Below are 72,089 nucleotides of genomic sequence, written 5' to 3' on the forward strand. Positions count from 1 at the left end.
GTTTGGAGTATCTTTAGTATTACCTATTTAATCGCACAGGTTGTGGAAAAAATATTTTTGGTGCTTTCGCTGTTAGATAAATTCTTGTTTGAACCTTTGTTAAGTTTTTTCAACAAAGTGGTATCTAGAGCCTTGGTTGTTTATCTCTATACTGATTAAATAGAGGAAAATATTCATGGGCCAAATATGATCAAATTGAATTCCTAAAATTACTCCATTTGGAAGACGCTCATGGAAGATATGTTGTATTGCAAGGACTTGTATGATTCTGTGGAGGGGGATAAATCTAAAGGTATCAAATTTTATGCTGAATGGAAGAAGCTGAATCGGAAGGCAGTTACTTTGATTAGGCAATGGCTTGATGTTAACGTGTATCCATATGTTGACACCGAAATGAATTCCAAGAAGATGTGGAAGAAATTAAAGGAGTTGTATGAGAGGAAGAATGTGCAAAACAAAGCATTCTTGATTAGGAAGCTTGTCAATGTGGAGTATAGTGAAGGTAAATCAATGCCAGAGCACTTGAGCATTTTTTAGGAGACAATGAACCAACTGACAAATAATGAAATCACTTTGAATGATGAGTTGCAAGCCTTGTTGTTGTTGATCTCTTTGCCTGATAGTTGGAAAGTTCTAGTTTTGACACTGACTAATTCAGCTCCAAATGGGAAGTTGACATTAGCAATGGTTAAAGAGAGCATATTGAATAAAGAAGTCAGAAGAAGAGAGTGAGGTTTGATTAAACATCCTCTCAGTCAGAAGCACTTGTTTCAGAGTTATGGGGGAGAAGTCAAAGTAGAAAACCTCACAGTTCTAATAAGTTAGAGAGTCGAAGCAAGTCAAGAGAAAAGTACAAGCCAAGAAAAGAGTTCATTTGTCACCATTGTGGCAAGCCAAGGCATATCAAGAGGTATTGTAGATTCTTGAAAAGAGAACAATCAAGGAGAAGAAACAAAGACAAAGATAACGATAGTGATAAAGAAACCGTTGTTATTGTTTATGAAGATGTTCTTATCACATATGATAAAAATTATGTGAATCTTGTCTGTGATGATTTCGCTTGGATTATGGACTCTGGTGCCTCATGGCATGTCACTCCAAGGCGTGAATTTTTCACTTCCTATACTACTGAAAATTTTGACAAGATCAAATTGGGAGATAAAGAAGTGTGTAATATCATTGTTATGGGTGATATGTGGCTTGAAACCAACATGGGATGTAAGTTGCAGTTGAAGAATGTTAGGCATGCACCAGATATGTAGTTCAATCTTATTTCAGTGTAGGCATTTGATCAAGAAGGGTATTACACTTCCTTTGGTAGTGGAAAATACAAGATTACTAAAGGGGCTCTCATTGTTACTAAAGAAGACAATAGTCTCACTACTCTCTACCTATTGCAAACAAAGTTGTGCAAAGAAGAGGTGAATGTAGCTAATGATTTCTCTTTTGATTTGTGGCATATACGTCTTGGTCACTTGAGCGAGAAAGGACTAAACGTCTTAGCTAAGAAGAATTCACTTCTAGTGAAAGGTACAACTTTAAATACTTGTACTCATTGTTTTGTTGGAAATCATGATAGAGTATCATTTCACAATTCTGGACCTCAGAGGAGATCACATGTTCTAGATTTAGTTCACACTGATGTTTGCACTATGAATGCTAAGACACTAGGTGGTGCATCCTAATTTATTACTTTTATTGATGATTATTCTCGAAAGTGTGGGCTTTTGTTTTGAAATCTAAAGGCCATATACTCAATATCTTCAAACACTTTCATGCAAGTGTTGAAAGAGAAACAGGAAGAAAATTGAAATATATTCGAACAGATAATGGTGGTAAATACAGGGTCCGTTTGAAGAGTATTGTAAAGGACATGAGATCAAGCTTGAGAAGACGGTTCCTAAGACTCCTCAACATAATGGAGTTGCAGAGAAAACGAGTCGCACTATCAATGATAGAGTCAGGTGTATACTCTCTTATGAAAATTTGCTTAAATTCTTTTAGTATTAAATAGTATAAGAGTCGTCGTAATGTCCGATCTATCAGAGTCACGCAGTCATAAGCGTGTAATTTGATAGTTAGGGTGTTACATATCCTCCTCCCTTTGCATCCCATATTCCCAGCACACCACTAACCGATGCTATTATGGGAAAACTCAAGTCTCCCGTAGACAAAAGTGCTAAAACAATAGTCAAGAAGACTAATACTAATGCTGGGCGTAAAAAAGAATTACCACGCAAAGGTTCGGTTTTAGTTGGGAAAAAACTCTATTTTCCAAAGTTGTCACCAACTGAAATTCCAAAGTCTGTTGGGTAAGGGTTCTCCAACTGGATATTCCATCAACCACAACACTTTGCCCAACTTAAATTTGCGTCGGAACGATTTTGGAATTGAAGCACCATTTGTAAGTTACAATTTTTTTTTCTTTTTTTTAAGTGAATCTTTTGAATATTTTAAATTTGTGTGCATTCTAAAATTTTAATGATATAAGAATTTCCTAATTTATTTTTATGTATTGGTTCAATTACAGTGGCTTCCGATTGTATTTAGACCACCTACTGGAATGAAATTAGATGAAACGGATATACAAGTGGCCACATATATATTTGGATCTGACAAAGAAGATGAAATTAATAGGTAGATATGATACCAACCATACATATAATTTACATATTTTTATTGCAAAAAAAATCATGACAGACATGAAATTTTAGCAAGAGGTTTCAGGTTTGATGCAAATAGGGACAGTTTTTTCAACTTAATTCCCAAGGGATGGATTGATGAAGATGTAAGTTTTTTTAATTATCACTTTTTTAAAAAAATAAATATAATTATATTAATTTCATGTTTTATTGTCTAAAAAAAATGAGTCAATTGAATCTGATCTTTTTCTATTTAGATACTATGTGTGTATGCTCATATGCTAACTAATGAGGAAAGGTCAGATTTAGGGTGTCTAAGACATTAGTATATGCCTAATGTATTTTCTATAAGTAATTAATTATTAATTACATATAATTAACTTTTTTATTCTTATATATTATGTTACATATCGTTAATGTATATTTTTATTATTGTTTAGAAACTTGCACTCATGGAAAAATTTTTTCCTTCCAAAATGATAGTACAGTATCAAAAATCTTTTATGAGAAAGGTAGAAACTCTTCATAAGGTAAAAATACTTTAACTTGAACTAAATATAACCTCAATATTTAATACTTACTTTTATTAAAATTTATTTAATTTGATTTTAAACTTAGATATTTGTACCTATCAATGAAGACAACATCCATTGGTATCTTGTTGTGTTTGATATGCACGAACATCATATAATTTGGTTGGACTCTAAACCAAACTATGAAAAATGGAGAGAAAGGATTTTAATGTTAAGAAACTGGTAATTATTTAAATTTATAATGTTAACATCTATGATTTATATGTAAGCTTTTGTATAGGAGTAGTATTTAACTAATTTAACTTAACCAATTAACAGGCTATGTACATTGAAGAGATGCTTTAAGATGACTCATTTTATGATCTTGAAATCACTGTTACGCCTAAAGTTTCTCGTTTCGCTGATCCAAAGCATATAGAAACAAGTGAACAAAAAATTGGCTCGTAATGATCTAATCTTATCTCTATTTTATTTCTCTTAATATTATGTCGTATACTTTCTTATATGTGATTTTTTTCTATACTATTAAAATAGTAATGATTGTGAAATTTGGGTAGCAACTTGGATGAAAGATTGTGCTAAAAATGACAATTATTCCATCAAGGTATGCACACTTTAATATTATTAAATAATTATTAATTAGTTTTAAATTCATGACTTGTTACTTATTATTTTATATTTCAATTTTAGATTCACGACACAACAAGAATGCATTGCTCTTGATTTGGTTATCAAATCATACAATACAAAATAAGGAATTATTTTAAAAGCTGTAGAAAAGAACTACCAAGAAGATTGAAGAGAAAAATAAGAATTTAGTTAAAAAATAATTTTATTTGAATTCAAATTTTTTTGGAACAATGTGGTAGAATTGTTGAGATCGTTATGTGTAGTTTTTAATATTTGTTTTTGGAGTTTGAAATACAAGTTTCTTTACTTTTATAATTTTGCAAGTTTTTAATAAATATTTTTTTAGAAATTAAATGCTTAATTTGAGTATTACTTTTCATGAGTCATGACTTGTTAATACATGTATGATTTTAATTTCATAATGACTCATACATGTGAATGAATTCAATTCAGTTAATGGCTCAAAATCATAATGGATTCATGCGTTAATGCATTCAATTGAATTAATGACTTATTATTATGTGTATAAATTCAATTTCATAATGAGTTAGATAAGCATGCAAATATTAAAACTTTTTAAATCTACCCACACCTTTCTCAAATTATGATCCATGCATATTTAGTGGCATAATAAAATTAAAGCCATTGTTTTTATGCCCCAAATTAATGTCTTTATAATTTTATTTTATTTTGAAGAACAACTATTTGGGTATTTCCATTTAAAGATACATTAATTTAATTTATTGTCTTTAAACATACCTTATTAAATTATTAATACGTTACTACTTTATACTTGAATGGTGAGAATAAATATTAAATAATGATTATTTATTTGTATGATTATTAATACGTTACTACATTAATTTAATTTATTGTCTTTATATTTGAATGATGATAATCAGTAATTAATCTGATACTAATCAAGTTCAATTCAACTTTTAAAACATAAATGATTTATTTGTTTTTTGAATTTTTTTTCAAAAGAATGATTTCAAAAAAGTAATACTGATGAGATTATGTGATAATTTCTTTTGTTAAATATAAAAAATAATATAAATAGAGAAAAAATATTTGTTAGAAATTACACGTATATTAAAAATAATTGTTGACCATTAGTATTATTATTCAAGTAAATAATATACAATTTAACTTTCCAACCTTACTTGAAAAAACTCTTAAATGAGATAATACTTTGTGTTTATCATTGTGCTTAATAATAATGATGACAATAAATAAATATTATGTTAGTAATCAGTTTTAAAGGTGAATAACTTCAAATACTTGCTCATTTAAATACGTTACCAAAAAAAAAAAAAAATTGATCCCCAACTTCTTCTCTTTCTCCAAATCTAAGTTGTAGTCCACAATGCTCCTTCTGTCTTACATACAGGCTAATTCACAAAAATTAGGCAATTTTGTCCGACTGAAAGTGAAACCAGCTAACTTTTTCTCCTTTTTATTTGGGTGTGGTTTGTAGATTGACAAAGGAGATGTGATGGATTGAAACCAATAACATTTCTGCACAACTCATGATAATCAGAGAAGAGATACCACTTAAACTGAACATGAAACTTTTTAAATGCCTATAGACATGAGAGATGGAAGACAAACACAACCAAATTAAATTAGATAAAAAAAATTAAGAATGGAAATGATGAAGCTGTCTTCAAACACAAAAAAAATTCAATTAAATTAGACCGCCATGATTTGTCAAGTTCCGAAACTCCAAAAAAAAATGAAAAAAAGCTTAACCGAGTTTCATGATAGGTCAAATTCCGAAACATTAAACATAACTCAGCTACATTCAAGAGAAAATTAAATATTAAATTTGCTCTTTAAGCTTTTCTTCTCTTCCTTTTCTTCATTCTTTTCTTCCTAAAACTTTAATCTGCTAAATTGACAATAATCTATTGTGAATAATGTTTTAATTTCTCATTGTTAAACAGAATCTTAAAATGTGAATGGATGAAAAATATGAAGACTACTTCAAGGAACGAAAAGTAATCAGCAACCTGTTGGACTAATGCAAATGCTTTTCATGGAATTGGTATACACACAACCAAACATTTATTGTTTCTTCTGTAATTTGGAGTGATAATTAAAGAAGAATCTAAATAGCAATTTTAGGATTAAATAGTGAATTTGTACTGGCTCAACAACTGAAAAGATATTTTAATTAGGCGAGTGATTACTTCAGATTCCAGAATCAATCATAACATATAGTGCAATTAATCTAATTGATAAATCTATATAGTAGATATACAGCTTAAAAAATTGTATCCATGGCAGCAAATTTGATCCATAAAGAAATCAACAAAATGAAACTCACGGTTTGAACATGCAAGCATCGAAATAAGCCCAGAGAACCAAAAAAAATGAAATTCATTGTTTGAATAGAGGATGAACACCTAACCTAATGTCAGGGGTGTGGACGTCAGAGACGGTGATGGAGAACGCTGCTACGCTGGTGGATCGGAGGCGGAAAACACTGGGGTCACGGAGGCTCAGGATGTGAGAGACGGCAGCGACACTGCTGTTGGAAGCAGAAATAGGAGGCGCTGTAATCGTGGTCACGGAGGCTAACGACGGGTGATGGAGATGGAGATAGACGAAGGCGCGAGAGATAGAAGGGATCTGGCGGTGTCGATAAACGACGACGGTGAACGACGACGGTGAACGGCAATGGTGGGAAAGGTTCATATCTGAAGGGTTGGGTGTTTAGGAGTATGACTTAGAAAAAAAACAATAACTGGTGGGTGTTTTGGGAAGATAACTCTGATAGGAAAGGGAAGAGGTTTGTCATTTTAATTTTGTATTAATTTTAATAAACAAAAATACTTAACCATAGTTAATCATATACGATTAAAGTATATACGTATTCATATTTGTATACAAATAATATTTAATATACTTTTAAAATTCATTAAATTTTAAGTTTCTAAAATTATTTAATTGTTAATTGATTGGGATTAATGAAGCCACATGTCTATATTGTATTAGTCCACATATTACAAGTTGAGATATGATTTTTCTCGAAGACCAAACTATTGAAGACCTTGAGAAGACAGACAAACTAACAATAACTGTTAGACGTTCTGCTGATGATGAACCTAGTCCTTCCACTAGACTTCCTGTTGATGGGGGAGATGTACAAGTTGATAATGATGGTGATAATTTGCATGATGAACTTACACCTCAACCTAAGGTGCTAGATGCAGAAGTACCACCAAATGTTGAAGTCCCACTTGAACGACCAGTTGAGCCTGAATTGAGAAGATCTATTAGAGAGCGTCATCTTTCTCAGAAATACTCTCTGTAACACCCTAATATTCAAATCCTTATGCTCGAGTCATAAGTCAATGATATTACGGTGGTACGACTCTCAGGTGGATTTTTAATATATAAGTATAGGTAATTTCGAAAGGAATATTAATCGAGAAGCCTGAAAGGAGTAGAAATAAAATCGCGAAGACGCTTCACTCACGTTTCGACAACGAAAAGTTAAACTGTGAATCCGAAAGCGATATACGGACAAGGCATAAAGGAGATTAAGAGATAGATAACGGATAGATATATATATATATAACATAAGTAAATAGCCACTAGTCGCGACCCGCGAAGTTTAGGCCGGCTAGGGTACAGTATGAAAGTAGTTGACAACAATATATCCTAATCTCTCCCAAAGAAAACATGAGAGCCTCTATAGGCAAGTTCCAAAAGAGTTCAATACATAATATAATCTTTTCAAAACAAAGATGGAGAGATTCTAATCAAAACACAAGGTAGAGGAAATAAATATCTTCGCCGTCTCTCAGACGAACCGCAGCTCACTTCTGAGCACCTGAACCTGTATCTGAAAAACAAGAGATATATACGGAATGAGAACCCCGGGCCCATGGGTTCCCAGTACGGTAAAAGTGCCAAATAAAACCAATGCACTGCAATAAAAACTCACTAAGCATCCTAAACTCCTTTTCACCAAATATCCAGCCTAGATTCTCACTAATCTATAAATAGGCATCTGACGTAAGGGGATGCTAAATCTAGTTCATATTACACATGTTTTCCCAATCCACTGATTCTTTCACGAATCGGACTCAGAACCATAAGCAAAGCCATTACCAGTTGCTCTGCCTCAGCAGCTCTATATCAATACATCATACCCTCGCCTGGAGCCAGTGAAATCACATCACTACGTCCACCCAGGGGACTCAAATAGTCTTATTCAAAAATCATCATCATTATGCAATCGCATTATCAATTCATCTCATCAAGAACAGCCCCCAACATCCACCAACACCATCATGAGGGATCTCTTAGTTGTACAAACACAAGCAATACAGTCAAGTAATACACAAATAAGGTACAAGTAGAACAAGTAGCATGTAATCAGGTAACATAGCATATATGATATAGAAATCCAAAACAAATAGGCAAACCCAAACAATTCAAACATATGCAAATGATGTATGCCTGCCCTATGGCTGATGATATCATCTGTCGGTTATCAAGCCAACCCACGTGTCCGGTAGCTAACCCGGGCACAGTCTCTCTGTTGCGTATTAATATCATTAGAGGGAATATGTGCCCTGTCACCATTAGAGGGTATCTGCGCCCTGTCGCCATTAGAGGGTATCTGCGCCCTGTCGCCATTAGAGGGTATCGGTGCCCTGTCACCCTTACAACCAGAGAGAAAACACAAGCATTGACCCGGAGCAAGCGGGACGAACCACAACCCTTGCTACTACCCAGGTAAACTCGTATCTCAGATAGTGGAAGTGCAATTCACAATTATCAATAATTCAGCATAAACATGCATGAATTCTCATCCATGGATCAACATCCATATCAGCCATCCGGCTCACGGTTAAATCCATAACCAGCCAATATTCATAGCATACACAGCTATTCCGGCTCACGGTTCAATCCAGAACCAGCCAATATTCATAGCATACACAGCTATTCCGGCTCACGGTTAAATCCATAACCAGCCATTTCATTAACAATCATAGCCTTTCGGCCCATGGCATCACAAGCACTTCCACCACCATCCTCCGCATCTCACATAATCATTTTGATCCTCATTGATCATTCATATTCCCCTTGCTTCACTCGCAAGTTACCTCATTCACTAGCCCCTTTTTAATAGCTAGACATGCCATAATGATTTAAGACATAAATGGTGAGATCGGAGGCTTAGAAGTATGAGATTTGGCTTTTAAAACTCAAAAATCAACTTTGGCATGAAAACAATGCCACGCGTACGCGTATTCCACGCGCACGCGTGGATGTTCTTAAAAACTCATCGACGCGCAAGCGTCGTGCACGCTAACGCGTGGATTAAAAATTTGCCAAATCGACGCGCACGCGTCAACCACGCGTACGCGTGGATACTCTCGTGCCCCAGGCACAAAGCTGGCACAGTTCTGGCACAACTCTCTGGAAAATGGCTGGGCATTGGGTGCAGCACTATCGGCGCGCCCGCGCACATCACGCGCACGCGTGGATGGCGTTTTCTGGAAGATCGGCGCGTACGCGCCAAGTGCGCCCACGCGCAAGGGGTTATTCTGCTAAAAATTTTCTAAGTTAAAAACTGCAGATTTCACAGCTTCAACCCCCAATCTTCCGACGGGCATAACTTCCTCATTTTAAATCGTTCTTCACCCGTTCTTCAAACGGCATGGACATCCCGGATCCAATTTCATTTCTAAACAGATTTGGCACAAAACAAAGATCCGTAGTCCAAGTTATGTCCCGTCAAAGTATGCCCAAAAACCATGTTTTCATATAAAACCACAAAGTGCCATTTTCAAAACAAGCCATTTTCAACTCTTTTCAAAATCAATCAAAACATGCCATTTTCATCCCTTTTCTTTGAAATCAATCAAAATACATCAATTTCAACATCAAGCCTCCTCAACTCACACATTGACACTTTACCACAATATACAAAATCACTATCCCATCATTTTAACCCACTTCACCCAAGTGGCTCAAACTCAAACATATTGACATATCATATACTCTTCCTCATGCCAATTCTCAACAATACTATATCCAATCAACCATCATTATACATAACCAATATCATACTCACTATCACGTGGTTTCACCCCCAAATCAACCTTAATCATTTCTCAAGCATATATCACAACATACATATCTCTCACGCATTATCATACCATCAAGGCATCAATAATCATACTCACATATATGACCACATAATATATCTCAACCAAAATCAAACATACCTCATCTATACTATTTCACCCAAAATTTACCAATTTCCACACTTCAACTCCTCAAACCTCATTATTCAATAACCAACCCAATCATTCATATATTCATTATATGAAATTCATCCAATCACTTGTGTCATCATACAATGCACACACCAACTTACCTTTCTTACCTCTTTCCGGCCTCCGGCCCAAAATATACGGCCTCCGGCCCAATTTCACAATTTAAATGCATAAATCACAATTCAATACTCATTACTCAAAACATCAATTTTTAATACACCAAGCATACAAGGCCACACAATTCTCAACCCAATCATTAATCCACATTACATACCAACTATGCATATTAGCATCAACCATTTACACAATCCAAACTTAATCCTAGGGGCATCTAGCCTAGGAATTCTCATCACACCACACGGTACTTAAATGAAACTTAAACCGTACCTCTTGTAGCCAAATCAATTGAGCCTCTTCTTTGGAAGTCTCCACCAACCTTAGCCCTAAGCCTCACCAAAGCTCCTCAAGCAACACCAATCTCCCAATTGTGCACCAAGATCATCAAATACACTAACATAACCAATATCACATACATACATCAACCTAGGGCTCATAAAATGACAAATCACAAGGGTTTGAGCACTTCTTACCTCAGCCCATATGAAGTAGGGATAGAACTCACTTAGAATCCATGTTGGAGTATCCCTAAACACCCAAAATCACAAGATTTCAACACTAACTTCCCAAAAACGTGTAACAGTGGGGAATTTCGAAAACTGGGCAGAGATGAATGGAATACTCACCACAAAACTTAGATAGAATTGTAGATGATGAGAAGAGCGACGCGTGGCCACAAACGGCTCGTCAATCGGAGCTCCGTAGCTCAAGTTATGGTGGTTTGAAGATCAAAGAGAGTTAGGTTTTCTCTCTTCTCTTCTCTCTTCTCAATTCAGCGCCCCACACTCCTCTTTTAGGGTAAAAATGAGCTGAAATGCTCATAACTAATGTATATATATGTTGGGTCTTGGGCCCACTTAGGCCCAGTTCACTTATTGTTGTCCGTTGGCCCAATTTTGGACCAAAACCTTTAAGATTAGCGCTTTAAATCGCACTTCAAATATTTCTACCTCCCCTAATCATAATTCCTCATTTCTTAATATTATTTACTCATAATCAATTTTCTCAGCTGCAGTACCTGACAGGTCTCAGCCGGTACTGCCGGTCAAAATTTCACTGCGCGCTTTTACGCAGAAAACTATGTCTTCCGACTCGGAAAAATTCACTGAATCCAAATATCATATTTAAATCATCAAATTCTAATTGCCAAATCTTCTAACCATATTCGCTCCTCCTTAACTTATTATTTAACTAATTTCGGTTAGACCGGGTATTACATTCTACCCCCCTAACAGAAATTTTCGCCCGCGAAAATTCCATCAATCACTACGAGTACGTGCACGTAGTGTGCCTTTATATCCAACGCATAACAGTTCCAAGGTCCTTTTACTCTGCGCGCTTCCGTTGCCGCGCTCTGATTTCTCTATCTCTGAGGATCTCGTTTATTCGTTCCTTACTTTTATCGTCTCATCAACTCACACCTTATTAAATCTCAAATCATGTCATCAATAATATTGTCATCATCGTTAATCATAGCCGTCATCCCACATCACTATAATCAATCAAAGCTTCCTTCGTTTTCAGAATCCAATGAGTTTGTACTAACAAGCTGACAAACTCTTATGAATCCGCTTTGCTCTACTAATCTATAAAAGCTTTTGAGACACATCTCTTTTGTTGAAGTTACTCAGATCAAAAATCATTTTCAAAAATATAACCAACACCCCTTCAAATTCCTGGGAGAATTTTCAACAGCACCTCCCTAAAAACTGGAATTTACCACCCGTCACGGGTTCCCTCAAACCAATCTCAGTACCGCATCAACATTTCAATTTAATGGTTTTCACATTCTTCTTTCAAAACCGATCATTATAAACCTCAATCTAAATCCAAGGTCACCATGACCAAACATCATAGCACTCATCTCTCGAACACAACAACTGGCACTCAATCATCACCTAAATCTAATTGTGCATTAATGAAATTTTCCTCATCCGCTTTAGAACCATCAAAGCTCGCAGCTGCAATCATTCCCAACTATTTGGGGATCATTACTTGCAGTAACCCTCTTAACCCTTCTAGTATTCAAACATAAGATACTATATTAAACTTTTACAACTCTTATTCGTAGCTATCCTGTGTTACTGCTTCCACAAGTTTCCGTTGCTTTATTCTGACCTCTCGTCTAGTACGAGCTTTATCACTTACTTCCTCAAGTACTCAACCACAACTTAGCATGACTGGCATTCATTAGAGTTCTATCTATGATAGCCAAAACCACATACCAACTTAATCGTGCCTTTAGCACGTTGTTACCAATTCCCAAACTGTCGGATCTAACGGTATCCCCCGTTGTTGTAGTGAACACACGACCTTGTTGTTGGCTCTTGGTAGTATTCCGGTTGACCTCCTTAGGACATTTCTAGGACACATGTCCAACTCCTCTACAACCATGGCAAAGTCCCAATCTACCTCGACACGGAGTTCCCGAATGATGGCTTTGACATCACCCACCAGTCATTCCATTCTGAGGTTGCTTTCCGTTAAAGGCCTACCTAATCATTTATGCTCACCAAACCTTTTATTGAGATAACTTAGGGTTATCTAGAACAGATCATAATTTTTCATTCGACCATGTATTACGAGTGAATACCAGCCTTCAGCATTATGTAAAGTGGTAAAGAATTAAGTTATCAGTTTTCTTATTACCTTAGGTACGAAAATCGGACCTGGCAGTCTCCCGATCCTTCCGGTGTGGGCAATCTCTGACCAAATGTCCTAGCTTTCCGCAATTGTAACACAACCCCGAACCATAACGACACGGTCTATTTGGGTGATGACCTCCACATCTCTGACAGCTCAAAACATCCGAAGCAGCCACTATTTGTTTTTCCCTACCCTTTCCTTGGGAATTCTTATTCGTCGCAAGGTCATTTCGCCTTTGGGGAAAACGTTGTGGGTATCCTCTTCTCTTAAACTCTTGGCCCCTTGTTGGGTACTCTTGATTGTGCTCCTTGTGGTGGAACTCCCGATGGTCATTCTTCGCCTCAACAGCCTTCCTCACACATTCTTCAGCAATACGGCTCTTGTTCACAAGTTCGGAGAAGACCCTAATCTCCATCGGTCCAACGGAGCTCAGGATTTCACTTCGAAGTCCTCCCTCATACTTAATACACTTCCATTCCTCGAAGTCTCCCGGGGTTCCTTGACACATACGAGAATACCTGAATAACTCCTCAAATTTATCCGTATACTCAGATACGGACATTGTACCCTGCTTCAGTCGCAGTAATTCAAGTTCCTTGACCGTTCTAGCAGAATTCGGGAACTACTTCTTATAAAATTCCACTTGGAAGGCACCCCAGGTGATAGGATCATTCCCCTGCTGCAGGAGACGTCGAGCCCCTTGCCACCAATGCGATGCTTCTCCCGTGAGCAGATAGGTAGCAAATTCAACACACTGCTCTTCAGGCACCAACTGCGCTTGCAGTGCTCGCTCTATGGCCTGAAACCAAGTGTCAGCTTCAGTCGGATTAGTGGTTCCCTTGAACTTAGGTGGATTAACCTTTAAGAAGGTTGCCAGTGTCATCGGGCCTTGAGCTCCTCTTCCACCATTGCCATTATTGTTTATCTGTTGCCCAAGAGCCTCTGCGGTGGTCTGCATAGCAGCAGCCATATTCTCCAAAGCCGCCATAAGGCTTACCGGGTTATTCGGGTTGATTTTTGGTTCCTGAGTACTAGTACGATCTCTCTCACGTCCCCTACTGGGTCCACGGGGTGCCATCTGGTTCCTATACACACCAAACAATCGATATCAAGTTGATCAGTCTCAATATCGGAAGTATAGTGCTTCAAAGTACCAAAGGTACACTCATGGACTTCATGCTAGATGTATCAGTTAGATACCCTAACTAGCACAGGCACAGACTCAGAGTATGCATTGAAGCATAAGCAGTTCCATCCCTCAGGCTCACGAGGACGAACTGCTCTGATACCATAATGTAACACCCTAATATTCAAATCCTTATGCTCGAGTCATAAGTCAATGATATTACGGTGGTACGACTCTCAGGTGGATTTTTAATATATAAGTATAGGTAATTTCGAAAGGAATATTAATCGAGAAGCCTGAAAGGAGTAGAAATAAAATCGCGAAGACGCTTCACTCACGTTTCGACAACGAAAAGTTAAACTGTGAATCCGAAAGCGATATACGGACAAGGCATAAAGGAGATTAAGAGATAGATAACGGATAGATATATATATATAACATAAGTAAATAGCCACTAGTCGCGACCCGCGAAGTTTAGGCCGGCTAGGGTACAGTATGAAAGTAGTTGACAACAATATATCCTAATCTCTCCCAAAGAAAACATGAGAGCCTCTATAGGCAAGTTCCAAAAGAGTTCAATACATAATATAATCTTTTCAAAACAAAGATGGAGAGATTCTAATCAAAACACAAGGTAGAGGAAATAAATATCTTCGCCGTCTCTCAGACGAACCGCAGCTCACTTCTGAGCACCTGAACCTGTATCTGAAAAACAAGAGATATATACGGAATGAGAACCCCGGGCCCATGGGTTCCCAGTACGGTAAAAGTGCCAAATAAAACCAATGCACTGCAATAAAAACTCACTAAGCATCCTAAACTCCTTTTCACCAAATATCCAGCCTAGATTCTCACTAATCCATAAATAGGCATCTGACGTAAGGGGATGCTAAATCTAGTTCATATTACACATGTTTTCCCAATCCACTGATTCTTTCACGAATCGGACTCAGAACCATAAGCAAAGCCATTACCAGTTGCTCTGCCTCAGCAGCTCTATATCAATACATCATACCCTCGCCTGGAGCCAGTGAAATCACATCACTACGTCCACCCAGGGGGCTCAAATAGTCTTATTCAAAAATCATCATCATTATGCAATCGCATTATCAATTCATCTCATCAAGAACAGCCCCCAACATCCACCAACACCATCATGAGGGATCTCTCAGTTGTACAAACACAAGCAATACAGTCAAGTAATACACAAATAAGGTACAAGTAGAACAAGTAGCATGTAATCAGGTAACATAGCATATATGATATAGAAATCCAAAACAAATAGGCAAACCCAAACAATTCAAACATATGCAAATGATGTATGCCTGCCCTATGGCTGATGATATCATCTGTCGGTTATCAAGCCAACCCGACGTGTCCGGTAGCTAACCCGGGCACAGTCTCTCTGTTGCGTATTAATATCATTAGAGGGAATATGTGCCCTGTCACCATTAGAGGGTATCTGCGCCCTGTCGCCATTAGAGGGTATCTGCGCCCTGTCGCCATTAGAGGGTATCGGTGCCCTGTCACCCTTACAACCAGAGAGAAAATACAAGCATTGACCCGGAGCAAGCGGGACGAACCACAACCCTTGCTACTACCCAGGTAAACTCGTATCTCAGATAGTGGAAGTGCAATTCACAATTATCAATAATTCAGCATAAACATGCATGAATTCTCATCCATGGATCAACATCCATATCAGCCATCCGGCTCACGGTTAAATCCATAACCAGCCAATATTCATAGCATACACAGCTATTCCGGCTCACGGTTCAATCCAGAACCAGCCAATATTCATAGCATACACAGCTATTCCGGCTCACGGTTAAATCCATAACCAGCCATTTCATTAACAATCATAGCCTTTCGGCCCATGGCATCACAAGCACTTCCACCACCATCCTCCGCATCTCACATAATCATCTTGATCCTCATTGATCATTCATATTCCCCTTGCTTCACTCGCAAGTTATCTCATTCACTAGCCCCTTTTTAATAGCTAGACATGCCATAATGATTTAAGACATAAATGGTGAGATCGGAGGCTTAGAAGTATGAGATTTGGCTTTTAAAACTCAAAAATCAACTTTGGCATGAAAACAATGCCACGCGTACGCGTATTCCACGCGCACGCGTGGATGTTCTTAAAAACTCATCGACGCGCAAGCGTCGTGCACGCTAACGCGTGGATTAAAAATTTGCCAAATCGACGCGCACGCGTCAACCACGCGTACGCGTGGATACTCTCGTGCCCCAGGCACAAAGCTGGCACAGTTCTGGCACAACTCTCTGGAAAATGGCTGGGCATTGGGTGCAGCACTATCGGCGCGCCCGCGCACATCACGCGCACGCGTGGATGGCGTTTTCTGGAAGATCGGCGCGTACGCGCCAAGTGCGCCCACGCGCAAGGGGTTATTCTGCTAAAAATTTTCTAAGTTAAAAACTGCAGATTTCACAACTTCAACCCCCAATCTTCCGACGGGCATAACTTCCTCATTTTAAATCGTTCTTCACCCGTTCTTCGAACGGCATGGACATCCCGGATCCAATTTCATTTCTAAACAGATTTGGCACAAAACAAAGATCCGTAGTCCAAGTTATGTCCCGTCAAAGTATGCCCAAAAACCATGTTTTCATATAAAACCACAAAGTGCCATTTTCAAAACAAGCCATTTTCAACTCTTTTCAAAATCAATCAAAACATGCCATTTTCATCCCTTTTCTTTGAAATCAATCAAAATACATCAATTTCAACATCAAGCCTCCTCAACTCACACATTGACACTTTACCACAATATACAAAATCACTATCCCATCATTTTAACCCACTTCACCCAAGTGGCTCAAACTCAAACATATTGACATATCATATACTCTTCCTCATGCCAATTCTCAACAATACTATATCCAATCAACCATCATTATACATAACCAATATCATACTCACTATCACGTGGTTTCACCCCCAAATCAACCTTAATCATTTCTCAAGCATATATCACAACATACATATCTCTCACGCATTATCATACCATCAAGGCATCAATAATCATACTCACATATATGACCACATAATATATCTCAACCAAAATCAAACATACCTCATCTATACTATTTCACCCAAAATTTACCAATTTCCACACTTCAACTCCTCAAACCTCATTATTCAATAACCAACCCAATCATTCATATATTCATTATATGAAATTCATCCAATCACTTGTGTCATCATACAATGCACACACCAACTTACCTTTCTTACCTCTTTCCGGCCTCCGGCCCAAAATATACGGCCTCCGGCCCAATTTCACAATTTAAATGCATAAATCACAATTCAATACTCATTACTCAAAACATCAATTTTTAATACACCAAGCATACAAGGCCACACAATTCTCAACCCAATCATTAATCCACATTACATACCAACTATGCATATTAGCATCAACCATTTACACAATCCAAACTTAATCCTAGGGGCATCTAGCCTAGGAATTCTCATCACACCACACGGTACTTAAATGAAACTTAAACCGTACCTCTTGTAGCCAAATTAATTGAGCCTCTTCTTTGGAAGTCTCCACCAACCTTAGCCCTAAGCCTCACCAAAGCTCCTCAAGCAACACCAATCTCCCAATTGTGCACCAAGATCATCAAATACACTAACATAACCAATATCACATACATACATCAACCTAGGGCTCATAAAATGACAAATCACAAGGGTTTGAGCACTTCTTACCTCAGCCCATATGAAGTAGGGATAGAACTCACTTAGAATCCATGTTGGAGTATCCCTAAACACCCAAAATCACAAGATTTCAACACTAACTTCCCAAAAACGTGTAACAGTGGGGAATTTCGAAAACTGGGCAGAGATGAATGGAATACTCACCACAAAACTTAGATAGAATTGTAGATGATGAGAAGAGCGACGCGTGGCCACAAACGGCTCGTCAATCGGAGCTCCGTAGCTCAAGTTATGGTGGTTTGAAGATCAAAGAGAGTTAGGTTTTCTCTCTTCTCTTCTCTCTTCTCAATTCAGCGCCCCACACTCCTCTTTTAGGGTAAAAATGAGCTGAAATGCTCATAACTAATGTATATATGTTGGGTCTTGGGCCCACTTAGGCCCAGTTCACTTATTGTTGTCCGTTGGCCCAATTTTGGACCAAAACCTTTAAGATTAGCGCTTTAAATCGCACTTCAAATATTTCTACCTCCCCTAATCATAATTCCTCATTTCTTAATATTATTTACTCATAATCAATTTTCTCAGCTGCAGTACCTGACAGGTCTCAGCCGGTACTGCCGGTCAAAATTTCACTGCGCGCTTTTACGCAGAAAACTATGTCTTCCGACTCGGAAAAATTCACTGAATCCAAATATCATATTTAAATCATCAAATTCTAATTGCCAAATCTTCCAACCATATTCGCTCCTCCTTAACTTATTATTTAACTAATTTCGGTTAGACCGGGTATTACACTCTCCTCATGAGTATGTGATGAACACTAAGATTAGGGAGTCAGAGAGATACCAGGAAGCTATGTCTGATGAGCATAAGGAAGATTGGTTGAAGGCCGTGCGAGAAGAAATGAAATCCTTGCATGAGAATCATACATTTGAATTGGTGATGCTACCGAAAAGTAAGAGAGCATTCAAGAACAAATGGGTGTTTAAATTGAAAGCAGATGAAAATATCTCACGGCTAAGGTACAAAGCTCGATTGGTTGTGAAAGATTTTGAGCAAACGAAAGGTATTGGTTTTAAGGAGATTTTTTTCCAGTTGTGAAGATGTCCTCTATTCGAGTTGTACTTAGATTGGTGGCTAGCTTGAATTTAGAGGTTAAGCAGCTTGATGTGAGGACTGCATTCCTTCACGTTGACATAGATAAAGAAATTTACATGGAACAACCAGAGGATTTCTAGGATAAAGGAAAGGAGCACGTTGTATGCAAGTTGAAGAAGAGCTTATATGGGCTGAAGCAAGTGCCAAGGCAGTGATACACGAAGTTTGATTCCTTCATGGAAGGTCATAGGTATAGTAAGACTTCTTCTTATCATTGTGTGTATGTTAAGAAATTCTCTAATGGCGATTTTATAATTCTCTTGCTTTATATTGATAACATGTTGATTGTTGGTCATGACACTAAAAAGATTGAAAGTCTTAAGAAAGACTTGAACAGATCCTTTGCTATGAAGGATTTGGGTCCTGCAAAGAAAATTCTTGGCATGAGTATCACTCATGATAGGAAGAATGAAAAACTGTGGTTGTCGTAGCAGAAGTACATTGAGAAGGTTTTAGAGAGGTTTAGCATAAGTAATTCCAAACCTGTTAGTACTCCACTTGCTAGTCATTTCAAGCTGACTTCACGGCAATGTCCTAAAAGTGAGAAAGAAAAAGCAGAAATGAAGAAGATTCCATATGCATCTGTAGTTGGCAGTTTGATGTATGCTATAGTTTGTACTAGGTCAGATATTGCTCATGCCATTGGAATTATTAGTCGGTTTCTCTCTAATCCTGGCAAGGAACACTAGCAAGCAGTGAAATGGATTCTCAGATTCCTTAATGGTACTTCGAGAGTTTGTTTATTCTTTGGGAGTGGCCAACTTGTGTTGGATGGTTACACAGATGCGAATATGGCTGGAGATCTTGATTCAATAAAGTTTACTTCTAGTTATATGATAAATTTTGCAGGGGTAGCTGTGTCCTGGCAATCTCGACTTCAGAAACGTGTTGCTTTGTCTACTACAGAGGCAAAATACATTACTATTGTTGAAGCTTCTAAGGAGCTCTTGTAGATGAAAAGATTTCTACAAGAGTTAGGCAATAATCAAGAGAAGTTTGTGTTATTTTGTGACAGTCAGAGTGCTATTCATCTCAGCAAGAATCTAACATTTCATTCTATATCGAAGCACATAGAGGTGAGGCATCATTAGATACGTCAAGTGCATGAGATGAAGTCATATGTACTTGAGAAGATCCATACTGATGATAATGATTCAAATATAATGACTAAGAGTTTACGTGCAGTGAAGTTTGATTCCTGCAAAGAGAATGTGGGTTTGGTAGAGCAGCCTATCCACACTTGAGTTGGTAAGAGGAAGATTTATTAGTGGGGCCCACAAGTTAAAAACAAATTAAAAAAAAGAAAAGAAAGAAGTGGCTAAAAGCCACGAGAGGGAAAGAGAGTTTTAAGACTCAATTTGAAAAAGAAAGAAAGAAACGAAGCATGGGTTTCGACGGAGAGAAGAAGAAAATTGGGGGGAAAAGGGCATGCCATTTTTCCGATTAAACCGGTAAATGACGATCAGATTTCTATCGGTAAAGAAATTCACAAATAAGTTCGCGTTGTAAGTATAGTTTCTAAACCAACAGAAAATTCTTTCGTACAAAAGTTTTGTTTGTCACTTAAGCAAACCCAATAAAAATAAATAACCGAAGTATTCAAACCTCGGGTCGTCTTCTCAAGGAATTGCAGGGAGGTGTGTTTTATTATTGGTTACGGAAAAAGGTATATTTTGGATTTTTGAAATAGAGAACAAGTAATTTAAATGGCAGGGAAATAAATTAATAATTAGAAAATCTCTTGGTAAGGTATGAGAATTAGAAGTCATATCCTAGTTATCCTTATCAGGTGTGATGAGAATTGGCTTTTAATCCCACATAGTTAACCTTTACTAAACAAAGGAAGGTCAAGTGGACTAATTGATTTGATCCCTTAAGTCTTAATCAATTCCTAAGAAAAGACTAGAGTTATTGGAATTCAAATCAATTAGCAAAAATAACAATTATCTATCACGATGAGTTTGATAACTCAAGAGTCTCCAATTAATCAATTAAAGCCAAGAATATAAAAAGCTAAATAAAAATTATAGATTTGAAATACCTCAAATTGCATTAATAAAAAAAAATCAATCCAAACATAAATAGTTCATAAACCAAATTGAGAAAATAAGTAAAAGGAACATTGAACCTGAAAATTGAGAAGAAGAAATCCTAATTCCTTTAAGAGGAATCCTAATCCTAAATCCAAAGAGATAGGAGAGAACCTCTCTCTCTAAAAACTACATCTAAACCTAAAAATTATGTAAATGAGAAGTTGTATGAATTGTTAAGTATGAATGGATGTATTTTCCCACTATATAGCCTCTAATCTGTGTTTTCTGGGTCTGAAATTGGGTCGAAAATTGCCCAGAAATTGCTGGAAACGAATTCTGCCACGCTGATTTTCTGCAAAACGACGCGTCCGCGTGATTCATGCATGTGCGTCGTTTTGCTGTATGCCCACTATAGCAAATTATATATCAAATCGAAGCCCCCGGATGTTAGCTTTCCAACGCAATTGGAACCGTATCATTTGGACCTCTGTAGCTCAAGTTATGACCGTTTGAGTGCGAAGAGGTCAGACTGAGAGCTTAGCAATTTCTTCAAGTTCTTGTATTCTTTCCACTTTTGCATGCTTCCTTTCCATCCTCTGAGCCATTCCTGCCCTATAAACTCTGAAATCACTTAACACACATATCAAGGTATCAAATGGTAATAAGATATGATTAAGATACACAAATTAAAGACTCTAGGAAGCAAGTTTTCAATCATTGAACAAATTCTGGGAAGGAATTGTAAAACCATGCAAATAGTATGAATAAGTGTGCAAAGACTTGATAAAAACTACTCAATTAAGCACAAGATAGACCATAAAATAGTGGTTTATCAACCTCCCCACACTTAAACATTAGCATGTCCTCATGCTAAGCTCAAGAGAAGCTATAAAGGAGTGAAGAGGAATGGTTAAACTTATGAAATGCAACCTATCTATATGCATGCAACTACATGCAAAATGCTTTTATCTACTCAGTTAAAGGTAAACAAATCTTTTAAGAAAAAATATAAACTGGATTTCACTAATTCAAATCACAAAATAAAGTACAAGTAAACTTGCAAAAGAAAATAGCTCATGAAAGTAGGGAACAAGGAGTCGAGCATCGAACCCTCACTGGAAGTGTATACACTCTAATCACTCAAGTGTTTAAGGTTCAATCTCTCAATTCTCTACTAATCTTGCTTTCTAAGGCTTGCTCTTCATCTAACAATCAACAAAAATTTAATGCACAGATACACATATCAAGAGGTCTTTTAAGGGTTGTAATGGGGTTAGGGTCAAGGTAGGATTGTATTTGGTCAAGTGGACTAAAATTTGAATCCTTAATTAACCTAAACTTTTCCCACCTAACTTAAGGCAATCCATGTAATTAAAATGTAACATCTAACTTCTCATTAACTATGTTTTGCACATATTCATGCATCCTAAATTTAAGTACAACTCATATGCATTGATATTATTACTTAACTTGGGGGCATTTTGTCCCCTTTTTATTATTTGCTTCTTTTTTTTATTTCTCTTTTTCTTTTCTTAATCTATTTTTTTTCCAATGCATATGATTAAGGTATTGAATGCATAAACATGTTCTTAACATTTTTCACATTTTCATACCAAGTCTAACATACTCAATTCCCAAACCAAACGTTTCCAACCCCAATTTTTCCACACTTAAATTATAAGCACTTTTACTAGTCTAAGCTAACCAAGGGTTCAAATTAAGGATATTATTGTTTTTCGCTTAGAGTTAGTGATGAGCTAAAGTAAAGAACAAAGGCGTATAATAGGCTCAACATTGGTTTGCAAAGGATAATGAAAGGGTAAGGCCATATGGGTATGTAAGCTCAGTGAAATAAGGCCTCAATCATATAAGTATATGCATACATTAAACAATAGAAATATAGAATCAAGCAAGACAAATATCACAATTTTAGAGAGAATAACACACACCAAAAATAAAATATTGGTTGATAAAATGCAACCAATCAAGTAGGCTTAAAATCTCATTAGTTTTGTGTGTTCGACCTCTAAAATCATGTTCCAAAATAATATTTCTTCAAACAAGTTCCTCAAAAATTTTAAATCAAATTAGAGAAATATTATAAAAAGTTTCTTAAAAAAGAAAATATTACTTTGACCAAGTGGTAAAATATGCACAAAATCAAACAAACATGCAAATACAACAACTAATTTAACAAAGAGAATTTAAAATTGGTGTTAAAATATGAAGTAACTAACCCATGGAAGTCGGTATCGACCTCCCCACACTTAAAGATTGCACCGTCCTCGGTGCATGCTGAGATGTGCAAGTGGACGGGCTGCTACAACTGATGCTTTTCTCCAAAAATTGTGCAGATAGACTTGTTTGTTACCCCATATAGAAGCTTCTCCTTTCCCTTCCTCGGTGGCCATCCTAAAAGAAGAGGAAAAGAAAAAAAGTAACCCAAAAACAAAGATAGAAAACAAATAAAATATGGGTGTTAATGCCAAATAATAAGGGTCTCAATTACATGGTAGCTACAACATGCAAGTGAAAAAACAGTAGAAGCACATGGCAAATCAAGAGTGCAAAAATTTGCAACAAAGGGGAGGAGTATGGGTAATGAAAGACAATATAACTTCATGTCAATGCAAAATTAATACAAGTATCATAAAAGATTAGCATTGACTTAAATAATATTACCCAACAGTGTAAAACAAGTCACTGAGCACCAAAATAATAGCAGAAAAGATGCAACAGTTGAATATGAGCAAGTAACACCAATAGAAAAATAATAATTTTAGAAAAGAAAAGAAAAATATTTTCAAAATTAAAATACAATGAATGAAATATGTAAATAAATTAAGTAAAATAGAATTGAAGTAAAAAGGGATTAGAAGTTAAAGAGATAAAGTAAGAAAGAAAGAAGAAAGAAGAAAAGATAGAAGAAATTAGGATTAGAAAAGAAAAGATAAGATAATTGGTGCTGATCTGGATAAGTTGTGCGACGCAGGAGACGCGGACGCGTGAGGGACGCGGTCGCGTGGTGTGTGATAAGGTCAGGTGACGCGGACGCGTGGGTCACGCGATCACGCGACCTGATTTGTGCGATTGGCGCGAGTGCAGCCTCACGTTCGCGCAACTCTCTGTTTCAAACTCATTTTGCCAAAAAAACGGGTGACGCGTTCGCGTGGTTGTCGCGATCGCGTGAATGACCATATTTTGAAAACGACATGAACGTGTGGTACACGCGTTCGCGTGGTAGGGCTTGTGCTTCTAGCACGAGTCCAGCCCTACTCCATCATAACTCTCTGCCATGCACCCATTTACGTTGATTTTACAGGACCACGCATTCGCGTGGGTGACGCGGATGCGTGGGGAGGCTATTTCACAAACGACGCGAACGCGTCAGCAATACGGTCGCGTGGGCATATTTGTGCCTGAGGCACGCCTCCAGCCACACTTTCGCGTGACTTTCTGTTCACTTTCCTTTTCTTTCTAATGCACTTGTGACGCGGACGCTTACGCGTCGCGTGCATTTTTTTTATGCAATATGCAAAATGAAATGCTAATGCGAATGTTATGAATAATTCCAGGTTCAATAAAAAAAATAAAACTCAAAAACAAACAAAACTAAATAAAAATTGAAATTGAAAAAGGAATGATCATACCATGGTGGGTTGTCTCCCACCTAGCACTTTTAGTTAAAGTCCTTAAGTTGGACATTTGGTGAGCTTCCTGTTATGGTGGCTTGTGCTTAAATTCATCCAAAAATCTCCACCAATGTTTTGAATTCCAGTAGCCTCCGGGATCCCAAACTTTGCTTTTGCACCCGTCTTCTTGTTGATCATCATGATTCCATCCGAGTAGCAAGCAGTCTGAATTCTCACTGAAGCGGCCAAACAACATCTTAGACCCATTCAATTGAGTTTTACACCAACCCTTGCATTTCAACTTGGATCATACAACCCTGTTGAACCTTGCTTGACAACTCCAACCACTAACCATTTTTCTCTTGCTCTTAATGCCACAAAGAGCTCTAAGTTGACCATCCGTCTCTAGAAGTCCATATTCAAGTGGGAAAGTAAAGGTTAAGGATAAGAATTTCACCCACTTGAATGTTGTATTGGACGGTAATGGCCTTGGGAGAGGTATTTCTAATGAATTTGCAAGCTCCACTCCCTTGTGCTCTTCTTTGACAATTTCCACCTCCTTGTAAGCTTCTTCAATTTCAACCTCTTCCTCTTGGTAGCTTTCTTCCGATTCGATCTCTTCTTCATTGTTCACCAAGGGCATGAGAGGTTGTCCTTCTTCTTCTTTAATCTCCATGTCTAGTCCAACGGGAGAGGATTCAAATGTAGATAAGAATTCATCAATGATTGAATCCATCTCTTGATCATCTCCTTCAAAGTCTTCAACCATGATATGCCTTGGAGGTTGTACACCCTCCTCAACATCAATTTCAAACGTCTTTGAAGGAGGCTCTATAACTTGAGTTTCCCATGGAGGTTCCGCATCTCCTAAGTCTTCGACCACTTCTTCCTCTTCAATGGCAGGCGTAGCTTCTTCCAATTGTTTCAATACAAAATCGTGCTGCTCACTGTCCACCAGAGTTTCTAACTTCTCCTTCATGCCACGTTCTTCAGTAGATTCTCCACATGAAGCCATGGGGGTTCCTTGAATGTCCAAACGTCGGGAAGGTAATCGATTTATCACTTGATCCAGTTGGCAAAGAGTTGCATGAAGTTTTTCCACTGATTCCTTGAAACGATCCCTTGATTCTTGTTGCGCTCGGCTATCATAAGTAGGATCATAGTGCTCTTGGATTGATGGATATGGAGATGGTGAATATTGAGGTGGTGGTTCTAGGGAGTAATTGGGTTGGAATTGGGGTGGTTCTATATATGGTTCGTATGGCTCATAAGGTGGTTGGTATGGTGGTTGAGGGTTAGGGTCATATGGGGGTGTTTGGTGGTAAGGGGCTTGTGAGTATGGTGGTTCAAAACTATGTTGAGGAAGGGGTTCATAGGCGTATGGTGGTGGTTGTTGATATCAAAAGAGTGCTCACCATAGCCGTCATCTTGGTATGCCTCTTGGAAGGGCTCTTAGTTATAGTATGTTGGTGGAGGTTGTTGCCAAGAGGGTTGATCAAATCCTTGTGGCTCCTTCCATCTTTGATTGTCCCAATCTTGATGCATGTTCTCATTGTAATCTCCTCTTCCTGCAACATAATTGTAACCAGACTCATAGCCAAAGGGATGAGAGTTCATAGTAGTGAAAGAAAATAAAAACAAAAATTAATAAAAAAGAAAATATTTACAATAACCAATAATAAGGCACACGTTTGCAATTCCCCGGCAACGGCGCCATTTTGACAATCAGATTTCTATCGGTAAAGAAATTCACAAATAAGTTCGTGTTGTAAGTATAGTTTCTAAACCAACAGAAAATCTTTTCGTATAAAAATTTTTTTTGTCACTTAAGCAAACCCAATAAAAATAAATAACCGAAGTATTCAAACCTCGGGTCGTCTTCTCAAGGAATTGCAGGGAGGTGTGTTTTATTATTGGTTATGGAAAAAGGTATATTTTGGATTTTTGAAATAGAGAACAAGTAATTTAAATGGCAAGGAAATAAATTAATAATTAGAAAATCTCTTGGTAAGGTATGAGAATTAGAAGTCATATCCTAGTTATCCTTATCAGGTGTGATGAGAATTGGCTTTTAATCCCACTTAGTTAACCTTTACTAAACAAAGGAAGGTCAAGTGGACTAATTGATTTGATCCCTTAAGTCTTAATCAATTCCTAAGAAAAGACTAGAGTTATTGGAATTCAAATCAATTAGCAAAAATAACAATTATCGATCACGATGAGTTTGATAACTCAAGAGTCTCCAATTAATCAATTAAAGCCAAGAATATAAAAAGCTAAATAAAAATCATAGATCTGAAATACCTCAAATTGCATTAATAAAAGAAAATCAATCCAAACATAAAGAGTTCATAAACCAAATTGAGAAAATAAGTAAAAGGAACATTGAACCTAAAAATTGAGAAGAAGAAATCCTAATTCCTTTAAGAGGAATCCTAATCTTAAATCCTAAGAGAGATGAGAGAACTTCTCTCTCTAAAAACTACATCTAAACCTAAAAATTATGTAAATGAGAAGTTGTACGAATTATTAAGTATGAATGGATATATTCCCCCACTTTATAGCCTCTAATCTGTGTTTTGTGGACCTAAAATTGGACCGGAAATAGCCCAGAAATCGCTGGAAACAAATTCTGCCATGCTGATTTTCTGCAGAATAACGCGTCCGCGTGATTCACACGTGCGCGTCATTTTGCTGTATGCCCACTATAGCGAATTATATAGCAAATCGAAGCCTCAGATGTTAGCTTTCCAACACAACTGGAACCGCATCATTTGGACCTCTGTAGCTCAAGTTATGATCATTTGAGTGCAAAGAGGTCAGGGTGACAGCTTAGCAATTTTTTCAAGTTCTTGTATTCTTTCCTCTTTTGCATGCTTCCTTTCTATCCTCTGAGCCATTCCTGCCCTATAAACTCTGAAATCACTTAACACACATATCAAGTCATCGAATGATAATAAGAGATGATTAAGATACACAAATTAAAGACTCTAGGAAGTAAATTTTCAATCATAGAACAAATTCTAGGAAGGAATTGTAAAACCATGCAAATAGTATGAATAAGTGTGCAAAGACTTGATAAAAACTACTCAATTAAGCACCAGATAGACCATAAAATAGTGGTTTATCAGTAAACTCGCTCCGTTTCTTATGAAATTTTAGTATGTTATTCTTGGTGTAGAGATGAACATTAGGATATAACTTGCTAGTTGTATTGTCTTTTCTTTTGTCTGATTTGAGATATCCACTTTGTGGAGGGTTTATGTTGATTCCACTAGTTTTGATGATGTATTTTGTTGATTGTTGAGATGCCTTAGTGCTACTAGGAAGACTGATTGTGTACCCATTATTTTGATAGTGGAAGATTTCACTAGACTAGGTCTCGTGGGATTTTTGTCCCTCTTTTGGGGGTTTTCCCACGATAAAATTCTGGTGTTTGATTACTTAATTTCTGCCATTATATTTGCTATTTGGAGTATTTTTGGTATTGCCTATTTAATCGCACAAGTTGTGAGAAAAATATTTTTGGTACTTCCTCTATTAGACATGTTCTTATTTGAACCTTTGTTGAGTTTTCCCAACATTTATACTAGTGATATTCTTGCAAGGGACAAAGTGGCTTAGTTGAACATAGTGGGACAAAGTGGCTTAGTTGAACATAGTGAGACTAAGCTGGCTTCTATCTATGTTCAACTAAGCTGGCTTCTATCCCAACAGCGAGTAAGGACCCAAGGCAAGGTGACGAAGGTAAGAGGGAAAGTGCTAACACCAATAAATCCCTTAGGGCAATCAGTCTTTGACTCCCTTCCCATTCTTGCATCTCGGAGGGCTTTGCCGGCTAGTGGTTACCTATGTGCGAAAACATTCCTCGCAAAAAGTCTTTATTTGTCCTGCTAACAGGGCATTTTCCCTTCCAGTTAAGTGTCCTTCTGGTATCTAGCTTAGAGCTAGTTGCAGTAGATTCTTGGCCCCGCTTTGACTGCTAAGACAAGTTTGCTAGTCCCTATAGGAATCAAAACCATGTTCTTTTATTCCTATAAACATCTTTAAACAAATTCGAGAAAAAAATTTAAATGGTCCTGACAATTATCTCCAAAAACAACGAGGTCCTCAACAAAAAAAATATCATTTTCGGCTCCTAATTTTTATTTTTATGAGACTAATTAGCCCATATGTCAATATTTTTTATTTGTATTAACGAAATAAGCCTACATAGTATGTTAAACTGTTGATTCATCCATTAAAACCAACTAGGATTAACAAATTTTGTTTTTGTTGGGAGTCTCGTCATCTTTTAAGAATAATTATCAATGCCGTTTAGTTTTTATTATATTTTTTAAATACATTAGCTAAATTTACCGTATAAAACTAAGAAATATTAGTATTTTTTAAATTGTTTTTACTTATAAAAATTAAATAGAAGATATATTATTGATTAACGTGTCACATAAATATATTTTAAGGAGAGATCATTGACAGAAAAACTAACTAATCTTACAAAATTAAATATCTAGCTTCCTGGCTTTATTTTTCCATCGGGAATTTTATATGTAAAAAGTTCAATTATGTTTACTTTTATAAGCCATGCATGCTTATTCCTCTTTAAGGTGAATATTCATTCTTGGAAATGGATCCTCTCAATTTTTTTTAACAATTGAAGGAGTAAAGTGGGATCTCTTACCACTAATTTTTTGAGTGGGACCAATAATAAATATGAGAGAGAGAACAATGAAAGGTTAGAGATCACACTTTACAAAAGAAAAAAAAAATGATACACCCCTTTCACATCATCAAGGGGAATATACGATGGGTATACGGTAACCAAACAGTTATACGTTCTAACGTTGTTATCAAATAGCGCATAATTGATTACTCTCCTTTTTTCTTTTTTTTTTTTAACAAGTGACTTTAATTGAAAATCAAAGCCAGCCCTGATGCAACATGAACATGACAATTATTGTTAAGATTCTTGGGAGATAAACAGCCCCAAAGCAATTACTGGTTATAAGTGGCTAAAAGAGAGTGAGTTCATTAAGTGTCATTTGCATCCTTGGGAGAGAAACAGCCCAAAATAACTGAAAAATATTTGTTCCCAGAATAATAAACTAACAACAATTTTACTGAGCTAACCCCTTGGGTCTATAGTTAGCAGAATTGATGTTACCAATATGTACAAAAAATAAGTAGAAATGTTAATCAGTGAATCTTCTGATTCCTCTCCAACGCAACACAGATACGTCTCAGACAAGTCCCAGCACTCAAGGGCAATGCAGAAACTGCAAATATTCATATAACAGAAATCAGAAAGTAAGAAACTTGATTCTTGTAGCTATCTACCAACTAAGTGCTTGTTTGAGTACCATTAAGTTGTTGAAAAAATATATATATATTTTTTTTAATGACAAGATCTTTTTGTTTTCATTTTTTAACGTATTTGATAAATTTTTAATAGTAATAAAAGTATTAGAAAAACAAAGGATTTTTTTTTTAAAATGCTACAATTACATTTTTTTTAAAAAAATCTATTTTACTTAAGTTAAAAATATAAATACTTATTCGGATGCCATTAAGTTGATAGAAAAAAAATTTCAATGAAAAATATCTTTTTTTAAGGTGTTTAGCAAATTTCTGATAATAAAAGTAAAAGTCCTAGATAAAAAAAATATTTTTTAAAAAGTTACAATTTACATCTTTTTAAAAAAAAAAAAAACCATTTTTCCGAAAAAAAATAATGATGCTTTCACATAATAAATAAACAAAAAATACTTTTATATTGTTAAACTCAAACATAGTTGATAGATAAAAAGATCTTTTTGCATCAAATATCCAAATATAAAATTATTTTTACTTTTCTAAAAAATCTTTTAAAAAAAAAATAACTCAAAAAATATCTTTTCTTTATAAGCTCACCTAAACAAGCCCTAAATATAATTGATAAATAAAAAGATCTTTTTACATGAAATATCCAAACATAAAATTATTTTTACTTATGTAAAAGATTTTTTAAAAAAAGATCACTCGAAAAAATATCTTTTCTTAAAAACTCACCCAAATAAATCCTAACCTCGTAACAAAATCAGCATACCAGATTTTAGGACACCAAACAAACTATTCAATGCAATTATGGTTATCTAGCCAACATACAACCATAGATCCATAATGCATTCAATATCTAGAATGATATCAAGTCTACGCAACAAGCTCAAAGAAGCATAATGAGCAAAATAGATTGTAGTCACTTTTTCACTGAAGAACTAAGAATGTAAAACAGCACATGAATCCCTTGCAACACAAACCTGATATAAGATCATCAACATATTCAGCATCTATCTTTCCATGAGCCATTGCACCAACCTGCATAACAGAAGCTCACAAGTTAGTTAATGCCCCCAACAGAATCACATAATTGTCTTTATTTTGGTGGACAGGACACTGAGATGAGTCTGTGACTGAGACATAGACACAAAGTTGTATTTCGTTGTGGAGACATGGAAATAGATACTAAAATTTGTGTACCTCAAAAAGTGAGGACACTGGAGACACAACTTGCAGACACATATTACCTCTTGCTCCTCCCAGACCACCACCACCGCCAACTGCCAGATTGCTACCATCAGTAACCCTTTTGGCAAGATCCAATGGCTGAACACTTTTCCGGCAGTGGCCCAGCTAGGAGCAATCATGTCCACTTAATATATTTTTCCTTGTCCTCCCCTATCGCAAAACTAGTTAGCACTAAAGTTTGTGTCCATGTCCCTGTCTCTGTCTGTCGCTTTCATTTTGTTACCTAACACTGCCATAGGAAAATGTATACGAAAGCATTAAGCATACCACAAACACAAGGTTCTCATCATGATTGGCAGCGGCGACATAGTCATTAATTTGAACAGCCTTAGGGGAATTGACGGAAAGCCCTAAACAATAGAAAAGCTACATATAAGAATTTTTATAATATTGATGAAAATATCAGCGGTTTAGATGAAGAAACTCACCAATCTTACGAGAGTTAACAGGTAAGTGTTTAGTTACAGGATTTTCAATTAGGCGCAAAAGTTTTCCACGATTACCCTTTGATTTGATGCTGAACTTTTGCAGTAGCTCAGCTATAATTACAATTAAAGATTCAAGAAAATAAGAACAAATTAGGTACATGAATTTGATGATGAACCATGATAACAAATGAGGAACGGAATAACAGATTTATTGGATATAAGAAGCTCACCCATCATGTTGCAAAAGCTTCCCAGAGTCTTTGGTATCTGGGTGTTTGCTTCAACTCGGATAAGTATTCCTTCATCAGTTTTAATGAATACACCATGTACCCTACCGGCCATGCAAAGCCTACTACCCATAATTTGAAGAAGGGCCTAAACATAATGTTTATAAAAGAAAGTTAAAAACAGAAAGAAAAGAAAAAAAAAATAAAACAATGGCTTCTTGATAAAAGGGAAGAAAAAAGACAATAAAACACCCTATTAGATTAGATTAAATTCAAATCAAAATGAATGCAGTAAAAAAAGGTAAATATTCATAGAACAAAGGAACAATATTTATATCCAGCCAGGACAGAGGAATATGAACAGATCAACAACCAAAGCAAGGTTCTAGAGTTAGTCAATCACCCAACAGAGAGACAAAAGAGGGAGAATGGGGGTGGTCCTACTAACCTCATGCACAATATCAGGCCTATAATCATAAGGGTTCTTGTTTTTCCTTCGCAGGAAATTGGCATGCTCGTCTGGATTCAAAATCTGGTACCTCTGGAAGAGTTCACAAAATAAAAATGAACTTAAATATAGCATGCAAATTACAAAGTATTAGTTTCATTCATATCACTACTAATCTGAAAAAGAAAACAGAACTGGAATTGAACTTGATAAGAAAAATGGAAGTAAATTAAACTAACAGAAGAGAGGCACGGAAATCTTTTCATTACAAGCCCAAATCAACTTTCAACTTTTTACATATTATAAAAATATATAAAAAGAATACCTTCCCAACATAAGCAGCAACCAGGGAGGCATTTTGAAGAACGAAATAGATTCCACCTTTTGATCCCCGGTAGCAAGGTGCTACAGGAATTCCTGCAAGCCCCATCATTGTAGTACCATCTTCTTTGGGCCCCATTGATTCATCACACTCCTGAAGCTTTGTCTATAAGAAAGAAAATCATACTTAAACTATTTATTATACCTTAGGATGTAAAAGCATAAATCAAGGCATACGACATACTATAGCAAGACAGAAAATAGCAGATGCAAATGTAATTTGTAAAATTCTCACAAATTTAAAATATCCCATTTAAGGGAAAACCACCATTTTGGCACCCGAAAGAAAGAAAAACACTTGTGACCCCTGAAAGATCATAAAAGTTTGACAAACTTCACAAATTATGATCTCTTCACCATTGACATCAGCGGGCATGTTATGTATTGACATGGCACTATGCACATTATCCCTAATTAGCCCTAAATCATATTTGGTAAAGTTTGTGAAACTTTTATGATCTTTTAAGAGCCATGAATGTCTTCTTTCTCTTGAGAGCTAGTTTGCCGGAACCAGAATCTCCTGAGTGCTAAAATGGTAGTTTATCCTATATTTAATGAAACTTTTCAAGGAAAGAAAAGACACATTCCCCGAATAGAAAATAACTTCAGCCTTCACCTATGATAGGCTAGCCTGACCCACCCAGTCGATAAGTCAGGTATTTGGGATGGGTGGCAGCCAACTCTAGTCAGTGTTGATAGAGTAGAACACTGGGCCAGTTGTTTTAGGACAGCCACAGGCCTATATATCCTAAATGTTTAAAATTCTTCCTTTTGAATATGATTTATATTGGTACAGGTTAGCATCCAATATTCAAATTGAGTCCAAGCAACAATAATACAATGTTACAATAACACATTATACATCAAAATATATTAACTTAAACACAAATTGAATTAGATATCAAATACAAATGTAAATGTCCAGAGCACAAAGGATGGAATTGTGAGGGAGAAAATAACCTTTTTAATAAGACCCCCCTTGAGAGAAGGGTCTTCAAGGATCTTGTTACCATGATTCTCTTGCTCTTCCTCCTCCCAACATTGGGTTTCAGTTTGTTTTTTATCCCTCTTATGCTTCAGCTTACTGTTTGCACAAGGAGTGAACATCGCTACAATGAATCAAAAACATCCACCAATTAAGAAGAAGAGCTTATTTTTCATGCTCAAGAAGAAGAAGAGCTTATCTCCAACATCACACAATGCACATGCTTATTTTTCATTGAAAGAAGAAGAGCTTGTTACGATAGCTCAAGATTTAAATCAATAAATTAAAGAGAAAACACATTGACTTCTACAATTTGCCCGAAATATAATCAAGGTTATGTCCAAGTATCAACATGACAATACTTGTATTTTCTTGGATGAAAATATTTTGCATGCTAAACATCCAATTTGGATAGAACCTAGACACTGAGCAACAAGTCATGAGACAAGATGGCAGCAGGAAAGGCACCAACATGCAACCGTACCTAAAATAAAAGGTCTCAAGAAAGAGACATAACATAGAAAAAAGCCAAATTATGCTTACCTCCCTTGAGGCTTACTGGTATTACACTTAATTACCTCTAATGTTTAACCTACTTACCAAAACCCTCCTATAAATATTTTCAAAATGTCTAAATGACCTTTTTTCCTTCCTATCCATCGTGCCCTCAAAATTAGAAGACACAAATTTAGAACCAATTTTGATTCAACGCCACACTTCACCATCAACGCACAGTAAGATGTCAAAAATATTTTAAAAGAAAACATAGAAAAAAAGGCTATCCAAAAAGCATGCCATCCTGGAGCCAGTCCAGATTCTTCAACATCATCCACTTATTCCCAATTGTACACAAACATGTCTACTGAACATGAAAACCCAGGACACCAGCATTTAACCACAATATCCAGCTAAATCTGAATCCTTCAATAGAAAAGCTTCGTATTCGCAATCCAGGCACAGGCTATTAAAAGCAACTCTATTTCACAATATTTAGACTCACCAGATAGTTACAAATAAAGTCGGCTACGGGGAAACAGTGGCCAGCGAGAGAGAAACACGGAAGCTGATTTATAAAGTATTTCGATTTTCGATTATGATTTTTATTAATTTAAAATTTATCTTTCCTTATTATTGTCTAGAGTTAGGGGTGGCAAAAGCCGGTCCGTCCCAACCCACCCTACCAATTAAAAGCAAGATTCTGAAAACCAAACCGGTCATCGAATCGTTTTAGTCACTGGTTTACTGGTCCAACCGGTCTAACCGTGGTTCAACCGAAAAAACCGTTCCTTAATAAAATAATAAATAAATTATAAATAAACATCCTAAGGTATCTTTCAAATTTAAAACCCTATATAACATATCACCAACTAAATGTAATTAATCATCAAAATACTCAAATACTTACAGCAAATATATTGGCAATTAACATAATTATACTTTCATTAAAAATAGTTGAATTGAATTGCAGTGCACAAGTTAAAGACAGAGAATATTGCCTTAATGTAGCTAAGTCAAAAAGTAAAACAAAACAGGCCCTTTTAATTCTTACGCTTGTAGGCTTCAATATAATCATTACCATACAAAGAAACTTTCTTGAAGGGATTTATGGCAACCAAAATAGGCCCTGCTTTTGTCTGAATTTTACAAGATATGATTAACAAGGTTAAATTAAAAGAATATTTTCAGTTGTCTCAGTGAGTCCAGCTAGATAGAACAAACATCACTGTGTACTGTGGTAATTCTAGATCATATCTTACTTTTCTATCAGGCAGTGAAACAACATACTCAGTTCCAGAAGATGTTATTATCTTCACCAGCTCCCAATTCCTATTTGAAAGTTGAAGCCAATACTGAACCTTTGAAACAATGAACTTCAGAAGTAAGGGAAAGAAATAGAAAATACTAAGCTATCCATGTCTTACTAATAATAGAATAGAAAAACTCAATCTCTTAGAACTCAATAATTACATCAGTTATCCAACTAAATAATTGCATCACAGTTATCATAACCTGATTTCAAAGCCTAGAAGCAAAGTGAAATTAAAAACATGAGACATACAATAAATCAAAAGATCACCAATTGCAAATTTTTTAACAAGAACAGAAGTTAAGAACAATAAAATTAATAAATTATTCACGAAATTAAAATAGTAACAGCATTCAGCAACAAACATTTAGCATTCAGCACAAACAGCATTCAGCAACAAGACCATATCTGAACTCAACAATCAGCATTCAGCAACAAACATTACAAAATATTAACCAATAATCACACTAAACCTCCAACTAGCAACCAGCAACACAATGACAAAATAGCAATAAACATTAGTACATAAACATTCCAAAACAGTGATGACTCTAAACCTGCACCCAGCAACCAATAATTACAAAGCAGCAACATTATAAAACATTACACAAAAATTTGAACAAAAATTCCAGAAATTAAAAAGAACAAGAAGAACCAAGCATTCAGAAATTAAACAGAGCCATCACTCATCAGTAAACAGAACAAAATTAAAAGGAAGGAGCCGATCGAAGCAAAATTAAACAGACCCATCAGTAACCAGAAGCAAAATTAAACAGAGCCATCACTCATCACTCATCAGTAACCACTAACCATGGCAATGGCAAAATTAAAAGGAAGGAGCGAATGCGAAGCAAAATTAAACAGACTAACAGAGCCATCGGTGACCAGAAGCAAAATTAAACAGATCCATCACTAACCTTCGACGGAGACAGGATGGAAACCGACGAGACGACGACAATAGGCAAGGCGACAGCAAGCGGCGACCCAACGGCGAGCTGCTCCAAGCCACGAACAGAGAAGACAGGAAGATGGGGATGACGAACCAAGCTACCTGGGTTCCGAACAGCGAGAAGAAGAAGTGGAGGCGCCGAGAACCTGGGGACGGCGGCGGCAAGGATCCTAGGGCTAGGGTTCTCTTTGATTTCTTCAGAAGGGGCTAATGGGGGTGCACGATGCACGAATGATTCTTGATTCGGGAAGGTGGCCGACGTGGTCGTGTGGAATAGAGCTGCCATCGGCGGGAAGTGACTGCACGATGGAGGCAAGAGGTGAGACCGGCGACGGTGGCTTCGATTTTCGAAGCTCAAACGGCGGTGGCTGGACGAACGTTGCGCCGTTGCCTTCGAAGCTCGAAGTTGGGACGGTGGCGGTGGCTGGACGGACATGCGCCAGCGGCTTCGATGAGGTTGAGAGAATCTGGACTCTGGACTGCTGCTTCGCGTTGTGGAGGCTGGAGACTAGAAGGAAGGGGGTTAGGGAACTTAGGGTTGCCATCCTGCACAGCGAAACGCAGCGTTTTTGGTAAGATTAAAAAACCGGTCGGGTCACGGTTCGGTACCGACCGGTTCCCGGCCGGTTCAACGATCCAACGACGGTTTTTAAATTTGCCGGTTTTGCCTTCTATCCGAACCGTAATTGATAGCGGTTCGCGGTTCGACCGTCCGGTTCGAACCGGTTTTCAGAACCTTGATATATATATTGTGTGTGTACTCTATAATTATTTTGGGAATGGGCACTAGTGTCCTTAGCCGTCTTAGTGTGTACTAAGATTGCAATAATAGATTCTGATAAGGCTTTCTGATATGTTTTTTTTATTATATCTTTTTATTCAGATAATATTAATTTTAATATTTGAATCTATTGTAGTAATAGAGTAAATATATTTTCCTTTAGTTTATTGGAATATAATAATATCTGGTATAGCATGCGTCATGCTGCCAAAACACTTATATCGCTACCAGAATAGATGATGATTCAGCTGTATTTTGTTATGCAGTTAGTCCATACTTTAAAAAGGTTCCTGTAAAGTCGATACTGATTAATGAACAAAAGAAGTTGGTAGAAATGAGAAGTAGAATGGTAATTGAGGTTCAATATTTATCATGGATTAAGAAAAAAGCCTCCTCTTTAAGAACACAAAATCTAACGTTTGGTTCTTTTCCTGGTCATAGTTCTAACTTCTAAATTATTCATGATTACTGCATTTGATGGACGACACATGTTTTTGTTCTTTTGGGCTTACACTCAACCAGTTCCTGATAAAAGAGTTACTACTAAGCCCTGATGCAATAAATCAATATTAAGGCCCAAAGATATTTAAGGTTTGGATTCATAACAAGGCCAAAATCTGAATAGGTCGTTTCGGAGAAGAAGTACTTCAGACACAAAAAAATGAAAAGAAACGCTTCACAAAGAATTCTCTTCTAGCCATCATGGCATTGTCCAAAAAAAAAGAAAAGAATTCTCTTATATTAGAACGTTTTTGTGTGGATCTCGTAATTATTGAAAAACACTCTAATGCCTCGCTGATTACTACAATGGCTATATGTGTATCAATGTTTAGATTGTCACCAAAAGGGTGGCAAATGGGCCAAAATTTACCGAGCCAATCTTTGTAATTGTCAAAAAGGATGAGTAGGTTAAAAATTTAATACTAAATTTATAATATTTGTCTAACTCGTATGCTTATCTGTGAGTTTTGATGGAACGGGCAGATTTTTATGTGGGTTAGATATTTTTTTTGTCCAGTCTATTTTTCATTAATCTGTGAGTTTTGCCCATCGATTCGCTTCTGTCGTTATGGTGTTGTACTTCGCCAAACTAGGATTTTTGAAAAATCCAAATCTAGCTCCCACCGTACCAGATTTGCCTGACCTGCTCCCTTTTGGCAACCCCTCCACCCTCTTGCCCGTTAGGGTCAACCCCGGTCTCCTTCCATGCTTGATTTCGCCATTCAATAGACGTGGCTCTATCCAATTAGCTAGCAAATTATCAAACTGAGCCACCTCCAACTCTACTTGAATTTCTTTTGAGTCTATTTGCAAAGATGCACATGAGAGCCTCTGTTCCCAGGTTTCTCTGCGTCGAACTGCAGACTTAACTCTTGCTTATACTAAGCAACGTCCTCCACCTGTTTCACCTCTAGTAACAGAGCCATGGGGTTGAGAGCAGCTCCAGGTTAAAAACATTTCAATATAAGTCCTCTTTGAATCGTCTCCATGTCTAAAATGGTGTGTATTCTTCCACCACTCCATCCATGCGAGATCCTCTCCCTCCAAAGCAAGAGTGACAAAGTCCATTCTTCTGCCAGAGCCACCTGGGTGATACGAAAATACCTTTCCATCTCACCAGCCAGCCATTTACATCATCTCCCGAGAAGATGGAATGTCAAGCTTCCTGGTAGGCTCAAATCTCCTTTATTCTGTTTCACCTTCATTATTGCCGCCACCTCTGCCTTCTGAACCTTCTCCATCTCCCTTGTTTCTCCCTTCAGCCACGTTTCTTCCCTGGTCATGGTGTTGTTGTGAAAGCATTTTCCTCACCTGTCTTAGTAGGTTGGTGGATAAGAGTTCAAATGATCGGTTTTGAGTTTCCAATGAACGATTCTGGCCTCCCTCATCTCCTCCATTTGCTTCTCCAAAACTTCCAACCTCGACTTCATGGCAGCTCGCGTGGAAACCATGCATAGAACACCTAAGATCGGTGCTCTGATACCAGTTGTTACACTGGTATTTATTTTAATAGAAATACAGAAATACAATAGAATAGTAAAAGATAATAGAAGAATTTCGAGAGTTCTCTTCTCTCCTAGCCTAGACCTTTCCAAATCTTTTCCTACCTCTCACCTAATCAGCTCCTTCTTTTATTGCATTCCCTAAATTAATTATCATAATTAGCATTCAACTCATATGATTACACATTTCTCCTGCCTTATTATTCCTCTCTTTTCTTTATTGCTTCTTCTAGATTAATGATAAGGTAAAGGGATTATTTTCTTTCCTTTTTAAGCTGCCTTTGCTACTGACTCAGTATTTTCTCTCTCTCTCTCTCTCTCTCTCTCTCTCCCCAGGGTATGTAACACTTTGTTGCTGCACTTTTTTCCTCCTCTTTCTATTGATTTTGCAGTACTCTATATATTTTTTAGAAGGTAAAATAAGAAGGAAAAGATGAATAAGAAGCAGAAGAAGATGAAGAGGAGAAAGAGGAAGAGTTTTGAATTATGCAGAATTTATCAGTACAAATCCACCGAAAATTTTTAAACAATACACCTAAATATCTTAGTTTTACCGCGAAATTTACTGCAACTACACAAAAATATTTTCTCTAATGCTGTATTTTTTTTCTTCTTTTTTCCTTATTTCTGTTTTTCTTTTGAATGAATGTATTCATCCTCTTCCAAGTAATTTGCAGCATTATGTGTTTCTTCTTTTTTAAAAGAAGCATTAGAAGACGAGGAGGAGAAGAAGAAGAGTTTCGAATTATGCAGAATTATCAGTACAAATTCATCGAAAATTCTTAAATACACCTAAATATCTTAGTTTTACCCTGAAATTGCTGTAACTACACAAATTGAGAAAATTTTATGGCAAAATTTTGGATCAGGCAACGTTATTAATATAGCAAAATTTCTACGATAACGATAACAATAACGATAACGACGATACATATAAGACGACGACTGCTATAACAATGATGATCATGATGATGAAGATGGGACGAGAAGGAGAAAAATGAATATGAATAAAAAGTCCAATGAAAAAAAGGAGGAGGAGGAGGAGGAAGAGGTGTAAGAAGAAGAAGATGACTATAACAAAAGAGAAAAAAAAAAGAGAAGAAGAAGAAGATGACGAAGTGTAAAGAGAAGAAGAAGAAGGAGGAGGAGGAGAAGAACTTGGCAGGTCGCGTGAATGTAAATGACTTGTATGTGTAAATAACTTGTATATGAAGAATAATTGATTTAGAAAATGCATGAACATACTGTTATTGAAGCTGTAGAATCTTATCCAGAAGCTTCTATTTTTGGGTTGGCTTTTGATTGGGTGTAAGTTTTGAACCAACTCCTATCTAATTGATGAAAATTTTAACTAACCATTATATTGGCTCATGACTTGCTCCTATCCCCTTACTGAATCCACGAGGAAGAAAATCTTGGAGTTATCGTTCTAAAACTAGGTTGCAGAAGACTGATATGGTGAGACTCATAACTAATCTTGGTTACGGGGCTTAGTTTCTGCTCAAGCAGATAGCAATGTTCCATCTTTATTTAAAATAGCAACACCTCAACTTTCCCTTCTCCTCCTTTTCTTGTGTACATGATAAAACAACAAAACCTTATCCCACTAGGTGGAGCCGGTTTCTTGTGTACATAAATATAATGAAAAATATAAAGACTGAATTAACGTCTTACATAAGAGTATAAGACCACCATCCAAACTAACAGCAAACTATTAGACATAATGAAGCATTTCAAAATTCAAAGCTTTGCTGGTCCCTTGGGGTGTGTATGACTATGTAATTGTAGGCATCCAGGGTCAGAAAATCATCCAGTGTTGGAGCAGTGCACTGCCTTTTGAAGATCTTGCAAGCCTCCTTATACATTCCCTTCTTGAATTATCTTTTCCCACCTCACTTTCAATCCTAGCCATCTCTTCCTCAACCACTCGGCTGAAGAGCTCCTTGCTCACTCTTACTCCGAGTCCCCATCCAACTCCACTCCATACTTGATCCACTGCCAGTTCTGCACCCTGCTAATCTCAGCAGTGGCAGCATCTTCCATGAGGTTGTAAAGAGGAACTGAACCAGATCCAGTGAGCCATGCCGCCACATACTGAATACCGACACGTGTATTCAAGCGGAGACCATCCATTGTACGTACACCTCTAGGTATTTGCAAGAGGTCTTCTTCAGTTATGCTTGCAGCATCATCGCGCTTCGCGTCCTTGATCTGATTAGGAGCATTGCCCATGTTGTTGTTAAAAACCCCACGCAGGCTGGTATCAGACCGGGGTGTGCTGCCCATGTTCCGTCGTGCCCTGCCTTTACTTCTCTTAGTTTGTCCTTCCTTACCAGTTCCAGTGCTGCCTCATTAGCAGCTGGATCATCTCTAATTGGAATTTGAGCTGCCTGGTAAAGAATAAACTTAAGAAACATTTTCAACAAAAAACACCTTCATGTATGGCTTGCCTCAATTTGGTTTAAACAGTTCCAGCTAAATTTTCAATCTAGCCTTGTGATTTTATCCTTAATGTTCAATTTGATACTAGTCAGTTAGCATCTAAATTATATAGTCCATATACCCTTCACTTAAAAGTTAGAACTACCACTAGAAATTAAGAATGCTGCATAGTAGTAACTCTGGTCAGCTTCAAAATTTCATGTGAACTTAACATGTTATACTTTGATTTCAATGCCATCATCTTATTTTCCTGTCCAAGCAATGAAAACATGTTTGTTAAAGCCATATGCAAGTTTGACATTGGAGAACTTATTCTTGTAGTGAACCAAATTCAGAGAATGGATATTGTCATTTCTATTTTTATTCCTTCATTTTTTCTACAAATTCATGCAACATGCAAACATACAATGCAAAAGTATGTATGGAGTGACATTATAGAAAAAGAGTGACATTACCATTTCTCCCAATTATCACATATACATACCATGCCTCCCATAGCATGCATGCCACGCCTATGACACGTCCGGATGAGAAGGTCAGAGTAGCTCTTCATGAAGTGCTGAGTCATGCCAACAAGAACCCTGTCCGGGAGCAGCGATCGGGTGAGCTTGGAAGGTCTTGACATAACTGAAAATGTAATCCCAACGGCCACAGTTGAGACCAACGGAGTGGTCCCTCAGCTCATACAGAATTTCGTTCATTTGAAACACAGCAGGAAGTGTTTCAATCAGAACAGTGGCCCGTATGCTTCCCCTTTCTATGCCTGCCATCTTCTCTGCCCTCTCAACACATTATTCCATATCTTAGCTTCCCTGTCAATCACAAATTACTTGTTTGATTGTATTCTATATAAACTCCTAAACATAAAATCTCTAGCTTTCAGCTAGAGCTAGCTTTGTTCTTTACCTTGAGTGCTCCATTTTGGAAGATAGAAGAAAGGGCCAAAGCCTGCACCCTGAGTCTGGCGGAACGGTGCATGATTGTGGTAGAAGTAGAGGCCGAAATCAACAAGGCAACCGGTTGCTGGTTCACCATCAATGAAAATATGGGCCTCGGGTAGGTGCCAACCTCTTGGTCTGACAAAAAGCTTAGCTGTCTGATCGTTGAGCTTGTAAACCTTGTTCCTGGCTTTGTCGTTGAAGGTTATAGTCCCAGCCACTGCATCCTTCAAGTTCACTTGACCCCTCATAAGATTCTCCCAGCTTGGTGAGAGTGCATCTTCAAAATCAGCCTACAAATCGAAATTTTAACAAACAGCAACTTTTCATTGTTTTGGTTCCAAATCTGAAATGTTATTTGAACATCACCCCAACATAACACAATCTCTTATGAGAAAGTCTAGGGACGAGCACATTTATTAAAATTTAATCATTATTTAATAAAAAAAAAAATAATTTTATATTATTATATAAATTTTCACACTATTAAAAATACTAATAATGATTAATTGATAATTACAAATCACAAAAGTTGTTAGTTTCTATCACTTCACATCTCTTATAAGATAGGAATATCTCCTCTTAATCATTATCCTGGCCCATCTTCATAACTCCTAAAATATCTAAAAATCAAGTGTACTGGTAAAAAAAAAATTCTTTTTTGTAAGAGCATGCGTGGAGTGACGATTATACAATTTACGTATAGTATAGTGTTTTTTTTTTTTTTTTAAAGGAAGTACTAAATAAATGTTTGATATATTGATTTTGGATCAAACTCCTCAAAGGGAGAGAATTAATAAAATAATAAAGTGAAATATTAATCAGTTTTAAATTAAGATAATAGAGTTTACATGATAAGAATTACAAATTCAATGATGATTATTGATTTATCTCTCATTTTATCATTTAATTTTTCTTCACTAATTCATTCATTTTAGATATACAATATTGTTGACTTATCCATTATCTTTCAATGAATAGAATATAGACTCTACTGAAATCCAATCCAATAGTAAATAATGAATGAGTCGACACATTTTATTCCATGTAAAATGGATACCCCATCGTAAAACACTGCAAATGCGCATAAAGATGTTGGTAATTAGTACTAACCATAAAGACTTTAGCTCCAGAGTTGAGAGCATTGATAACCATCTTCCTCTCCACAGGTCCTGTGATCTCTACCTTCCTATCAGCCACAGCCGGTGGAACCGGTGCACACACCCACTCCCCTTCCCTTATGTACCTCGTCGCCGGATCGAACCCCGGCAGAGCCCCTTCATTGTACCTCCTCTTTGCCTCTTTTCTGCACTCCAGAGCATACCTTATATGGCTCCTGAACTCACGTTGCAACTCAGCAACAAACTTCAGAGCATCCTTTGTGAGGATTTTTGCAAACTCCTCATCATATCTTCCCCGAATGTCCACTCCTTCTGGAACATCATAGGACGGATCAATCTTTTTCACTCCTTGTTTGGGATATCCATAGGTTCCAGTATCCATCCCTTTCCTTTTTTTGTTTTATTAACCTTTGTTTCCCCTTCTACGTGCCTATAGTAATAGTATTGGTTCTTGTATGAAAATATGGAATGTGTCTTGAGGGGAAGGGCTAGTTAGAATTTATAGAGCCAATAGAGAAACGGGAGCAAGTTGGATAGGTAATGTTACGAAAACAATCAGAGTCATCATACAAACCGATACAAATAGGAAATGAATTATCTCAAATTCTACAAGACAAATGTCACCCACATCATCAATGGCGTAACCTATCACACTTCTCAATGAGGGCACAAAATTCAACAACACCACACTCTTATCCCCAAGGTTCTGAAAACCAAACCGGTCATCGAACCGTTCTATTGACTGGTTCACTGGTTTATTGGTTCAACCGATTCAACCGTGGTTCAACCGAAATAACCGTTTTATAATAAAATAATAAATAAAATATAAATAAGTACATCAAGATTAACAAAAATCAACTATATTTAACTAAGATTAACAAAATTTTCAAACATAATTTTAACAAGATAAATTAACAGAGTTTTCAAACCAATTTTAATAAGTTCAGCACAACGATTAATAGAAAAAAAAGGCTAGCACTGTATGCAAAAAAAAAAAGTAATCTCTAGCTCTCCAATTGCTTAACCTCCTTTTCTTCCCAACACCTTCAAAATAATCTCTAGCTCATCCCACAATAAGTTATATCAATTAGAAATTATCAAACCACATTCATTTTGTATGCAAAAAAAGTTTTATCATGGAAAGCTTCATTGCAAGAATGCAGAATGCAAGTCTGGCGTGCAGGTCCTCGGACAGCAAATCAATACAAACATTCAAGAAAAGAAAGGCAACACAGCAACAACACAATAAAAAATTAAAGGAACATTTAAAACACAGCAACAACTCAACACTTATAGGAACATTTAAAACACAGCAACAAAGAAAGAAATATGTAAGAATCAGTATTGCTGAGAACAATAATTGAACGTGTATGCTCAAAGAATCAAAGGCTAAGCTTCACTGGGAAAGTGAAAAACACCCCCAACGAAGGAAACTTCAATCACAGCTTAAACCAAAATTCACAATCCCTTTAAATTGAAGCAGCAAGCAACTTGAGAACTAATGCAAGGTTAACAAGATTAAGCAGTGAACTAAATCAGCTTAATTCTAACAAAGATTAAATGAGCTAAATCAACTAATTATTCAATGATTTAATCCAAAAAACATAATAATACATCACAGGAGCAGAGCTAACAATGATTCAAATTTCAATCTGAGTAGCACTAATAGAATCTAAAAAAAATCAATGTTCAGGCAGAATCTCAAACAAATCATTGAACCAATGTTCAGAGCAAAGATAAAAAAAAACAGAGAACGAAAATTTTTAAAAAATGAAGCCATTGCCTTCGTGAGGTCGAGGAAGCCGCACCAATTGTTGAATGAGGAAGAAGCGCAGAGCCGCAGACGACCGGACGAAGACACGGTGGTGTCTGAGCGCATCGGAGGCGGCGTTGAGTGAGACCCTTGCGGCGGTGGAGGAGTAACCTAGGGTTTGTGTTTTGGGAGTGGGGGGCTGTGTACCTGTATTTGAATGAGGAGGAGGAGGAGAAGTGGGGAACCTGCGCGATGGAGGCTTCCACGTTCGCACGGTGGCTGCGCGATGGAAGGGAAGGAAGGCTGCGAGGGCTGCGGTGAGATGGAGGGGAAGTAAGGGAGCATGCGGCGGCTATTCGAAGTTCCGACGATGGCGGTAGCAGGCAGTGGCTGGACAGACGACCAGGAGCTCGATGAGAGGAGCCCTGAACTTAGCGTGAGAGAGGCACTGAGGTAGAGACCGTTCTGGATCTGGATTCGATGCTGGAGTCTGGACGATGGAACTTGGCTAGGGCTGTTAGTGTGCAGCATATAGAAACGACGGCGTTTTGTTCCTTATTCAAAAACCCGACCGGGTCACGGTTCGGTTCGACCGACCGATTCTCTGCCGGTTCAACGGTTCAATTGCGGTTTTTGAAATTAGCGGTTTTAGTATTTGTTCGATTCGTTTTTTGTAGTGGTTCACGATTTAACCGGTTCGACCGGCCGGTCCGAACCGGTTTTCAGAACATTGATTAAAAAGTAAATTTAAAATGCTAATCCGTTTCACTTTAAGACGAATTGGTGAGTTAGTGAATTAGTTAACTCTTTTTTTTAAAATAAAATTTATTAAAAAATAATAATTAAAAAATTAAATACAAATAAAAAAATTAAATTATAATATAAATTTTTTTATTATCTTTATTTTTTAATTTTTAATTTTAATAAAAGATTTAAAATAATATTTGGTAATAGAACCATTTTTAATTTAAAAATTAAGTCACATAATTTAATCATATATACAAAATTGTAAAATAAAATAAATAAAGTTAATAACTAAAAGAAGAATAAAAATAAATGAAAAAAGTGTTTAAAATTATATAATTTATTAATTTTATAGTAATAATCACTCTTTTATTTAATAAAAAATAAAAAATCTTTGGCCCGCGAGGGCCGGCCTGCCCCACTCCGCGGTGCGAATTTTTTAAATTTGGCGGGTTCCAAATTTTAGTCCAACCCGTCTTTTTTAGCGAGTTTGGCGGGTTGACCCGATGGGTTCGACCCGTTTTGCCATCCCTATCTAGAGTTATTAAAATAGATTAAAGAGTAAAATCCCACGTCGACCTCTAATTATTTCGTTAACTCTCATTCCACCCCTCATCGATTGAAAAATGACACTACGGCCCCTAACGATTAACTCTGTCATACATTTTACCCCTTCGCTAATATTTCTGTCTAGAACTAATAAATTTTGTTTATGTATCACATTAGCTGATGACATATCAAGGAATCATTCCAAATGATAAAATGCCCTTACCATATTAGCAATATACTATAGTAAAATAGGACAATTAAACCCTTGAAAAAATTTTAGGAGACACTTAAATTCGTAACTAATTTAAACATAGATACATAAATCTACAATGAACTATGAAGTAGGACAAATATCCCTAAATTTTAACAAGTCATTCTATTTATTGCTATACTGGTTGTTGGCCTTAGTTAGTAGTAGTCTTAGTTCCTTATTTCTTCTTCTTCTTTTCTCTTCCTCTTTCTTCTTCTTCTTCTTATAATGTAAAAATTTTGTTTAATGAAATGTTCAAGAAAGTGTTAGTCTCAAATGGTGTTATTTTTACTACTTTAATTGATGGACAATGCAAATATGAAAAATTAATTTGGTTTGGAAGAATCTTCAGGTAATGATCAATTAAGGCATTAGGTCGAATTTGATCACGTACAATTCGCCTATCAATGGCCTTTGCAAGATCACGTTCACAAGATCATGTTCACAACACTAATAGATGGATATTGTAAAGATGGGGACATAAAATTTGTATTGAAAATAAAAAAATGATTGAAAGGGATTGAACTTGATGAGGTAACTTTTACTGCATTTAAATCAGGACATTACAGAAAAAAAAAAAAAGAAAGAGAAGGAGGAACAAGGAGCAGAGGTTACTGCCAACCAAGGGCAGCAGTTAGTGTAGCAAATACAATAACTTGTTGAAATTTAGGGATACTTGTCCTATTTTATGGTTTATTATGGGATTATGTGTCTATGTTTAAATTAGTCAGGAATTTAAGTATCTTCTAAAAAAATTTTCATGGGTTTAATTGTTCTATTTTACTATAGTATATTGTTGACACGACAGGGGAAGTTTTCTCTCTTAGAATAGTTCATTGATATGTCATCAGCTAATGTGACACGTAGACAAAATCCATTAGCTCTGGATAGAGACATTAACGGAGGGGGATAAAATGTTTGACGGAATTAATCGTTAGAGAGCGCAATGTCATTTGTCAATAGATGAGGACTAGAATGAGAGTTAACGAAATAGTTAGGGGTCGAGATGGAGTTTTACTTTATATTACATTAGCAAATTTTTTTTTTCTAAAATATGATGTGTTTAAATTTTGGATTAAAAATTTTATATCCATAAAAAACTTCGAACCATATTGATTGAACCTGATCAAGCCAAAAAAATAATAAATTCGACAAAATATGCAGGTTATATACGCAGTTTTTTTTTGTATTTTTAAAAGAATCTATTACTTTTTTATAATATTTTTTTATTCAATTTAAAGACTTATCCACCAACTAAAACCTTCCATTTGTTTAAGTTTTTTGGTTTAAAAGTGAATTTATTTTATTTAAATCTTTTTAGCCTAAAATTAGAGTTTTTATCCAATTTTTTTTTTAAAAAAAGATCAAGCTGTATAACCTATTGAATTGTCCATAAATAGTCTAAATCTAAAAATCGAGGCTCATTAACAATCAAACAAAAAAATCACCCTATATAACCAAAAAGGATTTATACAATTAGGTCTAAATAGATCCGTTTAACTGTTCTAATATTAATGAACTAAAAATTAGTTTCTCATATTTTCTCTTTGAAATATAGTACTTTAAGATGAGAATATTATATTTTCAAGTAAATTTTATTTCCAAAAATAAAAATATTATTATTTTAATTTTTATTATATTTAATTTCTATTGAAATAAAATGCGTATAATAAATTAAAAAAACAAAATTATTCTTATTAATTTAAGGTGATTGTTTTGATACGATTACTAATTTATATGTACTGGTATGATATAAAAAATGGACAAATAAAAATGTGTCACGTAGTTTATATTTATCTACATCAGTATTTATTTTTATTTATTTATTAAAAAATATTATGTTACTGTATATAAAAAATATGCTCATTAATAGTTATAAAAAATATCTTTTAAATTATTTTTGTTAAATGACTAAATAATCCTTTTTATTTCTATCACAAAAATATCTTTTTTCAATAACAACTAAAATAAAATTCAAATCATCAAATTATTTTAATAAAAAAAAGAAAAATTAATTAACCTTAAAAATAATTTCAATTTCAAAAAAAAGAAATTTATTATCTGTGTTTGTTCTTGTTCTTTACCCTAATCCATTGTTCTTGTTCTTTATCTTAACTTACCCAGAAAAATTAATTCTCCAATTCTCTTCTCCCCCTCCTTGCTCACTGGTTGCTTCCCCAACCTGTCTCCGTTACGTACTCCCCTACTTCGCGCTGTCCTGTTATCGCCCATCCCCCGCCTTGACCCGCTTTTGCCACTCTGCCTCGGGCCATTAGAGAGATGTAATAAAGGAAAAAAAAAAGTAAACTTAGCAGGTAACATACTTTTACACTCCATCACCTAAGAACACTACTAATTTAATGACTTAAGCATTGGAGTATTTTCGTAGGTTGCCTTCCCGGGCTGGTTTCAACTCAAGTTAGGATCTCAACTACTTATCAGTTCATAAATTTGCAATTAAAACGATAATTTGGCACCATCTGTAGGGATCCTAAGAAGTTGGCACCATGTGTAACAGCTCAGAATACCCGCTAACACGATATTATCCGCTTTGGCACACAATGCCTCACGATTTTGCCTTTGACGATAGGGATGATAGCCGAAACCCCCACACTCACTCATCAAAATGCGTCATGCTAGGAAGGGGTATCTACACCCTTATAAGGCATGCTTCTTTCCCCTCCCCAACCGATGTGGGACCTTACAATCCACCCCCCTAAGCGAGCCCAGTGCCCTCGCTGGCATATCGATCCGGGCTCCAGCTCTGATACCATCTGTAACAGTGCAGATCACCCGCTAGCACGATATTATTTGCTTTGTCACATAAAGCTTCACGGTTTTGCCTTTGACGATAGGGATGATAGCCAAAACCCCCCACACTCACTTGTCAAAATGCGTCATGCTAGGGAGAGGTATCCACACCCTTATAAGGCATGCTTCGTTCCCCTCCACAATCGATGTGGGACCTTACACCATGGCTGATCAAAAAGTCAAAGTACAATCCACTATTCACTAAATAACACCAAACACTCCTTTCAAGGGAAAACAAAATGAGGATGGTGGACATGAGACTAAGATTACTCCTGTTCCCAATGAGCGAGAGCATCAGCATCAAAGTCCTCCAGGTTTCGAACATCGAGAAGTTCAAAACACTAGAGGCCAACATTTTGTTGGCTTAGGGGAAGATTATGTTCATGCTAAGCAAGAAATGCGTCATCGAGTGCAAGAATTAAAACGTCAACTTGCGGAGTGATCATAATCATGACAATCTTATTCTCAAAGTCATATGACAAGAGGTTGTTGTGATAGAAAGACCCTAGAATGAGGTTATAGATGACATCAAGAGGATGATCGTCATCGTTCCCACTCACCACAGAGGAATAGGGGAGAGTCCCCCTGACATGAAGAAGGACACCATAGTCCTTAGAAGAGGCCATGAACTGAATCTCGTTCAGCCCAGTCTAAAAGGAGGCGGATTCCACAAAGGAGTCACAGTCTTAAAAGGCATAGGATACTCGAAAATATTGATAAAATCCATTTTATCATTTTATTTTGTGCAAAAAAACTGGAGTTTGTGAATTAACTTGTGCATTTTTGACATTTTTGGAGATGTTTGTGTATATTTTTTCATTGAGTTTTATGATCAAATTCATGCTTTCTAGGACTATAATTTGTTAATTTTATTCCATTTGATGCTGTGATGTGTTCTTGTTTAAGATATTTCAGGTCTTTTGGGCATTAGTAGTATCAAATATTGAAGAAAACATGAAAATGAGGGAATTGCATGAAGAAAATGAATGTTGTCTACAAATACATGGATGCTTATACATCCTAAGATGTACACACATGATTTGCGCGTACCCATCCTAAGATGCACATGCATGTACACATCCTAATATATATACGCATGATTTGCGTGCACGCATCCGGAGATTTGTGTATATGCATCCTAGGATGCGTACGTATCCTAAATGCATGTGATTCACTAAACACTGCACATGGGGTCACGATTTGGATTCTAAAAAGGCCCTCAAACACCATATTTTTGAAGTATTTATGGAGAAAATATAAGGAAAACACAAAGTAGTTTTTAGATTTAGTTTTTTAGTATGTTTTAGTGAACTCTAGAGAGATAAGCTCAAACTTCTCTCTAGAATTCTTAGAGTTCTACTTTAATTCTCTCTTGTTTTAGTTTTTAATCTTGTTTTAGTTTTTAATGTTGTTTTAGCTTAGTTTTATTTACATTTTCTTATTCTATTATCTTAGTTTATTAGCATTCTCTTGTTAGTTTGTTGTTTATATCATTTTAATTTATGAATTATTGTTGGATTTATGTTTTTTTTATTAATAAATTTGATGTTTTATGTTTTATTATTACATAATGAGTTGTTATTATTAAATTCTTCTAAGTTGTTATTATTAAATTCTTCGAGTGAATACTTAGTTTTTACTATTTCTTACAATTTATAAAGTTTTATGTTTATGCACTCTAGGTGTTTATTAAAATGCTTGACTTAGTTATAGAGAAGATTATCTCTTTCTTGGCTTGGGGTTGAGAAATTGGGTGACCTTGAGTTATTAATGTCCAAATTGATTGATAATTTAGAGATATTAATTAATTTTGTTTCCACTAACGCAAATCTTTTATTAATCCAATTAGTAAGTTAGTTAGGACTTGTGAATTATGATTAATTAAACCTAACTAATTTTTCTCAATTTGTAGAGGTTGACGAATTAGGTTTACTCTTTGTAATTATCATGTTGTGGTTAGTAACAAGGATGGTTATCTTTAACCCTCAACCCTTGCCAAGATCTTTTTAACAATTAAATTTACTTTCTTTTCCTAATTCATTGCCTTAATTATTTCTAGTTTAATTCCTTTTAACTTTTACTCATTACTTTCTCTTTTAATTTCTTGCTATTTAAATTTCATCAATTGCTACCAACATCCAATCTTCACAGCTAATAAATGAGCATTACATTGTGATTTCTAAGGAGAATGACTCGGGATTAAACTTCCGATTATTATTTTGAATTGTGACATTTTTAACTAAACTTTGAGAGTGTTGGATTTCGGTTTAGAGCTATAATGAATGTTGAGCTTTTAAACTTGTGAATTTTTTAAATCGGTCTTTAACACTCATCAAACATGTTATCATGGGACAAACTCCATTTGCTCCACATGTCCTTCTAGTCACGTGCCAAATTACTTTGATAAACTAACAGATTTAAAGTATGAATGGATGTTAGATCCCCAGTAGCACATAGATGCTTTTGAAGTGAGAATGAACTCGGAAGGAATTAGGGATGTTGTATGATGTAAACTTTTCCCAGTGACATTATCTGACTAGCAATGGCATGGTTCAATACCCTGCCTTCTAGGTCGATATCGTCTTGTTCTGATTTCAAGAGAAAGTTTCTTGCACATTTCACCACCAGACGAAATCAAGCCAAGCACTCGATCTCGTTGCTTGGTGTTGAGCAAAGAATGGGAGAAATCATCAGAGATTACCTGGATCAGTTTAATAAGGCATTATTGGAGGTTAACAAATAAATTCTTGAAGTTGTGTATTTATATTTTATTGCTGGTTTATTAGAAGGTGATTTTAAGTGGCACTTAACCTCAAAGGATGTCAAGTCTATGGAGAAAATTCATCAAATTATTTTGGAGTATATGCGAGATGCAAATGTCTTAAAAGTGGTGTCCACCAAACGAAAAAATATAGCTCCAACACCTAATAAGCCTAGAAGCTCGAGGCAATAGTCTACCCCAAAGGCGTCGATACCACGAATTAGCAAGTTTTCGACATATACACCCTTGGTGGCTTTGTTGACTGAAATCTACCTCGTAGAGAGGAATACTTCCTAAGGCAAGGCAAATCTGACCTAGAAATTCCCTAAACAAGTCATAATATTATGACTATCATACAAGTCCTATGGTCATAGGACTGAAGATTGCATTTATCTAAAGGATGCATTAGAGCAAGCGATACAAGATAAGAAGCTTCCCGAGTTCATTCAACATCTAAGGCTGGTTAGACGGTGTAGTGATGACGATGATCGAAAAACCATAAATTTTAGAAATACCAAACCTATTGAGATCCAAGATGATACCATCCATGTGGTGGTAAATGTGGTTGTAGGCAAGAATAGATTGCCAAGATCCATGAATGTAGTAAAGAAAGATATCAAAGATATAAGCTCAGAAGTAATAAAGGTGAAAAATTTCTCAATCATGCAATTCATTCCAAAAGATTTCCAATATACCACATCTAAAGATGATGAGTCAATAGTAATCACAACCAAGTTGAAAAATGGCATTGTCAAAAGAATCTTGATTGACACTAAAGCATATTCAAATATCCTATTTAGAAATGCTTACGATGCTTTGGAGTTGAAAGATCAACACTTGAAACCACACCACCCAAGAGTAGTGGGTTTGGGAGACCATTTTATCAAGTCTGATGGAGCGATAGACCTTCTTTATACAGTAGGGGAAGGAATTGATATCCGTGTGGTACAAGCTAAATTTGTGGTCTTTAAAGATTTCATAGCATATAATGTCATCATTGGAAGGAAAATAATTAACGACATTTGTGCCTTTATTTCAACAAAGTTTTTAGTAATAAAATCTTTTATAGCTAAAGGTCAGGTGATCATTATTCAAGGAGATCGAATAGCTGCAGTTAATTACAACAAGACAAGTTTGACCTTGAGGGATAAATCTAAAGATGCCATTGGCGTTTTCTTGTGGATTTGGACTCTCGAGCTCAGGAGAATCCGAGGCGAGAACCCAATGGGAACTTAGAAAAGTTTCAAATTGGCAATGGTGAAGCAAATATACCATGATCAACAGAGATCTACCTCATCTCCTAAAGTCGAAACTTTAGAACTTTTTAAGAGGTAACATGGACTTGTTTGTGTGGGAATCCTCTGATATGCTAGGTATAGATCCTACATTTATATCCTATTAACTTGCTATTGACCTATCATTTAAACTGGTAGCGCAACGACATCAAAAGATGTCACCAAACAGAACTGCCGAGGTCAAGAAGCAAGTTCAAGGATTATTGGACGCTGGATTTATACGAGAATTAACATATTCAACGTGGTTATCAAATGTTGCAATGGTTAAAAAATCTAATGGAACATTGAAAATGTTATTGATTATACTGATTTAAACAAATCATGTCCAAAAGATTATTTTCTATTACCTAACATTGATAACATGATTGATCCTACTTCTGGTTATTGGATATTAAGTTTCTAGATGTTTATAGTGGTTATAATCAAATCCCAATGCATCTACCTGGTGAAGATAAAACAACTTTTATTATCCTAGAAAGGATATACTGTTATATTGTAATGCTATTTGGTTTGAAAAAAAAGTGCAAAGACCACTTCTAAAGATTGATGGCCAAGGTGTTTAAGCAGCAAATCGGAAAAAACTATAGAGGTCTATATCGAAGATATGTTGATAAAGACTAAAGAGGATTCCAACTTGATTACTGGCTTGCAAGAGATCTTTGACTATCTCTACTTCATTAGATGAGACTGAATCCAGCTAACTATGCTTTTTGAGTCTAAAAAGGTAAATTCTTAGATTTTATGATAACTCAAAGGAGTATTGAAGCTAATCATGAGAAATATCAAGCTATACTAGACATGCCAAGTCCTCAGAACCTCAAAAAGGTATAGAGATTTACAAGTCGGTTAACTGCTTTCTCAAGGTTTTTCGGATCCTCTGCTGAAAAAGCAATGCCATTTTTATTAATTTATTTTTCTTGTCATTTAAATTACTTGTTCCTTATTTCAAAAATCCAAAATAAAATATATCTTTTTTCATAACCAATAATAAATCATACTTCCTTGTAATTTCTTGAGAAGACGACCCGAGATTTGAATACTTCAGTTATTTATTTTTATTGGGTTTGCTTAAGTGACGAACAAAATTTTTGTACGAAAGGATTCTCTGTTGGTTTAGGAACTATACTTACAACGTGATTATATTTGTGAATTTCTTTACCGATAGAAAATCCGTTCATCACATCACATTATAATTGTAAAGATATGGATGGTCCATTGGCATTGCTTTGTGTATGGGTTTGGGAATGATTGCCGTTCCTAGCACCTGTGCGATTGTAGGTAAGCTTTCCACTTACGTGTAGGTAAACTTACTTATCTTAATATAACATGTTACTATAAATTATGTAATATGTATTGTTCAAATATATTTTTTAAATATATCGGTTTAGAATAATATGGTTTCATTTTATTTCAGCTGGATTGCTTAGTGCTCGAAATTTCATAGATACAAAAAATGGACCATCTCACATATTAAGAAGTTAATAGATGATATTCCTACAAATGCGGTAAGTGTTTTTTTATTATATTTATTAGTTTTTTTATTAGTGTGCATTGTTTTGTATTTAAATGTATATGTTTGTTTTGTTATGCTTTTGCAGTTTGTGTGGAGCCCGTACAGTCATGAACGTATGAGAAATATTGTAGTTTCTAATGATGTCTTGCAACATCGCTTAACATGGAGTGCAACCGTGCCACTGATATCATTTAAGTGCATTGAATGGCATGCATCAGATAGGGTCAAAAGGCAATTCGGTTTACAGCATGAAGTTCCTAGAGAACCTATTAGCCTTGTAGAACCTCACAACATGGTCCTGAGTGGACCAAAGAATAAAGATTGGAGAGATGAGCATTATGCATACATTACGAGATGGACAAATTGTTTGACCTCCATTCTGGTTGGTGATCCTGTAGTGCACTATCAAGCATCTGAAGAGTAATTTCTTATTCAAAAAATCTGAAATTTTGATGTGCCTTTATAATAATTTTCTATTTTTTTATGAATTTGTAATAATTTTATGATTTATCTATAAATTTTTTTGATAGTATTTTTGAATTTTTTTAGTTTTTTACGATATTTTTCAACTTGAAAGGTTAAAGACTGATTTACCTTGGATCTAAAATCTATTTAAAATTTTGTTGTTGGCCAATGAATTGTAAAAAGAAGATTTTTTTATCTTTTTGTAATGGAAAAACAACCATTTGTATCCATGAACTTTGCGAACAGTGACAAAAGTATCCATCAAATAAGAAAACTAACGTTATACTCATGAAAGATGGGTTCCGTATGATAAAAGTACCAAAACCCTAATTTTTTGTTGACTTTCTAATAAAATTATTAAATTACTCCCACTTTTTATCTTCAACCTCAACTCCACACAATCTCTTCTTTTTTATGTTTCTTCTTTTTCCACTAATCCACATTCAAAGTTCAAACTTCAACAGCAGTAGTGCTTCAAAAACCCCACTAAGCCAGTGCCTAGCCCACAGTTGCCGAACTTTTCTCCTCGACTAGAGGGTGTCATTGCCGCTGGCAGTCGTCATTGCCTCTGGAAGCTAAGCTCTGCTCGACCTCTTTTCCTCCATCCTCTTCTCTTTTACGTTGTCACATCTAGCCCTCTTCTCTCTCGCACAAGCTGTTCTTCTCTTTTCCTATATGGTTTCTTGATCCTCTTCTCATATTCTCTCTCCAAGCTGCTTACTCTGCGTCTTTGTCTCTTCGTTCCTCCCCTCTGGCAATTCTGTTTCGTTCTTCCCTCCCTTACCGGCAGTTCTATTTCGTTCCTCCCTCCCTTGCTGTCTATTTTATTCCTGTCTTGCCATCAGTTTTGTGCCTCCCTTGCTGCCAGTAAGCTGTGCTTGTTCATTTTTTTGTTAATTACTTAATTTTGATGATTTTGAGTTTTTGTCTTTTTGATTATATGATTCTGTAATTTGGAATAATGTTTATGATTATTTATTTATATTATTAATTTTGTGTGGAACTGCAATAAACTTTGATTGTGGTTGATTTTAATGATTCTGAAATAACCTCTATTGAGATTCGCTGCTAGGGAGATGATTGCTGAGGGAGAAGAAGGTGACAATAGACAGAGGAGACCTTGCTGACGTTGCTGACGTCACTGCCTAGTACTGTCGCAAGCTCCAACTTGCTGTCGAATTCAAGTTCTGCTTTCTTTCGTTTTTGCTCTGCTTCAAAATAACCATAGATTTGTTGAGGTAGTTGATGTCGACATCGTTATGGTGACGGTAGTGGAGTAGCAAAGACGAGAAAATATGGTTAAGTTGGTGTTAATTGAGGGTTGTGAAAATTTAAAATTTAGAGAAGAAAAGATTGTGTGGAGTTGAGGTTGAAGAGAAATGGTGGAGATAATTTGGAAATTTTATTAAAAAGTCAACAAAAAATTAGAGTTTAGATACTGTTGTCACACAAAATTAATCTTTTTTGAGTATAATGTTAATTTTATTGTTTGATGAGTACTTTTATCAGCATTCGTAAAGTTCATAAGTACAAATGGTTGATCTTCCTTACAAGCCCTATTGTAGCCCAAATATGTTTCTTCTTGTCATCAACTGCGATTGCAAAGCACCTCTCTCTCTCTCTCTCTCTCTCTCTCTCTCTCTCTCTCTCTCTCTCTCTCTCTCTCTCTCTCTCTCTCTCTCTCTCTCTCTCTCTCTCTCTCTCTCTCTCTCTCTCTCTCTCTCTCTCTCTCTCTCTCTCTCTCTCTCTCTCTCTCTCTCTCTCTCTCTCTCTCTCTCTCAACAAAAACCAAAACTGAAAGCTTTTTTCACTATTTCTCCATGTGTGAAGGCACAATTAGAGTGAAAAGAGTATTCATAGGAGCAGGATGCAACAGAATAGTCATCAACGCTTCGTGGATATCTCTACTTTTATCTTTTTCAGAGTTCACAATGGCATTGCTATATTTTATCCCAAGGCCATTTCTTTGCTTTTCTTTTTCTTAAAAAAAAAAGGAAAAATTACTTATTACTTATGGATAAATGGTCAAATCCGTTCCTGTATGATCAGTTGTTCTTTAAATTAGTCCCCAAGTTTTTTTTTAATTAAATTTGTCTTTCAAAAATTTAAAATTAATCGCATTAGTCCTTCTATCATTATTTTATTAACAATGTCAAAATTTATTAATGTAGCATCTTAAGTGATATTCCAACACACACATAGAAGTCTTAATTGACTATTAACATGATAAATTTATGAAATTAGATCAAATCAAAATATAATTGAGGGGATAACTTGATGTATTGAAATCCATTGGAGTTGATTGGATCTAATTTTATAAACGTATCATGTTAGCCGTTAATTAAGACTATTAAATATGTATTGTGGTGTCACTTAATATGTCACATCAACTAATTTTCACGTCGTTAGTAACGAAAGTAACAAAAAAACTACAATGACTAATTTAAAATTTTTAAAAGACGAATTCAATAAAAAAAAATTTTCGAAAAATAATTTAACCATTTACTTTACTACTTATTTAATCCACTTTTTTTGCCAATTATCCTATAAGGACAAATCAGAAATAGAACATATATATTACTATTTAGAATTATGTTCAGGCGTAAATTAAAAATTAAAAATGAAACACATATGAAATAGGTTCGGCTCGGTTCGATTTCTTTTAGCTTTCCATTTAAATGGGCCCGGTTCGATTTTCCACACTGCTACAAAACCCTAGACAACGACCACTTATTTCTCTATTCCCAATTCCAAAAAGCTTCCAAAAGAGAAATTGGCAAATTGGTGCTGGTGGGTCCAAGAAATAAGAATGTCGGGGAGAGGAATAGAAGGTAACAGTTTACCTTCCCAAGGCCGAAGGGGAAGGGTCCACGAAGAAGGTGAAGCACGTGTCATGTTTTTGTTGAAGAACCTTAAGTTTGACTCTGAAGATGATTTTCCGGGGGTAAATTGAATCAGACTTCATACTTTCTCTGGTTTTCTTTTTTTTTTTTTCTTCTTTTTTTCTTTTTTCGGATTTAGCTAATGGTATATTGTTTTGGTAATGCATTTATGTTTTTTTACAAAAATATCTCTCGTTTAAACAACTTTAATAAGTGCCATTTGGTAAAATTATTTTGTTTTTGGGGGTTAAACAAATTAGGTCATTTCTTCAAATTTTTTGGTTACACATTTCTTCAATTTTCAACTACACTAATCCCTTGTTTTCTTGTTATTCTGTCTCCTACATTTTTTGTGACACAAAGTAACGCTTCCTGGAACAACAAATTTGGACACGACACAACATTTTGTCATTAACAACTTGAGGTTTTTTTTTTTTTTTTTTTTAAGCCAATGGATATTGTTATTCTTATTTTAATAATATAATTTTTTTCTATTAAGTCATACAAATATATAATTTACAAGTCAATAAAAAATATATAATTTAAAAAAATATGCATAAAGTGATATTATAAAAAATAGAAATGATATTTTTTTTAATTGTTAGATACTTAAGATGATTTGGTTAACAAATATTTTAAGCACACTTATTAGAGAAAAAATAAAAGAAAAATATTTAATAAAAATCTAAGTCTTATACTTTTAGGATTTAGTTAAGTAAAATATTTTATACAATCATTTAATTATATTTATTTTTTTATATGATTATTTATGTAATTAATGTAAAATATAGCTATTTTTATTGATATAATATTATGTAATTAAATATATGTATAAGACTATATTATATTGATAATATATCAAAATTAAATTCCTTAGTTAATATGTGCCTTAATTATTAATTCAGTAAACTTTTATGAAAAGTATATAAAATTTAAGATTACAATACATTTGTTGTATATTTATGAAAAGACAAGATTAAAAATTTTTACTAATAAATACATATCAAATACATTAAAAAAAGGGATTTAGTTAATATATGCTCTTAGGACACATGATAAACTTATTATTAATAGAAAATTTTAAATGTCTTCATTTAATGAATGCAATTTTACATTGAAAATTTAATTTTTTTTATATTTTCAATAAAAAAATTTTAATTTGTAAACTTAAGATGTGGTCTTGGAACACAAGATAGATAAATCCTTAAAAAAATTATACTTTATATCTTCTTATAAAAGAATTTTAATTAGTAATTTTAGGACATATGTTAACTATAAAAGCTAATGAATTATGATTTGAATTTAAATTTTTATGCATGGTCAATCTAAATTAAAGATTTAACTAACTTGTGTTCTAAGGCACATTTTAAAAATATAATAATAAAATTTTTTAATATTTTTGATATATTTAATACATTAAAAATATTAAAAAATAATTTTATAATATATTTAATTTATATTTTTAGGGCACAAATTAACAAAATTTATAAATTAAATTTATATGTTGGATGATTTTTTAAGTTGGAGTTTGAAAATTAATTATTTTTTATAATGTGACAGTAGACCGTTCAAATGTCTAAATAAACTCTTTTACACTAAATTAAATTCTTATGATTTTGTCTGAATGTTTGTACTTTGTAGTGAAGGAATTAATGTATTAAAAGCTTGATTACTGCTCTTAAAAACCTTGACCAAGTATTTAGGGTAGTATTGGTTACTGTATTAAATCTCAGTTGTTAGTACCCAGCATGTGGTGTCTATAACATTTAATTTACCAACAATAGACATTTAAATTTAAGGGTTTAGTTAACCTATATTCTAAAAATACATGATAAATTTATTAAAAATTTTAAATATTTTTATTTAATAAATACAAAATAAATACGTTAAAAACTTAAATTTTTTATTTTTAATAATTTTTTTGTTTTATAATTTTAATATATATTTTTAGGAAACATAATAGATACCTCCTAAATTTAATACGATGAGTGTGTTATAACATGAGGATCTAAAATAAAAAGTGTGTTTAAACATGAGTGTCTAATAGGAAGTAAATAGAATTTCCTATTTAAAAGTGAGTTAAATTAAGTACAAATTTGATCGAATAAATTTATGTAACTTTTGTATTGGACTTTTCTAATAGTACAATGCAATGGGTGAACAAGACCTGTTACGGCCTGGCCCAAAATTCGCACGGGTCGACCCGACCCAAGCAATATCCGACCCGGACACGCACCCCCCAACCGACCCGGACACGCGTCCTGTACGGTTCACACGCGGCTGCAGGACAGCGTCCTTGGGAATATGGGCCTGTCCCCATGAGGGGCCCACTACTGACATGTATATAAAGGGAAGATTGGCTCTTCCCACGAGGTACGTCATATCCTTTCACCTCGTTATTCTGCCCGCCTGCACATTACTGACTTGAGCGTCGGAGTGTCTTTGCAGGTGGCACCCCCCCATCTTCTCTTCAGACCAAGTGCTCGTCTGCTCGACTAGTTCGCCACCGGTGTGACCCAAGCTAAGGCGTCCTCACCCCTTCACTCGCACACCCGACCTGTCCGGAAACCGACCACCGAACATTGGCGCCGTCCGTGGGGACTCCCGCCTAAATGGAAGTCGCGCTAGGTCCCGGCGACCGAGCTCGAGCAGCCGGAGCGGAAGGGGCAGCCTCCGTCGCCTCGCAAAGAGGAGGGCGGAGATCCCCCCAACAACGCACGAGAACACGACCATTCGGGGGAACGGGCGGCGATAGCGCCATAATAATGCAGGAGCTAGCCACAGAGTCCAGAACCTAGAACGACAGCTGGCCGACCGGGAACGAGATGGACAGTCCACCGATCCGAGCTATACCCCGTCTCCCGGGGGCGAGGAGGAAGACTCTCACCGAAGCCGCCCGCGGCGCGTATCTGCATCCCGGACGGAAGCAGAGAGCACGCGAGAGGAGTCACCCATTCCGAGAAGACGGAATGACACAGTCATCTACTCTCGCGGCAGACAATCCCGCCGAGCGGCAAGAGGTCGCGAAGACGGAGAAGGGAGATCCGAGAGAACACGACAACCCGTGATAATGGACGTCACGCCGTTCCACCGATCTATCCTCGAGGTCCGGTTGCCGAAACACTTCGACAAACCAACGGACATGAGATACGACGGGACTCAAGACCCTCTGGAACACCTCACGGCCTTTGAGGCCAGGATGAATCTGGAGGGAGTGGGGGACGAAGTGAGAAGCCGCGCCTTCCCGGTAACATTAGCAGGGCCAGCGATCAGATGGTTTAACGGCCTCCCGCAAGGTTCCATCTACAGTTTTTCAGACATCAGTCGTGCATTCCTGGCCCAATTTACAACGCGGATCGCGAAGGCTAAGCACCCTATCAACCTTCTAGGGGTAACCCAGAGACAAGGAGAGCCGACAAGGAAGTACTTAGATCGGTTCAACGACGAATGCTTGGAAATTGACGGCTTAACCGACTCGGTGGCCAGTCTTTGCCTAACAAACGGCCTCCTCAACGAGAACTTCCGAAAACACCTTACCACGAAACCGGTCTGGACGATGCATGAAATCCAAACAGTGGCCAAGGAGTATATAAACGACGAGGAAGTCAGCCGATTCGTGGCTGCCAATAAGCGGCAGTCCGGTTAAAGCCAAGCCCGGCAACCAGTCGACGGAGAGAGAGCAAAGGAAAAAGCTAGGGAGGAAGCGTCAAACAGGGCACCTCGACCGTTCCCCCGGGTCGGGAAATTCAATAACTACACTCCACTCACTCTCCCCATTGTGGAGGTCTACCAGCAGATAGCAGAGAAGGGAATTCTTCCGAAGCCCCGACCACTTAAGGACCGAACGGGAGGAAATAAGAACCTTTATTGTGATTACCACAAGGGTTATGGCCATCAAACGCAGGACTGTTTTGACCTGAAGGATGCGCTGGAACAAGCGATAAGGGAAGGAAAGCTAGCAGCGTTCTCCCATCTCATCAGGGAGCCGAGGAGACGTTACCGCGATCAAGACGAGGAAGGCAAAGCCCGTTCGGCCAAACGGCGACAAGAACCCGAGGACAGAGACCACGGCCTCACTGTGATAAACGTGGTAACGGCAAAAAACGCTGCACCAAAATCACGGTCGGCACACAAGAAAGACGCCAAGGTTCTGACGATCTCATCCCCGCCGGTGCAGAGCTCCAAAAAACCTCCATCCATTTCCTTCGGCCCGGAAGACCAATGGTTCAGCGACGCCCCGGAAAACCCTCCCATGGTCATAACGGCCAGAGTGGGAACCGGCCTCGTCAAACGGATCCTTGTCGACACAGGAGCTGATTCAAACATCATGTTCCGCAACGTGTTCGACGCACTAGGGCTAAAGGATGCCGACCTGACGTCTCACCAGCACGGGGTTATCGGGTTAGGCGACCACTTCATCAAACCATACGGAGTCATTTCCCTACCAATCTCGGTGGGGCAGATACAAGGCCGAAGATCGGCGATGGCCGAGTTCGTAATTCTCCGAGATTCCACAGCCTACAACATCATCTTGGGAAGAAAAACAATCAATGATTTTGAAGCCATAATCAACACCAAGCTGCTAGTTATGAAGTTCGTTACCGATGATGGATCCATAGGGACCATCAGAGGAGACCTCGAGACGGCGGTCGCTTGTGACAACGCCAGCCTTTCCCTGAGAAAGAAGTCCAAGGAAGCATCCGGCGTGTTCCTAGCCGACCTTGATGCCAGAATAGAGGACAAGCCGAGGCCAGAGCCAGAAGGGGACCTGGAGAAGTTTAGAATCGGTGACGAAGAGGAAAAGTTCACATTCGTTAACAAGAACCTCCCACATGAGCTGAAGGAGCCTTTGATTGAAATGATAAGAGCCAACAGGGACTTGTTCGCCTGGACACCAGCCGACATGCCGGGCATAGATCCAAAAATCATCTCGCATCATCTAGCCGTCAAGGCGGAAGCACGACCAGTGGCTCAACGGAGGAGAAAGATGTCGGCGGAAAGAGCAGAGGAGGTAGCCAAGCAAACGGCCAGCCTCCTAGAAGCAGGCTTCATACGTGAAGTGGACTACTCGACATGGCTCTCGAATGTGGTATTGGTGAGAAAACACAACGGCAAGTGGAGAATGTGCGTGGACTATTCCGACCTTAACAAAGCATGCCCCAAAGATTGCTTCCCCTTCCCCAACATAGATGCACTCGTCGACGCCGCGGCGGGATACCGGTATCTAAGTTTCATGGACGCCTACTCCGGTTACAATCAGATACCGATGCACCATCCCGACGAAGACAAGACGGCGTTCATAACGCCAGGAGGAACTTTTTGCTATAAGGTAATGCCATTCGGCTTGAAAAATGCGGGGACAACATATCAAAGGCTGATGAACAGGATATTCCACGACCTCATAGGGAAAACAGTTGAAGTTTACGTGGACGACATCCTGGCAAAAACAACACGACCTGACGACCTCTTGAACGACCTGGCAAGCGTATTTGCGTCCCTCCGTCAACACGGTATGAGGCTGAACCCCCTCAAGTGCGCCTTCGCCATGGAAGCCGGCAAGTTCCTGGGATTTATGATAACTCAGAGAGGGGTAGAAGCTAACCCGGAGAAATGCCAGGCAATACTCCAGATGAAGAGCCCGGGTTGCACCAAGGACGTCCAGAGGCTGGCAGGAAGGTTGACCTCACTGTCCCGATTTCTCGGAGCTTCGGCGACAAAGGCCCTGCCATTTTTTAACCTCATGAAGAAAGGGATGGCGTTTGAGTGGACACCCGCGTGTGAAGAAGCCTTTCAAACATTTCAAGGAAATCCTGGCGGCACCTCCCGTTCTCGGGAAGCCAAAGGACGGGGAACCACTATACCTATACCTCGCTATAACAAGCGAAGCCCTGGCCGCAGTTCTGGTACGGGAGGACGGGAAAGCTCAACAGCCAGTCTATTTCATAAGCAGGGCCCTGCAAGGGGCGGAATTAAGATATAGCAAGTTGGAAAAGCTAGCCCTAGCACTCCTAACTTCCTCGAGAAGGCTTAAGCAGTATTTCCAAAGTCACCAAGTTGTCGTCAGAACGGACCAAGGGATCCGACAAGTCCTCCAAAAACCCGACCTGGCGGGAAGAATGATGACTTGGTCGATCGAGCTCTCCCAATACGACATACGATACGAACCCCGGCAAGCCATCAAGGCGCAGGCCATGGTGGATTTCTTAGTTGAAGTAACAGGAGACCCAAGCGAAGACGTGGGTACACGGTGGAAGCTCCATGTGGACGAAGCCTCCAACTAGACCTTTGGAGGTGCCGGGATCATCCTGGAAAGCCCGATCGGGGTTGTATACGAACAGTCGGTCAGGTTCGAGTTTCCCATCTCGAACAACCAGGCAGAATATGAAGCCCTTATAGGAGGCTTAACCCTAGCGGCAGAAGTCGGCGCGAGGAGACTGGAAATATGCAGTGACTCTCAAGTCGTCACTTCCCAAGTAAACGGTAGCTACCAAGCCAAAGACCCCTTGCTTCAGAAGTACCTGGAAAAGGTTAAAAGCTTGAGCCAAAAGTTTGAAGAGGTCACGGTCCACCACGTACCTAGAGAAAGGAACACACGGGCAGACCTCCTGTCGAAGTTAGCTAGCACAAAGCCGGGAGAAGGGAACCGGTCTCTCATCCAAGGCATGACGAGAGAACCCGCAGTCACACTGCACGTGACAAGCCTAGGTTCTTCATGGCTAGACCCCATCACCGACTTCCTAGAACACGGCAAACTCCCTAGTGACCAAAAGGATGCGGCGAAATTGAGAAGGGAAGCGGCCAAATACGCCGTCATCCAAGGACAACTGTTCAGGAAAGGGCTCAACCAACCCCTACTGAAGTGCCTACATCCCGCCCAAACGGACTACGTCCTCAGGGAAGTCCATGAGGGCTGCTGTGGGCACCACATCGGAGGCAAGGCCCTAGCGAGGAAACTAATCCGAGCCGGATACTATTGGCCGTCGATGATGGCGGACTCCAAAGAGTTTGTGAAAAAATGCGTAAAGTGCCAACAGAACGCCAACTTTGCCAGGGCGCCGGCCTCCAAGTTAAGCCTGCTAACGACCTCCCGACCATTCTCTCAATGGGGAGTCGACCTCCTAGGACCCTTCCCAGTCGGCCCGGGGCAAGTCAAGTACCTCATAGTCGCAATTGACTACTACACCAAATGGATAGAAGCCGAACCGCTAGCTAGCATATCCTCGTCCAATTGCAGGAAATTCATGTGGAGGCAAGTGATAACGCGATTCGGGATACCGGAGGTCGTCATCTCGGACAACGGCACGCAGTTTACTGACAAAAAGTTCACGGAATTTTTCAACGGCCTGGGTATAAGGCAAAGGTTCTCCTCGGTAGAACACCCTCAGACGAACGGACAGGTGGAGTCCGCTAACAAGGTTATCCTTTCAGGGCTAAAAAAGAGGTTGGACAATAAAAAGGGTGCTTGGGCCGACGAACTAGCATCGGTCCTCTGGTCTTACCGAACAACCGAGCAATCCTCCACCAAGGAAACTCCTTTCCGACTAACGTACGGGGTGGATGCTGTAATACCCGTAGAGATCGGTGAACCGAGTCCGCGGCTGCTTTTGAAAGGAGTAGAGGAAACCGTAGAAAAGGACCTGATAGATGAAGCCCGGGAAATGGCCCATTTGACAGAAACGGCGCTAAAACAAAGAATGGCTCTGCGCTACAACACCAAAGTGCTCAAGAGGGAATTCGAGCCAAACGACCTCGTCCTAAGGCGGAATGATATCGGCCCGCCGACCCCCGGAGAAGGCAAGCTAGCGGCTAACTGGGAAGGCCCCTATAGAATCAGGAAAGTGATGGGAAAAGGAGCATTCAAGCTAGAAAGACTTGACGGCAAAGAAGTCCCGAGAACATGGAATGCGGACAACCTAAGAAGATTCTACTCCTAGAAGAAGGCCCGACAAACCGACCAGGCTAGCTAAGTAGTTAATTTGCAAATTTAACTTTTGAACTTCTCATAGCGACTTACGAGTCCTTTATACAACTACCGAATAAGATATACTTGTGCAAATTTTCTCTCTTATTTTGTCACTTAATTTTCCAGATAAACCACCACGTCCAACGACGGCGCGCGTTCCCGGGACTGATCACCCCGGGAACCCGTCAACCACAATCGTAACGACTACGCAAAAGGCCGTAGGCCATTGATATAAGTGACGACAATAAACCAAAAACGGTTAAAAGAGACGGAAATACAACCAAACAAATGAGGAGAAATTCATCACGACAACATGAGCAAACGATTAAAACGGTCGTTGATCACAAGCCAAGATAAAACGGCTAAACATCAAATCGTTCACAAGCCAAAAACGGCTAAAACTAAAATAGTTTACAAGTCAAAACAAAGCGGCTAGGCAAAAAACCGTAAAAAGAGAATTCATTTCTTGGGGACATCGACAACCTTGCCATCCTGAATAACCTTGCGGACACCAATCGCCGACGTGTCGAATTCGGGGGCAACAATTTTAATTTGAGCTTTGAGGGCTTCCTCGGTAGCCAGGATCGCACCCTTGCCCTGTTTAACGACGTCCTTATACTTCGCCTTCCATGTCGACAGTTCGGCCTCCACGGCCTGCTTCTCTTTCTCAACTTCGGCCACACGCTTTTGCGCCGCGCCGACCAGACCCTCCAAAGCCATTTCACGCTCGACCAAACGTTCAACCGTCGCATCCGACTCTTTCTGTTTCTTCTCAGCAGCTGTTGCCTTCTGTTCAGCGGCGGTAGTTTTCTGCTCGGCAGTGGTGGCTTTCTTCTCGGCAGCGTCCAGCTTTTCCGAAGATTGAGTCAATTGCTCCCGAAGGGTTTCAACTTCACTTTTTAGCTCGTTATTAGCCTTCCCGGCAGAATCCAACCTCCTACGGAGAGACTCCATACCGGACAGTTCGAACTCGGCCTTCCGAGCTATGACTGCACCGCGCAGGAGAGTGCGATACATCCACCTCGCCTGCCCGGCAAGGGATGACTCGTGGAAATACTCCTCGGTACCGGGGATCAGCTGGGAGTCTATGAAGTGCCCGGCGTCAAAATTCCTTTCCATGACGGTGAGGACGCCCTCAGGGCTAGACGACGCCGTGGAGGCCTTCTTTCTTTTCTTCGGGTTGGGGACCTCTTCCACCTCAACATCCGCTTTTGGCACGGAACCCCCAATTCCAATCACCTCGCGGATAGGGGAGGCATGGACGGCCTTGCCACCGTCAACCACGGTACCTTGAGCCGAGGTGCCGATCTCGTCAGTCTTGGCCCTTTGCTCGGGAGCATCCTTGCCCTCCGGGGGAGCATCAGGCCCCTCGGGCGTGGGCTGCTCGTCACCCTCCTCGTCGTCACCATTGCCTAAAAAGGTCTGGAACAAGTCGGGAAGACCCATCACCGATGCAGACATATCCACTGCAGGAAAACAAAGAAGGTCGGTTAATCGCCACATAATATCAACAGAAGGAAAAAAGACAAAGGGTAAAGTAAAAAGCTTCTCACAAATATAATTACGACCGAACTCCCGGTCACCCATGAGGAGGTGGGGATTTACTTGGTTCTTCCCAAAAACTGCCATCAATACCTCGGCAATTTGCTTATCCACCTTCGACATGCCTCTATAGGTTACCTTAATAAAAGTATTGGCCCCTGCCCCGAAACTCCAATAAGTCGGGATGAGCCGTACCCCCTCCAAAGACAACCAAAAGGGATGACGACCTTTGGCAGGGCAGACCTTAAAATACTTGTCCTTAAACCCATGGTAAGAATCTTCAAACAAACCGAAAATCTTCCGACCCTGGGCAGACCGGAAGGACATGAACCCTTTTTTGTGTTTCCCCTCCTTGGAAGGGTTTGTGAGGGTGAAGAAGAAGAGGAAAACATCCACGGACACCGGCAGTTCGAGATATTCACAGACCATCTCGAAACAGCGGATCGAGGCCCAACTGTTCGGATGCAACTGCGACGGTGACACGGAAATTCGATTTAAAAGCGCCATTTGAAAGGCTGAAAACGGAATACGAACTCCGACTTGAGTGAACATGGCTTTGTAGAACCAAATCCAGTCGGCGACCTGGCGGGGTTGGAAGTTGAGTTCGTACAATCGCTCGTGAGGAGCCGGGACGAAAACGTCGTAGTTGGCCTCCTCGTCAGTCCCACCACACAAATACCCGGCTTGACGGAACTCGGTGAGCTCCTCCTCGCCCATTTGATTAGGCGAATCCTTCACGTCGGAAACGACCCAAGCATAGGGATCGTACGCCGCGGGGTTAACGGATGCCCGGGAGACCGTGCGAGCCATACCTACATGGGGGGACCATCCAGTCAGTCTAAGAGATCGGTTGCTCAGGCCGAATACAGACACTACCCCCCACGACTCCCCGACCAAGGCCAATCAAGACTAAATGGCGGAAAGAACAAGAAAAAGCCTACCCTGGAATGGTACTTTCCCCCCTAACACATCTACTCGCAACTAAAAGGCTATACAGTAACATCAAAGAACCAAGCAACAAGCATACAAAAATAATGCATAAAAAGGGGAATGATTCGAGAGTTACCTAAATTGATGAAAAGAGGATAAAGTTGTGAGTCTGGAAAAATGCAAGAAGGACGAACAGAGGCACCGCAACAACACCTTGAAACTTTGCAACAGGGAGGAAGAAAGGCAAAAATGGGAAGTGTAGAAAAGTACAGAAGCGTCGAAACCGATCGTTTAAAAACTGCTTCCCCAAAGCGCGAAACACCTGGGGGCAGAATGGTCTTTTCAAACGGGGTTTTTTCACCCCATTATGAGCATTCAATGCTCGGCGCAAGGAACGAAGCGGTGAAACGGTTGTTTGAGCAACCAAGGGACACGCGCGTTGAGGGCATATCCTTCCCACGAGCGGCCGACCAAACGAGATGCGAGACGACACGCCATTGGTAGCTCCCACGACTACCATTGGCGCGTGGGGGCACTGTTACGGCCTGGCCCAAAATCCGCACGGGTCGACCCGACCCAAGCAATACCCGACCCGGACACGCGCCCCCCAACCGACCCGGACACGCGTCCTGTACGGTTCACACGCGGCTGCAGGACAGCGTCCTTGGGAATATGGGCCTGTCCCCATGAGGGGCCCACTACTGACATGTATATAAAGGGAAGATTGGCTCTTCCCACGAGGTACGTCATATCCTTTCACCTCGTTATTCTGCTCGCCTGCACATTACTGACTTGAGCGTCGGAGTGTCTTTGCAGGTGGCACCCCCCCATCTTCTCTTCAGACCAAGTGCTCGTCTGCTCGACTAGTTCGCCACCGGTGTGACCCAAGCTAAGGCGTCCTCACCCCTTCACTCGCACACCCGACCTGTCCGGAAACCGACCACCGAACATGACCCATGATCTATGATTGGAAAAAAAAATATACATATAAAAAGTTTATACTATAATTGATTTTATCCACATGAAAAATGTTAGATGCTTAAGATTTTCTTTTTATATTGTCTTAGGTTTAAAATTAAATCCATACTAACTAATTTTCTGTTTTCTTTCAATAAAAAAATAGTTCCTAGTATTCCCCGCTCCATTATATTTGATTCTATTTTACATTTCGCAATTGCATTTTGCTGATGCAGACCGTGCCAAATCTCCCGTTTCGTTTGGAAAATATCGCTGCCACTTATCAAAGGGTTAGTAACTCAAGTCCTATATTTATTTTCTTTAAATATACATATATAATTTGTCATTTAAGTTGAATTGAACAATCTATCTATTGCTAATCTAGAAGGAATTTTATTCAACCGTTGAAATCATGGTCTTTGTTACCTTAAATAATTTATTTAGTGGTTAATTAGTTCAAAACACAGTGATTATTGACTTGTGACAATTTGTTTAGTAAAATGTTAGGTAACTAAAGTAATATATATTTTTTCCAGAATTAACTTTAACTAATTACTCAAAAAGACAAAACAACCAGCATTCATTTTTCAAGCTGGCTACCAATTACATGCTTTGATGATGTATATTTATTTATTGAATGTTCAGCCATTGGACCTAATTCTTTCAAGTGGTCTTCCGGGCTTATACGCCACATCTATGTTGACTTTGGACCCAGAGGATTCTATGAGCTGAGTCCTAACAGTGAGCCAGTAATTGGACACCTAACTTTTGAGCGCTTGCTGGGTAAAGTAGTTGTTTTGCATTTTACATAGCATCTTCATTTTTAATTCATTTCTGTCTCTCTCACCCTTGGACTTGTGACTTGTAACTTCCTTTGTGCATTGGTCTTGTTAAATAGAAGTTATAAATAAAACGATGATTAACTCCTCGTTTTAAAAAAATTACTTTGGGTTGGTCGAGTGATTCTGTTTAAGTAAGTATTGAAAATTTAAATATGATCTTATGTATACAGTAACTTATTGGCTAATGCTAAAGTCTTAAATAGATTTCAAATTCTCTCTTTTTTATTTCCTTCCTTTTTGTTACTGTATATTTTTCCATCCAAACAAAGCGATTTTGCTTAATTAAATGTGTGCTACATATAATACTTGAATGTGTTTAGGTGATTTATTCCAAACTGGAACAATAGTGAATCCTACGACCAATGAACTAATCTGGCAAAAAATTAATGACTTCTCGACTATACTCCAGAATTTACCTACCAATACTCGAAAAATAGGTAAGTCAAGTTTGATGGAATATTTTTTGCAATTCATTATTGTTTGATAGTATATCCTTAACTGCTACATTATTATCTGACTCAGGTTGTATGACTGGTGATGGTTCCCAAGGTTTAATGAACCTTCAAGACTACATCACAAATGCTCCTAGTGAATGGATTTATTTTTTTGTGGTGCGTCGCAAACAATTTAGTCTTCTTTTCTTTTATATCCAATTTATGCTTGGCTTTCTTATTTTAAATTAAGACCAAGAAAAATGAGTTTAATATTTAAATGTTGTCATCAGGTAGGACAAATTTCCAATCAAGAGATGGAGGAGTATGTTGATGATTCCGTTAAAGGTAACATTAATTGTAACCTTGCTATTTTTATTTTAAAGAGTCACTCTTAATTCTCACATTTTATCTTACTAACACCAATGATACAATGAATTGGTAGTAACAAATATATTACAAGTATGCTAACAACATTATCCCCTTTTGTGAGACAACGTTATTATAAGTATTAATTTTGAAGAACATTGTGAATTGTGATCACTTCATTCTAATCACATGAAAACTGGAGGAATAATATATATATTTTTCATGATTGTAACACAAGTGTCTTGACTTTAGTCTACTGAGTAGGTTTCTTGTATTAACTTGTTAAGTTATAAAGATAGTTAAAATTCTCTATTTTACTTTTTTTTATTCTAAAATTTGTTACTTTTATTTGATAAATTGCAGTTTCGGAATATGACTTGGTTGCTGAACAGTGTGTTGCTCGTGTTATCAATGCGATGGAAGCTAAATTGGGTATTCTGTGAAA

The 72,089-nt window shown here is 37.6% G+C and overlaps 2 protein-coding genes, 1 long non-coding RNA gene and 1 pseudogene across 9 annotated transcripts; 2 read left to right on the top strand and 2 right to left on the bottom strand.

Moving 5' to 3' along the window:
* Positions 1-29,515: 29,515 nt before the first annotated feature.
* LOC130976212 (uncharacterized) lies at positions 29,516-36,432 on the bottom strand. 7 transcript variants are annotated; one of them, XR_009084634.1, is made up of 10 exons: positions 36,271-36,432; positions 35,304-35,402; positions 33,522-33,645; positions 32,506-32,667; positions 32,181-32,273; positions 31,736-31,880; positions 31,506-31,616; positions 31,077-31,306; positions 30,810-30,867; positions 29,516-29,789 (listed from the first exon to the last, which is right to left on the bottom strand). XR_009084634.1 is itself a non-coding variant. In XM_057901003.1 (10 exons), exons 2-10 carry the CDS (start codon positions 35,327-35,329, stop codon positions 29,710-29,712), a joined length of 882 nt encoding a protein of 293 aa, XP_057756986.1. In that variant the 5' UTR covers positions 35,330-35,402; positions 36,271-36,432; the 3' UTR covers positions 29,516-29,709. The 7 variants fall into 7 exon arrangements, 5 of the variants coding, with proteins under 5 accessions (XP_057756986.1, XP_057756988.1, XP_057756989.1 ...); XR_009084633.1 differs by having other exon boundaries at positions 31,030-31,306; XM_057901003.1 differs by lacking the exon at positions 31,077-31,306 and adding an exon at positions 31,345-31,427.
* Positions 36,433-40,819: 4,387 nt separating this feature from the next.
* LOC130975379 (malate synthase, glyoxysomal-like) lies at positions 40,820-44,159 on the bottom strand (annotated as a pseudogene).
* Positions 44,160-61,680: 17,521 nt separating this feature from the next.
* Positions 61,681-62,256, top strand: LOC130975380 (uncharacterized). Its single transcript, XM_057900185.1, has one exon. The coding sequence runs from the start codon at positions 61,681-61,683 to the stop codon at positions 62,254-62,256; it is 576 nt and encodes a 191-aa protein (XP_057756168.1).
* Positions 62,257-70,239: 7,983 nt separating this feature from the next.
* On the top strand, positions 70,240-71,241 carry LOC130973906 (uncharacterized). The gene is made up of 3 exons (XR_009084316.1): positions 70,240-70,292; positions 70,648-70,785; positions 71,165-71,241. It is a non-coding gene; the product is annotated as an uncharacterized LOC130973906 (long non-coding RNA).
* The last annotated feature ends 848 nt before the right edge of the window (positions 71,242-72,089 follow it).

The sequence above is a fragment of the Arachis stenosperma genome, chromosome 4, assembly GCF_014773155.1.
Source record: "Arachis stenosperma cultivar V10309 chromosome 4, arast.V10309.gnm1.PFL2, whole genome shotgun sequence".
NCBI lineage: Eukaryota > Viridiplantae > Streptophyta > Magnoliopsida > Fabales > Fabaceae > Arachis > Arachis stenosperma.

Bases quoted from the DNA above. Each gene is read 5' to 3' on its own strand.
- LOC130975380 (XM_057900185.1), top strand. From the start codon at position 61,681: ATGGACGTCACGCCGTTCCACCGATCTATCCTCGAGGTCCGGTTGCCG.
- LOC130976212 (XM_057901003.1), bottom strand. From the start codon at position 35,329: ATGTTGTTTCACTGCCTGATAGAAAA. The intron at 33,646-35,303 runs GTAAGATATGAT...TTGTGCAAACAG, and splicing joins TTTCACTGCCTGATAGAAAA to TAAGCTGAAGCATAAGAGGG. The intron at 32,668-33,521 runs GTTATTTTCTCC...TCTTTCTTATAG, and splicing joins AGGGGGGTCTTATTAAAAAG to ACAAAGCTTCAGGAGTGTGA.